The sequence below is a fragment of the Hypanus sabinus genome, chromosome 1 (assembly GCF_030144855.1).
Source record: "Hypanus sabinus isolate sHypSab1 chromosome 1, sHypSab1.hap1, whole genome shotgun sequence".
In the NCBI taxonomy this organism is placed as follows: domain Eukaryota; kingdom Metazoa; phylum Chordata; class Chondrichthyes; order Myliobatiformes; family Dasyatidae; genus Hypanus; species Hypanus sabinus.
The window spans coordinates 110,933,141-111,005,229 of NC_082706.1; the positions used below are offsets into that span (position 1 = coordinate 110,933,141).

Here is a 72,089-nt window from a genome sequence, read left to right on the forward strand (position 1 = left end):
ATTCGCATGCACCACCTTTTTACCACAAGACATTCTATGTAGCCAACGAAAAGGCAGCATATTTGAGGCCATGGCTACTCCTTGAATTTGGAGAAAGTGGCAGGAGCCGATGGTAAAATTGTTGAGGGTGAGGACCATTTCTACCAGACAGAGGAGGGTGGTGGTGGAGGGGGGCTGGTTGGTTCTATAATTGCAAAAGAAAATGAGAGCTTTAAGTTCTTCCTGATGGGGCATAGATATAAGGACTGGACATCCATGGTGAAAATGAGGTGGTCAGGGCCAGGTTATTGAAAGTCAGTTAGGAGATCAAGAGCATGAGAAGTGACGTGGATGTAGGTGGAAAGGGACTGAACTAAGGAGAATAGAGTGGATTCGAGGTATGAGGAAATGAGTTCAGTAGACCAGGAGCAGGCACAGACAATAGGCTTAACTGGACAGTCAGATTAGTGGATCTTGGTAGGAAGTAGAGGTGACCAGTGTGGGGTAGGTAACTATAAGTTTGGTGGCTGTAGATGAGAGTTCTCCAGAGATGATGAGGTCAGTGATGGTGTTGGTGTGGAGTCCTCTTGAAGGGGTTGGTATTAGGAGGTGACTGAGAGTTACAGTCTACAATAGCAAAGTAGAGTTCTGTCCACCATGCTACAACAGCACCCTGTTACTCTGCAGGTTTGATGGTGAGGTTGGGATTGTCTGCAGGTTTGATGGTGAGGTTGGGACTGTCTGCAGGTTTGATGGTGAGGTTGGGATTGTCTGCAGGTTTGATGGTGAGGTTGGGATTGTCTGCAGGTTTGATGGTGAGGTTGGGATTGTCTGCAGGTTTGATGGTGAGGTTGGGACTGTCTGCAGGTTTGATGGTGAGGTTGGGATTGTCTGCAGGTTTGATGGTGAGGTTGGGACTGTCTGCAGGTTTGATGGTGAGGTTGGGATTGTCTGCAGGTTTGATGGTGAGGTTGGGATTGTCTGCAGGTTTGATGGTGAGGTTGGGACTGTCTGCAGGTTTGATGGTGAGGTTGGGACTGTCTGCAGGTTTGATGGTGAGGTTGGGACTGTCTGCAGGTTTGATGGTGAGGTTGGGACTGTCTGCAGGTTTGATGGTGAGGTTGGGACTGTCTGCAGGTTTGATGGTGAGGTTGGGACTGTCTGCAGGTTTGATGGTGAGGTTGGGACTGTCTGCAGGTTTGATGGTGAGGTTGGGATTGTCTGCAGGTTTGATGGTGGGGTTGGGACTGTCTGCAGGTTTGATGGTGAGGTTGGGATTGTCTGCAGGTTTGATGGTGAGGTTGGGACTGTCTGCAGGTTTGATGGTGAGGTTGGGATTGTCTGCAGGTTTGATGGTGAGGTTGGGATTGTCTGCAGGTTTGATGGTGAGGTTGTGATTGTCTGCAGGTTTGATGGTGAGGTTGGGATTGTCTGCAGGTTTGATGGTGAGGTTGGGATTGTCTGCAGGTTTGATGGTGAGGTTGGGACTGTCTGCAGGTTTGATGGTGAGGTTGGGATTGTCTGCAGGTTTGATGGTGAGGTTGGGATTGTCTGCAGGTTTGATGGTGAGGTTGGGATTGTCTGCAGGTTTGATGGTGAGGTTGGGATTGTCTGCAGGTTTGATGGTGAGGTTGTGATTGTCTGCAGGTTTGATGGTGAGGTTGGGATTGTCTGCAGGTTTGATGGTGAGGTTGTGATTGTCTGCAGGTTTGATGGTGAGGTTGGGATTGTCTGCAGGTTTGATGGTGAGGTTGGGATTGTCTGCAGGTTTGATGGTGAGGTTGGGATTGTCTGCAGGTTTGATGGTGAGGTTGGGATTGTCTGCAGATTTGATGGTGAGGTTGGGACTGTCTGCAGGTTTGATGGTGAGGTTGGGATTGTCTGCAGGTTTGATGGTGAGGTTGGGATTGTCTGCAGGTTTGATGGTGAGGTTGTGATTGTCTGCAGGTTTGATGGTGAGGTTGGGATTGTCTGCAGGTTTGATGGTGAGGTTGGGATTGTCTGCAGGTTTGATGGTGAGGTTGGGACTGTCTGCAGGTTTGATGGTGAGGTTGGGATTGTCTGCAGGTTTGATGGTGAGGTTGGGATTGTCTGCAGGTTTGATGGTGAGGTTGGGATTGTCTGCAGGTTTGATGGTGAGGTTGGGATTGTCTGCAGGTTTGATGGTGAGGTTGGGATTGTCTGCAGGTTTGATGGTGAGGTTGGGATTGTCTGCAGGTTTGATGGTGAGGTTGGGATTGTCTGCAGGTTTGATGGTGAGGTTGGGATTGTCTGCAGGTTTGATGGTGAGGTTGGGATTGTCTGCAGGTTTGATGGTGAGGTTGGGACTGTCTGCAGGTTTGATGGTGAGGTTGGGACTGTCTGCAGGTTTGATGGTGAGGTTGGGATTGTCTGCAGGTTTGATGGTGAGGTTGGGATTGTCTGCAGGTTTGATGGTGAGGTTGGGATTGTCTGCAGGTTTGATGGTGAGGTTGGGATTGTCTGCAGGTTTGATGGTGAGGTTGGGATTGTCTGCAGGTTTGATGGTGAGGTTGGGATTGTCTGCAGGTTTGATGGTGAGGTTGGGATTGTCTGCAGGTTTGATGGTGAGGTTGGGATTGTCTGCAGGTTTGATGGTGAGGTTGGGACTGTCTGCAGGTTTGATGGTGAGGTTGGGACTGTCTGCAGGTTTGATGGTGAGGTTGGGATTGTCTGCAGGTTTGATGGTGAGGTTGGGATTGTCTGCAGGTTTGATGGTGAGGTTGGGATTGTCTGCAGGTTTGATGGTGAGGTTGGGATTGTCTGCAGGTTTGATGGTGAGGTTGGGATTGTCTGCAGGTTTGATGGTGAGGTTGTGATTGTCTGCAGGTTTGATGGTGAGGTTGGGATTGTCTGCAGGTTTGATGGTGAGGTTGGGATTGTCTGCAGGTTTGATAGTGAGGTTGGGACTGTCTGCAAGCTTGATGGTGAGTTTGGGATTGTCTGCAGGATTGATGGTAGAGTTGGAACTGTCTGCAGGTTTGATGGTAAGGTTAATGGTATAATTATTGAGTTAGTATTTATTTAATTCACTTGTAAAGATTTTTGAAGAATTAGTTGAACAAAATGTCAATACTGAATGATGTGTTTGACAATCTAGTCCAGGGGTCGGCAACGTTTACCACTGAAAGAGCCAATATGGACCCATTTCCCACAGAAAAGAAAACACTGGGAGCCACAAAACCCGTTTGACATTTAAAATGAGATAACACTGCATACAACGGTTTTTTTTTGCCTTTATGCTATGTATAAACAAACTATAATGTGTTGCATTTATGAAATTGATGAACTCCTGCAGAGAAAACGAAATTACATTTCTGCATGCAACAAAAACATTTTGAACTCCGAGAAAAAGACGTTGGGTTGAAGGTTACTCCATAGTTAGCCTACCTTGGATCGAAGAATTAAAAGAAAGCGCACACTGGCAGGTGTCAGGCATTGGCAGTGGTGATGTATATTAACAGCGATAAAAAAACACGTTGTAGCGGTGTGCTACACGCAGCGCTAAAATAACGACACTGCAGTCAAAGGTAACTTTATTCGAACTAAACAGCCTTGCTTTAAAGCCTCCCTCAACCCGTCCCCGTGGGCGCGGATGCTCCAAAAGACACGTACTCACAAACCCCCGTAGGCTATCTCCCTTAGCTGGAACGGTGGCTAATTGTGAGCCGGTTCAGATGTGCCAGGAAATGATTGTACAAGATCACCATAATCTTCAAATTTCGAATTACATTTCAAAAACTAACAAACCACGGGGAGCCGCATCACAGAGATGAATGAGTCGCTTGCGGCTCCGGAGCCGCGGGTTGCCGACCCCTGATCTAGTCAAACGCAACAGAAGTTGCTTGAGTACAACACCTGTATTTCTGCATATGTACAGTATGTGGTCAGCAAATTCTCCATTTTTCTGTCACACATAATGTTACCCATCCTGCTGAATATGGCCAGCATTTTGTTTTTATTCTTTTAGATTTCTAGGGTTTGCAGTTTTTCACTGCAGCAACAAAAGATAGGCTGCAGGAATTTAGTAGATCAAGCAACATCAATGACAGGAAAGGAATTGTCAACATTTTGTGTTGAATCGCTTTATCAGGCAGCCTTTTGAGTTCCTGAGGCAGATTGCTTGTTGCTTCCAAATCCGGCATCTTCAGTTTCTTTTTTTCTACTTTTCTTGTCCTTTTCATTTACTACAATGTGTAATGTATTAAATGAACAGATTGCACTTGACCAATTTCACCACACTGCAGAAGAAAATTACAACATTCACTGTTATGTATGAAAACACAGATTATCATCAAACCCTTGTCTCAATGATATTCATTGCACTCACAGCCAGAGAAGCAAACACCGAGTTAGTTGTAAAGTGCAGTAACAACTACTGTGTAGACAACTGTGACAGCCTCAAGCACGTACCAGTAAGAGAATAAATGAATCCATTATCGGCTTTGAGCAGTGTTGGTTGTTGGATATACATTGGTGAGGAGAGTATAAGAACTCTTACTCTTCATTAAAGAGTGTCATAGTATCATTTACATTGCTCTGAATGGGTAGATAGAGCAATTGCTTAACAGTGCAAGTAAGTGTCCTCCCTCCAGCAATGCAACGAGAACATTTCAGCCTGGAATAAGTCTGGAAAGGAGTTAGAAATCAAACTTGATTTCAATTCTTCGCATCTTGATTCCTTATGTGAAATGCTGCAGATTTGAGGCTAATTTCTTTGCACCCAATGCTTTGTAAGTGCAAGATGTTATTATTGTACTGTAAGTAATTGTAATCTATTTAATATATGATGAGATTGGGACATGTACCAGATGGAATTAAAAGAAAAGTTTCTTTCCTCAATACCTACGGAAAGTTGGAGACTGAATTGATTGTGATATTTGTTCATCTTGTTTTTGAATATCGTAGTTCTTTCTTTGTAACCATGAAATCAAAAACATTGATTTTTTTATTATTCATTAACAGGATATGAACTTTATTGACTGGGTAAGAATCTGTTGTACCTGAAACATCTACCTTCCAAGTATAGGCCAAAAAAGGACAGCAGGCATTCTTTCCTGAAGGACAATCATAAAACAAATGAGTTTTAGAACAACCTAGTAGCTTCCTAGTTACCCTTACTGAAGCTATCTTGATTAGAAAAAAAATGGCATCCAGCTACTTAAATTTATGTTCCTCAACTGCCACACTGGGATCTGAACTCATACTTCTAGATCAGTGACCCAGATTTCAGGCTGCGAGCCCAGTAATTTAACTATTGCACTACCGTACATCCATGAAGAAATGCACACTGCTACAGTGATATTAAGTGAGGCTTTGCCTCTAGTATCGTAACTTAGTATTTCCATTGGATGGAGATACTGAACTTCACTTTTTGAGGAACTCAGCAATTTTGTTAACCCAAGCCATTTGTATGTCATTGTGCAGAACATTGTGCAGATGTGCAGAACATCTGTAATGGCCATCCAAAGCTCCCATTGCATGCCATTGCAACTTCCCTAAAAAATTTCTCACTGTCTGACCATCCTCAGCTTTTTCCACTGCAAAGTTTAGCCCAAAGCAAACTAAAGGTAAGCTCAGGGAACATTTGCATGGAGTTCTGCACAGGAATGTTCCTTTGAGGCGGGGAAAGGCTTGCAGAATTAAAGAACCATGGTGTACAAAGTATGTAGAAAATCTACTTAAGAAGAAAAGAAAAGCTTATAAAAGGTTTGAGAAACTAGGAGCTGTTAGAGCTCTAGAACATTACAAGGTTGCTAGGAAGGAGCTTAAGAATGGAATTAGGAGAGCCAGAAGGGGCTACGAGAAAGCCTTGGTGAGCAGGATTAAGGAAAACCCCAAGGGATTCTACAAGTATGTGAAGAGCAAGGGGATAAGCTGAATAGGACCAATCAGGTGGAATAGCGGAAACGTGTACGTGGAGTTGGAGAAGGTGGTGGAGGTACTTAATGAATACTTTGCTTCAGTATTCATCAGGGAAAAAGACCTTGGCGATTGTCACGATGACTGTAATGCTTGAGCACGATGACTGTAATGCTTGACATTAAGAAACAGGATGTGCTGGAGCTTTTGAAAAGTATTAAGGATCCAGAATTGGCTTGCCCACAGAAGGCAAAGGGTAGTTGTAGATGGTTCATATTCTGCATGGAGGCCGGTGACCAGTGGTATTCCGCAGGGATCTTTTCAGGGACCCCCCCCCCCCACCTTTGTGATTTTTATAAATGACCTGGATGAAGAAGTAGAAGGGTGGGTTAGTAAATTTGCTGATGTCACAAAGGTTGGGGCTGTTGTGGATAATCTGGAGAGTTGTCAGGGGTTACGACATGACATTGACAGGATGCAGAACTGGGCTGAGAAGTGGCAGATGGACTTCAACCCAGATAAGGGTGAAGTGGTTCATTTTGGTAGGTCCAATTTGAAGACAGAATATAATATAAATGGTAAGACTCTTGGTAGTGTGGAGGATCTGTCTCCCAGGACCAATGCTCTGTGTTCCAGTCTCCCAAGTCTGAGTCTGAGCTTCATGTCCTCCTCCAGCCCAGGAGTCCCGCGTCCTGCCCCCTTGTCCAGTCCTGTTGCCTTGCCACGTCTTGTCCTCGCCTAGATCTGGAGTCTGAGCTCGAGTCAAGACCCAGGTATCGGGTCCTTGTCCAGTCTCTGGCTCAGAGTTCTTGTCCAGGTTCCAAGTTCCCAGTTCCTCAGCCAGGTCCCACTTTCCTAGTCTAGTCCTAGCCAAGGCCCTGAATCCTAGTCTCATCCACCGCCTGTGTCTTGTCCAGCATCATTTCTTCCCTACTTCCCTGGCTTTCTTGACACACCTAGTCCGGTTCCTAGTACTTCAGTGTCTGTGTCTTGCATTTGGGTCCGCTCTCTATGCCCACCCTATGACAGAGCGAACCAGCTATCCATGGACCCAGCAATGCAGACACTGTCCTCTAACTCTCGTCATCCTGGGTTCCCTCCTGATTGAATAGCCCCCACCCCCCCCACCCGTCCAGGTCACCCTTAGTCCTGGAAAGCCTGTTCGATCGCCCGGAGGCTCCCACAGAGTGGGGGGTGGGGGTTCTATCATGGTCTAATCCATGATGTCCGTGTTCCAGTTCATGGTCTGGTCCGTGGATACTGGACTCCGGGTCTTCTGGCTGTCCCTTGTGTAAGTTGGGCTTAATCATTGGCACCTGATGCTCGTCTTGGGGGCTGGGAATATAAGTGGCCCTGGATTTGTGTGTAAGTGCTTGTTTGTCTTGACAGTATCTCCATCCTGGCCTCTGTGGGGTAAGTCAGGCTGGCTTTGCTATTACCCTGTGGTTGGATCTGTCCCTTCCTGTCCTTGCCTCTGTTGGGTAAGATAGGCTTTCTTTGATGTTACCCTGAGGTTGGACTGTTCCCTTTCCTTTCCTTCTGTAGCCCTTGCCTGGAGCCCTGCCTGTGTCCTCACCTATTCTTGCTGTCAAGTTCTACCACTGGAGCAAGATTGGAGCCTTGTTCTGTCCAGATAAGGAACTGTCTTTTGTTGTTTAGAACTGTCTCTTTGTGTCCTCACCTTTGCTAGGTAGGTCTGGCCACTTACTGCTACCTAGTATTGGGTACTGTCTTGTCATGTTCAGCTTCCTGTGTATGAGTCCTGGCCCTATGTCCTGTTCCCTAGGAGGGGTCCCGGCTCTGTGTTCCGCATTCCTGTCTCCCGGGATCAAGGCTTGGTGTTCTAGTCTCCCAAATCCTAGTCTGAGCTTCATGTCCTCATCCAGCCCAGGAGTCCTAAGTCTTGTCCCCATGTCCAGTCCTGTTGTCTTGCCACGTCATGTCCTCGCCTAGATCCGGAGTCCGAGCTTGAGTCAAGACCCAGGTTCCGGGTCCCTGTCCATCTTTGGCTCGGAGTCCTTGTCCAGGTTCCTAGTGCCCTGTCCGGGTCCCGCTTTCCTAGTCTAGTCCTAACCCAGGCCCTGTATCCTAGTCTTGTCCAGGGCCTGTGTCTTGTCCAGTGTCATTTCTTCCCCACTTCCCTTGTTTTCTTGACACACCTAGTCCTGTTCCTGGTACTTCAGTGTCTGTGTCTTGCATTTGGGTCCACTCTCAACATCCACCTTATGACACCCCATCCTCTGAGGTCAGACTAACTGGCCTATAATTTCCTTTCTTCTGCCTCTCTCCCTTCTTGAAGAGTGGAGTGACATCTGCAATTTTCCAGTCTTCCAGAACCATTCCAGAATCTAGTGATTCTTTCAAGAATTACTAATGCCTTCACAATTTCTTCAGCCACCTCCTTCGGAACCCTAGGGTGTGCACCAGCTGGCCCAGGTCACTTTTTACCTTTCAGTTTCTCAAGAGCCTTCTCCCTAGCAATGTTACTTTACACAGTTGATAACCCCTGACATCTGGAACTCCCACCATACTGCTAGTGTCTCCCACAGTGAAGATCAATGTGAAGTTCTTATTCAGTTTGCCTGCCATTGTTCCCTTGTTCCCCATTCCTTGTTCCTTGTTCCCCATTCCTACCTCTCCAGTGTTCCAAAATCCAGTCTCATCTCTCCTTTACACTTTATGTATCTGAAGAAACTTTTGGTATGTTCTTTAATATTATTGGCTAGTTCACTTTCATATTCCAGCTTTACCTTCCTAGTGACTTTTTTAGTTGCCTTCTGCTGATATTTAAGTTTCTCAATCTTCTAACTTCCCACTAATTTGTGCTCTATTATATGCCCTCTCTTTGGCTTTTATGTTGGCTTTGGCATAATCTGTAAGCCACTGTTCTGTCAACTTGCCATTAGAATACGTATTCCTCTTTGGGATGTATATATCTTGTGCCTCCCAAATTGCTTCCAGAAATTCCAGCCATTGCTGCTCTGCCGTCATCTTGGCCAGTGTTCTTTTCCGAACAGTTCTGGCCATCTCTCTCATGCCTGTGTAATTCTCTTTACTCCACTGTAACATCGGATACTGATACAACTGGCTTTAGCTTCTCAAATTTCAGGGTGAATTCAATCAGGTTATGACCACTTGCCCACAAGGGATCCTTTACTTAAGCTCTCATTAGTTATGGTTCATTGCACAACGCTCAATCCAGAATAGCTGATCCCCTAGTGGGCTCAATCACCAGCAAAAATAAAAAGCCATCTCATAGGCATTCTAGAAATTGTCCCTCTTTCAATCCAGCACCAACCATATTTTCCCAATCTATCTACATATTGAATTCCCCCCAAGACTATTGTAACATTGCTCTTTTGGCATGCATTTTCTATTTCCCATTGTAACTTGTATACCACATCCTTTCTGCTGTTTGAGGGTATGTATATAACTCCCATCAGGGTCTTTTTACCCTTGAAATTCCTTAGCTCTATCCACAGCAATCCAACACCTTCTGACCCTATGTCACCTTTTTCTAATGATTAAATTTCATTTTTTTACCAACAGAACCATGCCACCCCCCTTCCTTCCTGCATGTCCTTTTGATACAATGTGTATCCTTGAACATTAAGTTCCCAGCTAAAATCTTCTTTCAGCCATGATTCAATGATGCCTGCAACATCATATGGTAATCTGACACTGTGCTACAAGTTCATCGACCTTATTCCATTTGCTGCATGCATTCAAATATAATACCTCCAGCCCTGTATTCTCTCTTAATTTTGTCTGCCTTTTACATTGCAACCCATCCTGTTGACTGCAATTTTGCCCAATCAGTGCCTCCTTGCTAACAGCCTTACCACACATTACCTCTGATATGAACCAACTACCTCATCTTCAGCACTATCGCTCCAGTTCCCATCTCCCTGCCAAATTTGTTTAAAGCCACCCAAAAAACTCTAGCTAACTTGCTCACAATGATGTTGGACTCCCTTGGGTTCAAGTGTACCCCATTCCTTTTGTCCAGGTCATACCTTCCCCAGAAGAGATCGGAACCACTGTCCCCCACTGCTCCAGTTCCTCAGCCACACATTCAACTGCCAAATCATCTTATTCTTACAACACACAAGATGCTGGAGGAACTCAGCAGGCCAGGCAGCATCTATGGAAAAGAGTACAGTTGACGTTTCCATCCAGTGCCTCCTCTGCTGGCACAATGAGACCACAATCAGGCGGGTGGAGCAACTCCTTATATACCACCCATGAAGGCTAACCAGATGGAATACAAGGTGTTGCTACTCAAGCCCGAGTGTGACATCATTGTGACAGGAGAGGAGGCCATGGATGGACATGTCAGAATGGGAATAGGAAGTGGAATTAAAATGAGTGGAAACCGGGAGATCCTGCTTTCTCTGGTGGACGGAGCACAAGCTGCTCAGCGAAGCAGTCTCCCAACCTATTTTGGGTCTTACCGATATAAAAGAGGCCATACTGGGAGTGCCAGATACAATAGATGAAACCAACAGACACACGGGTGAAGAGAAAGATGTGCTTGGTGGTGGGATCCCATTGGAGATGGTGGAAATCCCGGAGAGTTATGTGCTGGACACAGAGGCTAGTGGGGCGGTAGGTGAGGACATGAGGGACCGTATCCCTGGGGGGGGTGGCAGGAAAATGGACTGAAGGCAGATGTGCACAAAATGGAAGAGTTGCTGTTGAGGGCAACATTGATAGTGGAGGAAGGGAAGCCCCTTTGAAGAAGAAGGACATCTTCACTCTGGAATGAAAAGCCTCATTCTGAGAGCAGATGCAATGGAGATGGACAAACTGAGAGAAGGGGATGGTATTTTTACAAGTAACAAGATTGTAAGAGGTAGCTGTGAGACTCAGGTGGCTTTGCAATAAACATAAGCTGTCTCCAGAGATAGACAGTGAGGTTGAGAAAGGGAAGGGAGCTGTCGGAAATGGACCAGATAAATTTGAGGGCAGGGTGGAAATTGGAGACAAAGTTGATGAACTTGATGAGCTCAGCATGGGTGAAAGAAGCGGCACCAATGCATTCATCAATGTAGTGAGGAAAAGTAGAGGAGTGACACCAGTATAGACTTGGAACAAAGACCGTTCCACATAGCCGATAGGCAGGCAGGCATAGTTGGAACCCATGCAAGTACGCATGGCCTCACCTTTTGTTTGAAGGAAGTGAGAGGAGCCAAAAAAGAAATTGAGAGTCCTAATCAATTATTGAATATCCTATTCTTACCTTTACTGGCACATGGCACAGGCAACAATCCAAAGATTACTACCCTGGAGATCCTTTTTCTCAGATTTCTACCTAGCTTCTTAGTATCACTCTTCAGGACCTCCTCACCTTGTCTACCCACATCATTGATGCAAATATGTACCAAGACTTCAGCTTTGCTCACCCTTGCCCTTGAGAATACCATAGACCCAATCCAAGACATCCCTGATCCTGGCACCAGGGAGGCAACATACCATTCAGACATCTGTACCACACACACAGAATCTCATCTCTGTTCCTCTGATTAAGGAAACTCCAATCAGCAATGCAATCCTCTTCACCTCTCTGCTCTTCTGAGCCACAACACCAGACTTAGCGTCAGAGACTCGGTCACTGTGGCTCCCCCCCAGTAGGTTAACCCTCTCCATAGTATCTAAATTTGTATACCTACTACTGATGGGAATGGCTGCAGGCAAACTCTGCACTGGCTGTGTATTTCCTTTCCTTCTCCTGACAGTCATCCAGTTACCTGTCTCCTGCACCCTAGGGGTGACTAATTCCCTGTAGCTCCTCTCAATCACCTCCTCATTCTCCCAAATGAGTTGAAGGTTATCAAGCTGCAGCTCCAGCTCCTTATTGCATTCTCTCAGGAGTTGCAACTCGGTTCACCTGGTGCAGATGTGTTTATTTGGGAGACTGGTCTTGTCCCAGACATCCCACATCTCACAAAGAGTACAAATCATTCTCACTATACCACTATGCTCTGATAGATAAGGAATGAATAAATAAGAGCAGGGAGAGAAACTTACAAGACTAATAGCCTCACCCAGGCCCGATCAGCCAAAGCCACTCTGAAGGCTGGCATACTCACAAGAATGGCTGCTCTGCTTGCATTTGAATTATTTTTATCGGCCCTTTCTAATGCATCCCTCTAGCTGATTCTCCTCAACTCTGAGAAACTGCCACGAAATACTGCCTTTATGCTTTGAAGTCACAAAACATAATTCCTTCTCTACAAATTAAAACTAACATTGTTTCTCATTCAGTGCTACTCCTAATGAATTGTTTTTGACATGAAACATTGATTTTGATTTTCTTTCCACAGAAGCTTCCGAGCTTGCTGAGTATTTCCACCATTGTTGGAAGACATCGTGTTTGGCTGGGTATCAGGGGATGTCCACCAGAGCCCACAACACCTCCTGAGCAGACAGATGAAGCCTTAATTTAACTCTCCTTTACAAAGGATGGTACTGCACACACATTAACAAGAACAGAAAAAATCAGAGCATGAGTAGGCCGCTTGGTCTCCAAAGCCTTCCCCACCAATCCTGGCTGATCTATGCTGGTCTCAATTCTCTCTGTGTCAGTTCTTCATAACCCTTAGTTCCTTGATATTTCAATTATCTACATATCTCCAATTCTTAGTCAAGATCACCTTTAATCGTACACAAACTAATGATGTTAGAACAGATTTTTAAATGGACTCTTCCTTTTCCAGAACCACAATCAGTCCATGGTCATCTAATATTTTCATTGCTGGTAGGCATATTTGAAATTGTTTTGAAGCTGTGAAATCTTCCCCATGTCTTTCCATCCCCTCCACCCCCACTCCTTCCAATGAAGGATTTTAACTTCTCTCCATGCATTAGGACTTGATGAGAGGAGGCCAGGAATTTTTAACTCTAATGAGATGGACTAACAGAATTACTCAAACTGTGCTGCTGACTAGAATATTAAAACACATGCAGACAGTCAAGAAGCTGGAGCTTTTTTCCCCTGACGCTTAATAGGCTGAGATAATGTGAATAGTCACTGCACCTTTTTTCCAAGGTAAGGGAGAGGGCATGAAGTTAAGATGAGAGGGGAAAGATTTAAAGGGCACCCAAGGGGCAACATTTTCCCACGTGGGGGTGGGTATACGGAATAAGCTGCCAGAGCAAGTGGTGGAGGCAAGTGCAATTACAACATACATCAGGTAAAAAATGGGATAAGAAAAGGCCACTTTGGTGATACAGATAAATTGGGCCAATGGATTTGCTTCCATGCTGTTCGACTCTATCACTCAATGATTTTGTGGAAGTATAAGTCCTCAGGCTAAGTTAATGCTTAGTTGGATTACTGTAAATTTTATACTCTAAGACTTCTGTAGTTTATGAAACCAATCTCCTTCCATGTTCTGAAATTGGCCCCCGTAAATCAACAAGCAGTAACAATAGCACCAATCGATCGGAATAAATGCACCATTTTCAGGTTGGAAGGTTGCAATTTTTGGGTCATTACAGAGATTGGTGCTAGGTGTGTGCAACTGTTCACAATCCATATTACTGAGGAGATCCAAGTTTGTGAAAGATACAAAGCTAAGTGTCATCATGGGGTGTGAGGAGGATGCTTAGAGGAGTGGATATAAACAGGTTAAATAAGTGGGCTAATGGAATATAATTTAGAAAAATGTGAGGTCTTACACTTCAGTAATGAAAAGTTACAGCAAGTTGCTATCTATGAGATCTACTTTACTGATTCCTACAAACAAGCCTGTTTATTCAGCATATTTCCAGGATACCTGATATAGTATGTCTTGCCAGCCTATGAGCTGTGGTTTGTTACAGCAAGATTAAATGGGGTACTTTCTTTAGGGCTTCCCAATGTCTTATTTTCAGAACCAAAAGAAAGGATGGGCAATGACTGGGTTTTGCAAGAAGTGTGAGTGGGTGCAGATGACTATCTGGTGAAAACTGCTGCAGTTGATGATCTAGGTTGCGTGGGAAGAGAGGTAGTAATAGGAAAGAATGGCATGACCATTGTCATGATTGTCTCTGGTTGGCAACTCTGCTTCCATGAGGGAGAGGGTGTGTGCTGTACGAGCAATTTTCGAAGAAAAGTCAATTCTGCTTGAAAATTAGCATTGTCGTGTATGTTGCACAAAGTCAGCAATTTTCATTCTTGGCCTTGTGCACCAGATGACAGAAGGAGAACTCCAGGCAGGCGCAGTGGCTGCAATCCACACTGCTTTTCTGATTTTCACTTGTGCAATTGTTGCCTGAAATGCTTGCAAGCTAATTGTAATCCAAGTTAGTTAAACTCAAAGATGTAACGTTAGAAAGTTCCTGCTGTGGAGGGATGAAAATGTGGTTTACCAAGCTTTTTTTTTAAAAAAATGAGAACTTGGTGGGGGGAAGCTATGCAAGAATGAGGTATGGCTGATGCAGGCATGGGCAAGAGAGAGAAACACAGCAAAGCTATAAGAAAGAAACTAAAGATATAATGAGTATCTCTACCCTGCTTGCAAACCTGGGGGAGAGATGATATTGATAAAAGGTTTATTGAAGCTATGGCTGTAACGAACAGCAGCTATAGTGAGACAATATTGGCAGAGACGAGTGTCCAAGATCTCTATGGTGTTACCGTGAATTGCTTCTGTTAAATAATACCAAGGGATTTGGTCAAGTTTTTTTGTTGTGCAATTTTTGTGAACCGACTTTTTGTGTTTGATGAACTATTTCATCCAATGAACCAAGAAACAAGATGGTGAGCTAGCAAAGATTGAAGAACCAGTGCAGGAACTAAATGGTTCATGATGTAGACGATTTAATACGGTTGCATGCATACATTTATTTTCACTTGAATGACCTGAATTTTATTTTTCTGCAAGAACTGATTATTTATGCAAAGACTAAATGAGATTTACTTCGTTTAAAAATTGTGATGTTGGAGAATTTGTCATGAAAAGAGTTGAGCTGTATACATGTATTTTTGTGAGCTGAATTTGAATTTGTAGGCACACTGAACTGAAACTGAAGTTAACCATAATACTTAAGAACAGGAAAGCAATTAGTTTCCTAACTAACCAGCGATAAATAGAAAGACAATTGTTAGTCTGTAACTAGGGAATGACACTAGATCTAATTAATTAGAGGAATTGGAGTAACAAGGATTATTCTAATGAGTCTCACTGACTCGAACTGAAAAGGAATTTGGTTTTCGTTTGATATCTGAGATTTGGAATCTAAACAGAATGTTGGAATTTTGAACTGTTCTTACTCATGTAAATATTTTCTATACATTGCTATTTTTTTATAAACAAACTTATCTTCAGAGTGTGTGTTTTGTATTCACTGCCTCATTCCAATAGTTGAAGCTTCAAATGGCCTACTAGCACCTCTTGAGGTACTATGTAATGTGATTTTCTCAAAAAGAGTACGGTGACCAGTCACACAAGGTAAGACTAGAACTATACAGGTGTTACATGATCACGAAGAACCAAACATTTATAGTATCCAACAGAGCCTCCTTCTAATTAATACAAGTTGACTTTCCGGACCAGGTCCCAAGACAGAAGTAGGATCCTGACTCAGGTGAGTTTCTTTAATGATAAGTAAGCTTCTCCATTCATTTATCTGACCACCAAAACAAACAAAAACACTTACCATTCCACTAACAAAATATACAAAGGGATGGCATTGGATTTCATGCTCTGCTTATTTTTCCGGTAATAGGTTCTTCAACAAAACATTTGAGTCCTGGAATGACCTGGTCATTTAGCGCACACTTACAGTTATCATTTCTAGGAAATAATTCCAAAATTTGCAGGTAACCTGAAAGTCAACCTTATGGTAAATGATTAGGAGTATAACCGCAGACATCACAGAGACATGGGAGAATGAAATTTAATATACAGTCTTGTGAAATTATGTACATTTATACATCAGTAATCATGCCTTAGCACACTGCTTCTGTAAACTATGCACATAAATTTGACAGAAATGCATTAAAAATTCAACAATTGTTCGCAGTTCTCTGTCAATCATGTATCTGGTGCATTTATGTGTAAAGGCATCTGGACCTGCCAAGTGGCATACAACTTTTGTATAAGTGATATACAAGGCTGTCCAGGATATCACTTATTGATGATCATATATACATGCACAGCTGTGGATAGCATGACATATCTGTAGTACTAAATTTAGAACTGGGTCTCCTTGCTTAAGGAAATGCACTAACATGGAAGAATTCATAGTACGTAGAATATAAAGTATTTTAGCACAGTACAGGCCCTTTGGCCCACAAGGTTCTGCTTTATAAAGCCTCAGCATTACATCCCTGCTTTCATTTGCTAAGTCTCTCGAAATGAATGCTAACATTGTATTTCCCTTCCTTATAGCCAACTCTATCCACATGTTAAAATTAAGGGAATCCTTCCAAGTCCCTTTACACCACTGATTTCTGATTTTTTTCCCCCGCTTAGAAAATTGCCTGCTGTTATTCCTTCCACTAAAGTGCACAGTTAACTTCCTACACTATATTCCATCTGTCACTTCTTTGCCATTTCTCTTTATCTGCATTCTTTCTACTTCCTCAACACTACCAATCCCTTCATCCATCTTTGTGTCATCCCAAACTTGGCTACAAATCCAACAATTCTGTCATCCAAATCATTGATGATATAACATGAAAACAAGTGGTCCAACACCGATCACTGTGGAACACTGCTAGTTACTGGCAGCTAACCAGAAAAGGCCCCCTTTTTTCCTGCGCTCTTTACCTCCTGCCATTCAGCCAATCTTTTAAGCCTGCTAATATTTTTCCTTCAATTCCATGGACTCTTCTGTTGTTTAGCAGCCTCATGTGCACATTTATTTTGTTTAGCAAACTCACCTGGAACTTACTATTGTGCACCCCACAAAGGCTGAACACTTGGAGATTAAATGTGTAAGGCCTATTCATTAGTATAGTTCTTGGGCAGAAGGACTGTTCTTCCCAGGAAAAATGTTCATCTATTTTATTCTTCCATTTTAGTAATGGTGTAATGGAACAAAACTGAATCATAAATTAATCACAGCAATCAATCCCTATCAAACAGTCCCTTACAGACGCAGTCTACACTTCCTTTAGCAAAGATATTATAGCTCCACCTTGTGAACTAAAAAGGAGATGACTGTAGAAGTAGTCCCTCTAACATTTCACTCCTTTTTTGGGTCCCTTAACTCCAGCTGAGCTGCTCAATGAAACAGACAGGAAACTACGTTAACAATTGACCAAAGGAAGAACAGGACATAACAATGATTCTTTCACACTTTAATCATCATTCAGACAGGATGCAGAATCAGAATCAAGATTAATATCTCCAGCATATGTCGTGGAAATTTGTTAACTTAGCAGCAGCAGTGCAATGCAAAACATGATAACAGAAAAATAGAGGAAATCATTTATGGTAAATATATATATATTAAATATTTAAATTTAAAATAGCGCAAAAACAGAAATAATATATATTTAAAAAAGAGAGGCAGTGTTCAATGTCCATTTAGGAATCAGATGGCAGAGAAGAAGAAGCCGTTCCTGAATCGCTGAGTGTGTGCCTTCAGGCTTCTGTACCTCCTTCCTGATGGTAACAAAAAGGGCATGTCCTGGGTGATGGGGGTCCTTAATAATAGATGCTGCAGCAGGGCCTGAATCCAGATGTCACAATGGGAAATTAAACCTCCTTTAGCCCATCAGTTCTGTAGACCTGTTTGAACGGAGCTTTCACATTATTAAACATATTAGGGTTAGATCTAGATTCTTTAATGTTTAAAACCAAGTAATAATATTTTCAGTGAGCTTACCATGATGGCTGATATGGGAAAGGGGAAGTCAAACAAATGTATTTGGGTGAGTCTCTTGACCACAGCCCCATGATTTCAAAATTTAGTTACATCTTTGTAACTCACATTTAGAAATATGCAACCCAGCTTCAGTTCCATTTCCTAGCCTGCCTTCTCTTCAGCCATAACCTAACAGTGCATGTTCTCTTCAATTCATATCAAGCACACATTTAGACTCATCTCACTAATATCTTCACATTCCCCTCAACATGCCCTACCATTCACTACACCGTAGAGCCAATTTATGGTGGCCAAATAACCTACTAAACCCCACAACTCTGGGATGTGGGAAGAAACTAAGATATCTGCAGGAAACCCACACAGTCGCAGGAAAAGTATGTCAACTCCACACAGAGAACACTGAAGGTCAGGATTAAACCCAAGGCAGCAAATTTACCAGGTGTGACACTATATTTCACTTAATATGGATTTTTTTTCACCCCTGGAACTTCACCCATTTCTTTCCCCACTGTTGTTTTTTTGTCAAAGGTTATAAGGAATGCACTGTCTAGAAGGGAGATGGATGCAGAAAAAAGATTGAAAGCCAGATATCTATTTGAATCCAAATGTTTACCCATATAAAAGAAAAGAGGAATGCAATCAAGAACTACGACAAAGTTTGTACCTTGGCCAATAGTTGTAGATGCCTTCTCTATTCCTCCTCCTCCTCCTGTCACAATTCATCATGAAGCATCTTAGTGCTGCACATCTTAATTCAACTCCATCAAAAGAAGTTTTTATAAAGCACTTCTTTATAAAGAAGTCCATCTCCCCAAACAGAACTATTTATTCTACACTCTGTGACCACTTTAATAGTTATAAAGGTGCACCTGCTCATTAATGCATGGTAGTGTAATGGTTAGCACAATGCTTTGCAGTACAGGCAACCCAGGTTCAACTCCCACTGCTGCCTGTAAGGAGTTAGTACATTCTCCGTGTGACTGCGTGTGTTTTCTTTGTGTGCTGCAGTTTCCTCCCATAGTCCAAAGAAGTACCGATTGATAGGTTAATTGGTCATTGTAAATTGTCCCATGATTAGGCTAGGGTTAAATCAGGGGTTGCTGGGTAGCGTGACTCAATGGCCTGGAAGGGCCTATTTAATGCTGTATTACAATAAATAAATAATGCAAATATCTAATCAGCCAATCATGTGGCTGCAACACAATGCATAAAAGCATGCAGAAATGGCAAAACGTTCAGTTGTTGTTCAGACCTAACATCGGAAAGAAATGTGATTGTCTTTGACCATGGAATGATTATTGGTGCCGGACGAGGAAGTTTGAGTGTCTCAGAAACTGCTGATCGCCTGGGATTATCATGTACTACAGTCTCTAGAGTTTACAGGGAATGGTGCAAGAACCAAAAAACATCCAGACAGTGGCAGTTCTGTGGGTAAAAATGGCAAGACTGGTTCAAATTGATAGGAAGGTGACCTGCCTTACAACAGTATGTGCAAAAGAGCTATGCTCACAGAAATTTACACCACTATCAAATGTAAAATCTTCTAAGCTCCCCCATTTTGACCAAATTTCTGTTGTGCCCTCCTGACATCTTTTGTTTGTTTTGTTTTATACTCATCTCTGAAACCATTGAGAGATACTTTATGTCTGTAATAGAGGTGCTGTGTGAACACAAGGAGCTGTTATTATAATAAATGGCTGGTGAAGGTGTGAAAATTGTAGGCTTGTTTTATTGACCGAGGAAATGTTGGCAGGTGCCATGCTGCTCTTCAGTTGGCAGCTTGGAAAAGAATTGTTAGCTAATACTATTACACAGGTGCACACCTTTTCATCTGTTCAATAAAAAAAACATACTGTGCTGAATATCAGATGCTTGAAATTGGACCTCCTACTTGGCCACTGCATTCAGCAGAAATTGAAAAAGCCTTTGACTCTACAAGCTGTGAAAAGGTTTTAGGATAATCATCAGGATCATCTTGATCCAGTTAACTCTTGTGGACCACTTCACCTCCTGGCCTTTCACTTCAGTGGATTTATAGGGCCACATACTGAATTGACAGCGCTTGTGTGAGTACTGAGTGTGTGCCGCAGGCCAAACTGAGCATCATCCAATCTACGACGTTTATTTGATGCCTGTGGCAACTCTGGAAAGCTTTCAGGAAAGTATCATATTAATCACCTGTGTAATGCCGCCAACATTGTTAGGTAGGACAGCCCATTCTTTTATATAGTGTGATCATTCATTTATTGATTAGTTAATTCAGGTGTTTGACATGATCACTTCAGGGAAGGCAACAAGACACTTCTTTCGGCCCAATGTGGAGATTGAACCTCAGTTTCAAAGCTTACAGTGGGATTTGAACCTGACATTGTGACTCAGAAGTGTGATTGGGTCCCAGCTGAGCCAACATGACATGATGGTGACATTGAGATTAGCATCCTAGAGATCTTATATACAAAAAAACTGCTGGAGGTTGATTTATATTACAAGATCATGAATAGAGAGCTTAGGCAATGAATGTCTGTGTAAGAGTTCACTTGTAACTTCAGGTACGAACATTAACCAAAGATAAATGGGAAGAACTCTAGTCAGAGGAACATAGTCATTGCCCTAAAACAGAAAATCAACTGTTGAGTGCTGAATTCTCTAGCCTGGAGATCAAAATAGTATTATACATTTGCATGTACCGCGTGCACCTGGCTGCACTGCCAATCATGTCTGCACATGTACCCTTTTCTTCTGAGATTTGTTTGAAGGAGGAAGAAACCTGGACGTTTCTCATCCAACCTTGTCTTTTATAGTCTAATGTTAAACTCAACCTCATCCAAATCTCTATTTGCTCATGCACTAACTTGCACCAAGTACTATTCATGCGTCAATGCTATTCATGCTGCCGACAATTGGCAAAAGTCCTATTTTACACAGTACTTCCTTTTAAAAGGTAGAAGCAAGAGGAGTGCAGTTGGCCACTTGTACCTGTTCTATCTTACAATTACAATGTGATTAACTGTCTTATTAACCTTAATGCCATTTCTAATGCCAAACCCACATTATGTGGTTTTCTTAATACCATAACTGAGAATCATCTGTCTCACATGGCATTGATCAACAATGCTAGCTTTTGTATTAAAAAAAAATCCCCTGGTGATTGGGTAGGGGATCCTGCTGACAGCTGCAACTGGACAACCAACCAAAAAAGTAATAGATCCTCTCATTTCGCAGTTTGCCTAATGACTAAGGGCAACCCATGTGCCATTTGCAATCTCGAGGAAGAACTAATCTTTGATGCCAAACCCACTCTGAGCAGGAGTTCTCAAGGTCCTTTCAATCATAGGCTCAAGACTCAATGGATTCTAGATCATTCCATCTAATGCCAGGCCTAAATCCACTGGGCCCATGCAATGCCAGGTCTGAGAGACTGGGGACCATCTAAAGGTGGACTGTGTCTTTGACGCCTTGTAGATTCCTTCCCAGACTTCACTCCTATTAATGATAGGCATTGTACATGAACTATTCTAGATGGACCTGATGTTGCAATGCACAAAAGGCATTGAGGGTAGACAAGACATAGACAGTGTCCAGCTTTTCACTTAGTGCAAGATGTTTTTCCACTTGATGGAGTTTTTTTCTTTTAAAAAGTTTATTCACTGGTCGTAAAAACATGAAGTATTGGAAATAGTCTGCAGGCTCAGGCAAGATCTGTGAAGAGAGAAACAAATGGTTTTACACAAACTCCTCTCATAACTTGTTGGTAACTTTGATGTTCTGACCTATATTGGCTCCAAATTAATTAACATCTTAAATTAGAAAAATTATATAGCTCTTTTACCTTCCACTTCCCTACGTTTGTAATTGTAAACAATCCCTGGAAAAATTAGTACTCTTCTAGTACTGGCCTCTCCAATGGCTGGCAGTGTCATCCATTGCCAAGTGTTGGAATTCCTTTCCTAAGTACTCCACTGCTCTACTTTTCTTTCCTATTTTACAGAGAACATAGAAATTGAACAGTACTGCGCAGTACAGATCCTTCGGCTTACTATGTTGTGCCAATCTTTTAAGGTACTTCAATATCAAGCTAATACAAACTATTAAGCTAACTTCTAGCCCACATAGCCTTCATTTTTTCTTTTATCCATGTGCTTCTCTAAGAGTCTTTCAGGTGTCCTTAATGTATGTACCTCTGTCACCATTCCTGGCAGTGTATTCCAGGCATTTACCATTCTCTGTATAAAAAAATACCTCTGATATCCCCCTGAACTTTCCTCCAATCATCTTAAACATCTGTCCGCTCTCATTACCCATTGCATCCTGGGAAAAAGGAGTGAATGTCCACTCTATGTTCCTTACGATTTTATACCTCCCCTATCAAGTCACCTCTCATCCTCCATTGTTCCAAAGAGAAAAGCAACTGTGAGGAAATATCAGTTACATTGGACTTATGGATTATTAGAGTCATACAACAAAGAAACAAGCTTCAATCCATTGAACATATGTCAACCATGAAGCACCCACTTACATTAATTCAAAACTAATTCTATTTTATTCTCTCTTTATTCCATCAAATATCCTTTACTCCCACCTTACTTTCTATCACTTCCCCTAGGGACAACATGCAGAGTTGAATGAACCTACCAATCTGCACGTTTGGGAAATGGGAAGAAAGTGGAGGAGATCCATAGACACATGGAGAGCATGCAAACTCCACAGTGACAGCAGAAGATGCCACGATCAAACCCACCACTCTAGAGCTACAAGGCAGCAACTCTACCTCTGAATTGTCTCAAAACGTTTTTACTAGAACTGAGAGGCTAATGGGCGATCTAATCCAGGTGAATAAAATTATGAAAAACCATTAGAGTGAATAATAAAAGGTCTGCTTTTCTTAGCAGGGAAGGCAATTTCCAGAGATCATAGATTTAAGGTTATAGGTAATTAGATTTAAGAGCAGTTAAGGTTAAAAAAAAGTCCCTCTGCTTGGTGGGCATGTGAAATTCATCATCCAAAATGGTATCCTTCTGTGCTGCAATTTTCTTTTACTCAATAATCCAATGATTTACTTTTGTTCTGTCAGTCTTTGCATTGCCAATATAGAAAGACAATGATAAATTATGCTCTTACCGATAATTTTAAATTGGGTCTTTAAGAGTTAATGAGCATTTAGAAGCCAGGACAATCAAAACTGAAAGCAGCAGTAGCTGCAGTTTTAATACTTTTTAAATCTATCTGGTGTGAATGAATAAGTGACTTGTCTCTTCAAGCTCTAGTGAATTAACAATGAACCTCCTTATATTTTTTTATTGTTTCCAGATGGCTACTATTTCATACATTGATGACAAATACACAAGCCTGGAAGTCACTTTGATTTATTCCTCTCTCTTTTCTTTCCATTTTTGTGCCAGCTACATTGTCTTGCAACAGCTGTCTCTTCCTCTGCCAGCCTCACACAACAGTGCCCATTTTAATTAGCTGTTTCCCTGTGCTCAAGCTCTTTGCTGAATTGTGCTTACCTTTCAGATGCGAGTTTCATCCATTGCATCCTTTCTGGATACATACTCAGGAAGCACGGTACATTTTGCAAGTTACCCTACTGTTTTGAGGTTTCATTTGTGGGAAGGAGCTGTTCACTGCTGGGAATGATTCTTTCATAATCTCACTGGTGCCAGATCAGGTGCTGAGTGTTGCCTTTCTCAATCCCTGTGGAAGCTTAATCCTTTAAAGTGGCAATTAGACTAGATGGCTGCTAAATAAATGGATTTTCTTCCTCTGCTAGTGAAAGTCAAGTGTGAAAAGCTGTTTTCAAAATAAAGCATTTGTGTTTGCAATTTGGGAAGGGACGTGAAGTTTGAAAGATGAAACGGAATAATAGCAGAAATCAAAAGGGCAAATAGGCAGTGTCTTTGTGACTTGCAAAAAGAACAGGGTTGAAGATTTAGCAGCAACATTTCATTTCACATTTATTTTTTAAATCATTTGTTTTGGGAATTATATCACTGGTAATTTAAATAATACCCTTATTTGCCCTAAGGGCACAGAAATAACAACTCAAACATGGGTCTCTAGGGTTAATTTTCCACCTGGTACACATAATGAGAAATTCTGGGAAAATAATTAGAAAAGAGAAATAAGAACTGTCTAACACATTTTTGTTTTTTTTTAAATGGAGAGGTCTATAAAACAAGGTAGGTAATATTTTCTTAGTTTATCATGAATATTCCCAGTTTACATCATGCTCCATTTGACCCTTTAGGTAATCCTTCAATCCACAGGGTGTTCATAAACTCATTTAGCTGAAAACATTCAGCTGTACTGAGAGCAGTTGTCAATGACTTTCTGAATAGCTGCATTTGATCAGGAAGCACATTCTACGAGGTGGAAGAAGTACTTCACTGAGAACACCTGAAAGAATACTCCCAAAAGACTGAGTGAGTACTTGCAATGTTGTTCTTACCACTGCCAATGTTCTGAAGACATAATTCCAGTAGATGAGGATTCTGAGCTTCCAATGAAGATGATGAGCAAACGGCTTTCCCGTCTGTCAAAGTGGCACCAATTCTCATCCACTGAGCATTCCTCTGTTGAGTGGCAGAACAGTTGCTGGGAGTGCTTTCTCAATCTACTTGTCTCTTGTGCTGAACTGGCCTTTATACTGTGTACTTATTAACTGTCCATCTGTATAGTCAGCCAGTATATTGGATTTTGGAATAGGAAAATAAAAATACTTCTGTTAAGTAGGAATTATTTAAATCTATCACAAACTAATTTTTAGAATGGGCATGCTATTTCCTTTGAGCATGTTAATATAAGGAAAGACGTGATTTGTGTTTAGGTAACCTAGAACATAATCACTAATTTGACTCAGCTTTGAGATAATGCATTAGATTTTTAACCACAGATAAAACATGGAACCTACTTGGGGTAGGGGCAGAATAGGAGTATTGATATTAGTTTATTATTAATCTTGAACCATTCAACTGACAAATTAAGCTAATAAACTTAGTATCGTGAATCACAATGCAAGTGAAGAATTTAATAGTCATAGAGCAATACAACACAGATATAGGCCCTTTGGCCCATCAAGCTCATTCCAACCACCTAGCCCTAATTTCCCCTGCAGCCCATATCCCTCCACGCCCCATGAACCTATCCAAGAGCTTCTTAAATGATGCCTTTGTACTGGCCTCAACGACTTTCTGTGGCAGCTCATTCCATGTATTCATCACCCCCTTTGTGAAAAATATGTTCCCCATCCCCTCCCTTCTCCCTAGGGAAAAGACCATGCACCTTATCAATGCTGCTCATAATCTTAAATCCTTCTATAAGGTCACCCCTCATTCTTCTATTTTACCTCATTCTCTCACTTTTTTCCCTTTTGTTTTTTCTACAATGCCTCAGAAACACAGATTCCCAATAAACTGCGATTAAAAAGAGAGAGATGATACCCTATGCCAAAACAATTGTTCCTGATTAAATTGGCAGCTATATAATGTGTTCACAGACTGTATTCATTTGACAGATTTGGTTCTCATAGTATTAGTTGGGCAGAGCAGTGACAGATGGGATCCGGTCCAGACATGTTTGAGGGAATGCACTTTGGGAAGATTAATTCTGGAAGACATATAGAGTAAATAGGACCTTATTGGCATTGATGTACAGAGGGACATTTATGTTGCCAAACCACACTTGGGGTATTATGTACATTCCTTTTACCACTCTGCAGGAAGGATGTGGTAGCAATAGAGAGAGATTGCATAAAAGTACATCAGGATGTGGACTTTAGTTATAAGGGCAGATTGGATAGGCTGCATTTGTGTTTATTTTAGGTTTACCCTCAATGTAGGTAACTTTATAGCTGTTTATGAAACTATGAGAGGCATAAGTACATAGACACAAGAAATTCTGCAGATGCTGGAAATCCAAATCAACACACACAAAATGCTGGAGGAACTCAGCAGGTCAGGCAGCATCTCTGGAAATGAATGAACAGTCAGTGTTTCAGGCCAAGACCCTTCTTCAGAAACGAAGAATTATTTTTCCAAGGTTGGAGTCTAAAATTGGTAGGCAACGGGTTTAAGATGAGAGGGAAGAAATTTAAACACTGTTATTTGGAACAGGCTGCTAGAGGAGGTGATAGAGCAAAAGGTTTTCAAATGATTTGGTTTTTATTTAGGGAATGGAAGGAGGGGTATAGACCGAACACAGGCAACTGGGATTAGCATACTGTGGCATGATGTTAGCCATGGATAAGGTGGGCTTAACGGGCCATCTCTATATGATAATCTCTGCACAGATTATCATTGTAACTCAAATGTCTAAACTACATTGTATTCCAATTCTTGGGCAGATTCTCCTATCTGATCTCGCTTGCATGTGTATTTTTGTTGAATTGTGTTGAAAGTGAACACAGGTTCATTGAATCTACTAGTCCAAACTTTAAGTGGCATCTGAGCATTGTCAGTTCAGTGATGGGCTTGATGATGCAATGAGGGATTGTTTAGTTGTGGAATCTTACAAGAAAGAATTCAAAAATGTTCCCCAACTGAAGTACAATGTACATTTAAAAAGCAGATGAAATTGAGATGCAACTGAGTTGCAATAACGAATGAAAGTGACTGAGAACAAAATTACAAAGTCTGAACATAAATTGGCCTGCCCAAACAAATTGTGTTACCTTTGTGGCAAGGGCTCCTGTACACTAGACCAATGCAGATTTAAAGGTGAAATTTGCAGAAAATGCAACAAAGTAGGATACATAAAAGGAGCATGTTGGGCAGACAAAAATAAATGGACTGCACAAGGAGGAGAAAAAGATAAGATGTCAATTTGCGCTTTCAAACAGAGCAGAGATTGCATCATGTTGATGAAAAATCTGATGATGGTGAGAGTGACACCAGACTGGGTAGCCTTGCAAGTTACAATGTGAAAACCAACAATAGGCAAGCAACATGGCCTGCACCAGAAGTGAAAGGCAAATTAATTGAAATGGAATTGTACACTGGTGTGGCTGTTTCAGTCATCCCGCAAAACTTTTTTTTACAGCATTTCAAAGATACTGAACTGAAGCTTGCAGATATCCAACTAAGAACTTATAGTGGAGAAAAGATAACTCCTATGGGAAGGACATTCGTAACAGTGAAATGCAACAACTGACAAGCCGCATTGGGTTTGTGTATGGTTAAAAACAAGATGCCAGTATTGTGGAGTCATGATTAGCTGAAATGACTACAACTTGATTGGAGATCCATCCACCATTTGCATAGCACATCCACTGCAAAAGAGTCAACTGGAAGCAAATTAAGAAAGTTGTTAGATGATGCCAGAGCCGTGTCCAAGGATGGCATTGCAAAACTCAAACATAGCAAGGGTAAAGTAGTGTTAAATAAAAATGCTGCACCCAAGTTTTACAAAGCCTGTCAGGTTCCTTGTACCATCCATGATAAAGTAGCCAGTGAACTAGATCGATGGAGGCTCTAGGAATTCATTTCAAGGTTGAGTAGCCCATGGGTGATGTCAGTGGTCCCAGTAGACAAGAAGAATGGTTTTTGTAGTGATTTTAAGGTCACCATCAACTCATTACTGAAGGTAGATCAATACCCTATGCCCTGGATAGAGGATACCTTGGCAAACCTTTCTGGAGGGAAACACTTCAGCAAAGTGGACTTGGCTGAGGCCTACCTACAGATGGAGATGGAAGAAGAGTCTGAATTGTTTCTCACCATAAACACTCATAAAGGGCTTTATCACTATAATAGGCTTTTTTTTTAGTAGCATCTGCACTTGTATTCCGGCAGTGTTACCTGGATGACATCATTGTACCAGTGAGGATGACGAGGAAAATCTCCAAAATCACATAATCTTAAAATAGATCAGAAGATAATTGGCCAAGTGTGAATAACTTAAGCCAAACATCACTTACTGTGTATTTATTATTTCAGTGATATTTGATACTAGAAGAGATGAAAAAATCTGTATTTATCACTCTTCCAAAGAAACCTGGAGCAATAGAATGTGAATTATATAGGACCGTAAGTTTAATGAGTCATATCACTAAGATACTTGTAAGAATTTTGATAATGAGCTATAAGATATAAGCTGAAATAGGTAAAGAACAATGCGGTTTTGTGAAAGACAAAGGTTCAAGAAATGCGATATTGATGTTAAGGATACCATCAAAATGAGCTATTCAAGTGCAAAAAGATTTGTTTGTTTTGTTGACTACACAAAAGCATTTGATAAAGTGAAGCACAATTTGAAATATTACAGGAAACTCTAGATCTAGATTCGAAAGACCTCCGCCTAATCAGAAATTTGTACTTTGAACAAACTACCGCTGTAAGAATAGATGGAGAAGTGAGTCAGTTTACAAATATCAAGAGAGGCGTTCAACAAGGGTGTGTTTTCTCCCCTGATTTGTTCAATGTGTACAGTGAAACAATATTACAAAAAATAAGAGACATCTTGGGAATCAAAGCTGGCGGTGAAAACAATAATTTTAGATATGCAGATGACAGTGTTAATTGCAAGTACAGAGGAAGAACTACAAAACTTGGTTGATATAGTTGTTGAAGAAAGTGCAAAAATGGGTCTATCGATCAATTGCAAAAAGACAATGTACAATGATATCCAAAAAGAAGGAGAATCCTATCTGCAGGCTTAGAATAAACAGGGAAGACATAAAACAAGTACAGAACTTTTGCAACTTAAGAAGCTGGGTGACATCAGTCAGCAGGTACAACATGGACATCAAAAGAAGAATAGGGATGGCAAAAGACACCTTTACGAGAATGAAGCGTTTACTGACCAACACTAAACTAGGCATGACAACCCGCCTCAGAGCACTGAAATGTTATGTTTATCCAGTTATGTTATATGGCTCAGATTATTGGACAATATCTAGTAACACGAGGAAACGAATTGAAACAGCAGAGATGTGGTTTTTGAGGAGGATGCAAAGAATATCATGGATGAAATGAATATCTAACGAGGATATCCTGAACAGAGCAAGCACAAAAAGAGAAATAATGTATGAGATCCCAGTGGACTCTCACAATGGCTGAAAGGAATGACTTCTTGCTCTAGAAAAGATAAATGACATCACAAAAAACAAACTTGCTAAATTTCGGGAAATTTGGGACATTTTCTAGAAGTTTCTGGAGAACAATATTTTGGATGATGGAAGTAACAAATTGCTTTTTTAATGGTGGGGTGATTGTTTTCCTTTTGATTTCCTATGTATTTTTTCCCTTTTCTGTAACCTTGCATTTTCAAACCTATGGATGATCTAACGTGTTTTACTTTTCATTCTGTAAAAGCAATAAAGAGATGTTAAAAAAAATAATGTATGAGATCACAAAAAGGCAATGTGTTTTCATTGGACATGTGATTAGGAAAGAGGTAATTATGGGAAAGATTGAAAGGAAGAAAGCAAAAGGAAGGCAAAGACAAATGATGATGGAGACAGCAACCAGAGAACTGGAAATGAATACCAATGAATTGATCCACTTGACCTGAAACAGGAGTGTGTGGACCATGGCAGTCAAAGCTCAAACTGGGCACGGCACCTGATGATGATGATACTTAAGTAATATTGTACAATTTTTGTTTATTAAGCATTCTTTGTTCTTTACATAATTAGTTGTGGGTTATCTGTAAAGAAACATGAATCACAGGCATCATTATGCCCAATGCAATAAGTGCATATCTTGCTTAAACTAAAAACAAGCCTAAGACACATTCCCCTGGGTTCCTGGCTTTTTCTTGCAATTAGTTTTATGTTTTGAAGTGACAGAGCATAACATGGTGATTAACACTTGGTTAACACAGTTTCCATTTTTTCTTTGATAGTGACCGCTAGATTTGGCAGCAGCTCAGCTGCTTGCTTTTTTCACTTAAACCATTTTAATATTTGGAGCAACTTCTTTAAGGACGTCTGACTCTTTCCAGTAAATGGGACTTGTACTGCCTGCACTGTGACCAGTTGAAGTGAAGAAATGTGCATTGCTGATTCGTAGTAGACTAATGACCTGTTTTAAGCTAGGAAAGACATGACAAGTTGAGCAGTGGGATCTGCAGTACAATTTTGTCTCTGCTTTGTCTCTATTGGTAGAAATGTAATTGTTCTTCCTGCTCCAAGACTCACTTTCACCCTTTGCATTCCACTTTATTCATTTCAAGTATGTATTTAGATACAATACTAAATGATCTGCTGAATGGTCCCTGTAAATCTGGCCACACAGCTAACCTGTCAGCGGTCAGACTGATCTGCTGCACCTCAAGTTCCCTGAATTCCTCTGTGCACACTGTAGTCAGCAGCAATGTATTTAACAAGGTGCAGAGCCACACTCTGTGTCAAGCCACCTCCATGCTATTCATCCAGACTTCTAGTGCGCAGGTTCTAACTTTTGATCAAAGACTCAGCTTTTCTTTGCTTGCCTGAAGTCTCCCTGACTGACCATTGCTGAAAGCACAACCAGCAAAACTGAAAAGGGGGTTGCCTCAGCCAGAATAGCTCACTGCAGCTGTACTCACCATACATGTTAGTATTGAAAGTCAGTTTCACGATTTAGTTTTCTGAAGTTTTGTCCTGGTTTCTCAGCGACCTCATATCAGTTTGTACTTTGTTTTGAGTGTGTGGGGTGGCTAAAAGGCAATCCAACAATGATGTAATTTTCAGCAGAGCCCCAGTGCTCTACCAACTGAGCAGATAAGTTCATTCCACTTGAAAGCGTGAGACCTTGGCCACATTACAGATTCCAACTGTTGAAGGGCTTGGCTCTGATCCAGGAGAGAAATCTGACAAGTGAACTTACTCAGAAGGAGCCTGTTTAATTTGAATTTAGAAACACACAGTTCACACGCATCGTTTTCTTTCCCTTTCACTTCCCCTCAGTGGAAATGAAAATCAGACGGTTCCTATTGTGGGCAGCCAATTTCCAAAGCCAAGCTTAGTGCCACCCACCACTACCAATCTCAGTAACACACACAAAACGCTGGAGGATCTCAACAGGTTAGTTGGCATCTATGAAAAGGAATAAAGAGTTGATGTTTCAGGCCAAGACCTTTCATCAGGACCTCATCAGGCCAGCAAGCTCATCCTCTGCATAAATGTAGTAAAGCATAGGGCTGTACAGGACTAGCCGAGACCACTATTTTTAGTTATTCGCAACAGTTAGAAAATACCTTCAAATGCTCGTTCTTTTTTGGTTCTCAACTTTCCATTGAGGAGGAGGAATGCAGTTCCATACTGAACGTAATGTCACCATCAATCCCAAATAATTACATACCAGTTTCATGAGTGTTGTGGAACAGAGAGGTACCTGATAAAGGGTTTAAAGCTCCTCAATAACACCTATAGCACCACTTCCTGATTGATCCAGACTATAATGCATGTAGATGCATAAAATAAGGTGATATCATTAGCTTGCACGTGCAGAATTCTTAATGTCCTGATGTACTTCAACGCATAACATTTCACAAGACAGCACCATGGCATCAGTACTTCCTATTAAACGTAGAAGCTTTAGTTGAGAAGAAAAGGCTGGGTTTTCTGCAGAGATACACGTAGACATGAAATTGCTTAAATGCTCTTCTGAAATACTTAGCCTCCAAGAAGACCACAACCTTGTTGTAGGGTTTGCAGGCTTGTGTGCTGGAGAGCTATGTTGGTTGGAGTCAGGGTCTTGCACTTTGGCTCTTGGTAGGGTCACCCATGCCAAAAAGGTCAAAGTGTAGAGGCCAGACTAAGAGTGGTCCACCAGTCCTTCAGGTTTGGGGGTTCAGTTCAGGGCTAACAACCCTGACTGCTAAATACAATTGTTAGGGAAGCAGCAATGAAGAATCCTTCTATACAGACAGATGGAGGATCTTCATTGCTGCCCTAAACACTAGCAGCACAATGGGCAGTAAGTAAATGAGATACTTTTAAAGTGTAGTTATTACTGCAATTTGATTACTGTAGAACAGTTGAGCACTGAAGAATATGGTAGAACAAAGGAATCTGGGAATGCAGGTACATAATTCATTGAAGTGGCTTCATAGGTAGGTAGGGTCATAATGACAGCTTTTGGCACATTGGCCTTCATAAACAAAGATACTGAGTACAGGAGATGGGATGTTATGTTGAAGTTATATTAAGGTGATGGTGAGGTGTAATTTGTAGTATTGTGTGCAGTTTTGGTCACTTACCTATAGGAAAGGTGTAAATAAGGTTAAAAGAGTACAGAGAAAATTTACAAGGATGTTGCCGAGACTGGAGGACCAGAGTTATAAGGAAAGATTGATTAGGTTATCACTTTATTCCTTAGAGCACAGAAGACTGAGAGGAGATTTAGTAGAGGTATACAAAATTATGAGGGGTATAGACAGGGGAAATGTAAGCAGGCTTTTTCCACAGAGGTTGGGTGGGACTACAAGTAGAGGTCATGAGTTAAGCGTGTTACGAACCCCATAACTGGGTCACTTACCAGCAAAGATAGAGAGGTCCGTTGAGTTTGATGGTACTATTTTTAAGTATTTGTTAGTAAAAATACACAAAAATAATATCAATGCAAACATACAGATAATATACGTCGTCAATACTAAATCTAAAAGTGTGGGTATAATAATAATCAATAAGAAATAGCTCTATCATTGTCTAGGGGATAATGTATTGTCCGACGGAAATATAAAAGTCACTCAGTTCATGCAGGCTGCAGCCTTTTGTTGGAGAGAGAGAGAGATTTTTAGAAATTTGCTGGCTTTGCTTTTTATGATTTCGATCCGCCAGAGTCTCGTTGGTGTGGCTGTTCACTTGTGGCCTCTCCTTTAGCTAAGCCGTTCTTCCGTGATGAGCCCGCTACCCAGGCAAGGGAGGACGTACACGGGTCCTCACCGGCGTTCGCTATAAAACACTGTCACTGGCTTTCCAGCGTTTCTCCTGGTGCGTCTAAAGGGGTTGTTCCCCAGACCCTCTTTTATCCTCACTCACGGGGTCTCGGATGTCAATAAGGTTGGGATGATGCAATCCCTCAACCAGCCCACTCTGGTCGTCCCCTGAGGGGCTTCAATGAATAGTACAGTACTCAATACACAATTCCGTCTCCAAGAGACAATGGCCGTTATCCGTGGCTTTGTCTCACTGAGGCCAGGACACATTCCGAAACCTTGTGGATTCTCTCTCATTTCCTGGGTCCCAGACCCGAATTAATAGCGACCTTGCGATTGTCAAAAAAGGAGGGGGCGACTTTGTACCCTCAGAGTTGTGGCACATTCGTAACAAGCGGAAAAGGTGAAATGTTTAAGGGGACCATGAGGGGAACTTTCTGCACTCAAAGGGTCGTGAGAGTGTGGAATGAGCTGCTAGCACAAGTGGTGCATATGAGCTCGATTTCAACAACTAAGAGAAACATGGGTAGGTACATGGATGACAGGCAAGGAGGGCGATGGTCTGGGTGCTGGCCAATGGGAGTAGGCAGTCAAAATGATTCAGCATAGACTAGATGGTCTGAAGGGCTGTATTTTTCTATGGCACTAACTAACACTCATGTGCATCAACTCTAGAGTGATAATGATCAGGTTTTCTATTTTTGTGACATTGGTTGAGAGATCAATATTGGCTGGGATACTGAGAGAACTTCACTATCCTTTTTCAAATAATTCCAATCAATCTTTTACCTCCAGCTGAATGGACAGCCTGAAGATTCCTTCAAATGATTCCCTCCCCTGCCGCCTCCCAATCTGACAGTAGCGTGGCCTCTGAGCACTACCTGAGACATTGTGTGCAAACTTCCAGAACTTTGTTAGGATTCATGTCACCAAATCAAGAGCTATGGTGCCACAATGGAGTCAAGTTAGTGGATATTACTCCAAGTTTGTACTACCAAAAGAATTTGCATCACAATTCATGGGTGTTATAGATACAATCATTGCCTTTTACTTGCTATGAACTGCATCCATTCACTCCAAAACTGGACTTATCGATCACAGACTTTCCTTAACACAGCTACTATGGCAATTTCCGTATTACTACTACTCTTTGCATAGAAAATATATTCTTTCAGCTTTCGCTTTAATTTTAAGTTAACCTTGAAAATTCCATAAGAAAGATAGAAAGATTGTGCTCTATGAATTCTAAAATATCATAGTTGTTATTATTCAGCCTCCCTACACTGACTAATCCCAAAGCTATGAGAATATGAACTCCCACTGGGTTTACACATGACTGAACTCCCCCAGAGAAGTTGCCAAAGTTTGTGCAGTCAGAGGAAGGAACCTTGTTTATCTATTCTGCACTTTCCCTGTACCTTTTAAATGCTATTGTGCACTGTTATTGATTTACTTTGTTCTATCGCTTTAGTGAAAAGAAGCTTTGGGAGAAACTTAATGAGGGTATTCAAATTTTTCGTGAGGTGGAAAATGCAAAATCATTTCCATTGACAGACTAATAACTATATTGTTCAATCTAATGGAGAAACATTGATAGTTGCTGGAAAATTTTTAATATAGTGAGGTTTTAGAATGTGAGATGCAATGCTTGTGAACGTGGATGAAACAAATTCAATAGTAATATTTAGAAGTAAAATGGGTGTACATCTGATAAAGGAAAATTGCAGGGCAAGAGAGAAGGAATAGAGGCCAGGGTTGAATTAGACAGCTCTGTTGAGAAGTTGCTGAGAATGAGCCATATTACATCAGACGACTGGGGGAAAGCAGAAGAGTTAATCCACTTGCAAGATAAGTGTACCAACGTCACCATTCTCTTCCAGGCCAACATTCCAACACTGAGACCCTACACGTGCTCAGTCAGATCTCTTGGGGGACATCATGCCGTTCACATGCCTGAGAACAGATTCCTGGAGAAGAAGCTCTTTTCTAAATTCTGTCAAGATGAAATATTTCCAACTGGACATACCCCCATTGTCTTATAGATGTCTTTGGCCCAAGACTGCTCAAATGTGTCGGGAACGCACAGAAACCTAGATAGTTGGTGAAAGGAGCACAACAGCTGCCAAATTGCTCAACCCATCAAACACTTCCTCCTCTACCTATGGCAGAATCTTTAGGTCCCACACTGTGCTCTATTGATCTCAGTCTCTATGAAAATGGAGTGACGCAAATAATCCTCAATCCCAAGCAACTGCATATGAGGAAGATGCACCAGTAGGAAGTATTCAAAGACCGAAAGCTAGCATGTATAATACAAGAATACATTCAAAGAATATAAGCTCAAATGCATTTAGCAGTTTGTGGTATACAAGGGAGAATTTTATTCAATTTTACAATTATTCACCCTCAGCTGCTAAGACTGGCTGTCCTCAGGTTAAAGACACCTGATTATAAACATCCCCTACATATGATTGTGTTCCCATAATGTTTAGTTCAATATCACAACTTACATACAGTAGAACTACTTACCTCTCCCTCTCTACTCTTAGTAATTGTTGTTTCTTATCAGTGTTATGCACTTTCAATGCCTTTCATCATAACACTGCAGAGGTATAGTTACTTTATCAAGTGATTTCTGGTGTACTTTCTGATTAATGGACAAAATTGACTTCTGGATATCTGTAGAAACAGAATCTATTTGTTAACTGCCTCAACCTGCTTTTAGCTTCATCACAAGCAACTTGTGTGGGTCTTGCCTCTTTGTTTTTTGATACAGCTTCACAGTTAGCATATTAATAGTTGTAAGTACTATCTAGAGGTACAGAATCATAGGATCATACTGACCTGTGGAACACTCCCATTTAATCTGAAAGTGTGATCTTCCTCTCATTCTCTGTCTCCATCCAGTCTGCCCTTTGCTTCTAATGCCCTGTTGCAATAGAAGATATTGTAACTGTACTGTAGTTTCTGACTTGGAACATTGTACACTCAACAATGAGCTCAGAAATTACAGATAATCAGCAATTCTTGCATTCCTATTTCAGATCTTTTTCACTTATGTGGTCCTTTGGTAATTTCAGATGCTTGGACTACATTTATGTTTCCTGCAGACCTTGGTGGCCTCACACTTCCAACTCTTTTTGCCTCTTTCTGCTTCAGCTTTCTGTTCCAAGTTCAGGAACAGTTATTACCCTACAATCATCAGGCTCCTAAACCAGTATGCAATAACACCATTCACAACTCTGAACTGATTCTACAATATGCAGACTCATTTCCCTGGACTTTTTACAATTCGTGTTGTCAGTATTACTGGTATTTGCACAGATCGTTGTCTTTTGCAAACATAATGTTTGTCACTCTTAGTTTTTTATGTATAATTTTTCATAAAATCGACTTGTATTTCTTTTATTCGCTATAAATACTTGCAGGAAATTGAATCACAAGGAAGTAGGTGATAACATATGTACTTTGATAATAAATTTAATTTGAGCTTTGAACCTATTAGAAATAGAAATCTCTAATTTGGAATTAGAGTTTTTTTCTTTCCACATCCCACCAATTTTCTGCATCTTGTATCTCATTTTGTTTCTAGCTATTCGTCCTAAAGAAAAGCCATTGCTAATTCTGTTTCTCATTCCACACGTGCTACCTGACTTCCTCAGCTTATTTTCCCCTGGCATTTTTCTTTTTATATCAGATTTCCAACATTTGCAGTATTTTACATCAATATGAAAAGAGAAAATGCTGGAAATTTGTTTACATTTTTCTTTTTATCGTTCCCTTAAGAGCAAATGTGATAGCATATTCACATCAAAACACTTTCTCAATATTTCTGGGCTTTGTTATATAATAATAGTGTCTTTCAGGAAATTTCTTCCAATGGAGTTCTTGTTTTCTCTCCAAAGCAGACACCTGATAATTGGGTCTCCTGTGTTTTCATAGTGGCAGCTCTAAGGAACTTATCCAGAGGCAAATGCATGGAGACACTTGAAGTTGTCATGATGTTCTATATTTAGTTAAATGCTATCTTTTGGAAGGAATTGTGTAATCCTCTTAGTGTGTACAACTTGTGACTCTACTGCCCTCTAGTGATGAAAATCATTAAAGCATATCATGTTGACCAAACTATGATACTGCAATTGGAACAGTTTATCTACAAAATCCTCCAAATCCACTGGAAGGACAATTAAACCAATCCCTAGGTAAGTCTTCCAGTATTGACATCCTAGTTACTTACAGTTGATTCCTCTAGGTGGGACACATTGTTCTCATATACTGAAAACAGATACTTTGTTCTGAGTTCTGTCATGAAGATAAATCACCAAGAGGAGAGAGGAAAAGATTGAAGGGCTCAAAACCTCTTCAATGTGATGCAACTTCTTCACTGAGTATTGGAAATACCTGGCCCATGACAGCTGCAAATGCAGCGAGAGTACCCCTCCTATACATACGGGAATCAAACATGTTGAAGACACACAGCAAAGTCACACCAAGTACTTGCTTCCATTTAGTAATTAGATTTTAGATACAAAGTTGTTGTGCTGTGCAAAAGAAGTTATTGACATTTGATCCTTAGTTAATTAAATGAAGCCCAAGTGTTCCTGGTCACTAGACATGTTAGTATTGTGCTTACATTATTGGCGTATAAACCTGGAGACATGGACTAGCCTCTGTAGTATCCAGAACATCTTCAAGGAGCAATGCCTCAAAAAGGCGGTGTCCATCATTAAGGCCCCCCATCATCTAGGTCATGCTGTTCTCATTAGGAAGAAGGTACAGAAGCGTGAAGACGCACTCTCAATGATTCAAGAAAAGCATCTTCCCCTCTGCCATCCCATTTCTGAATGAGCATTGAAGCCATGAACATTAACTCAGTACGTTTTTATTTCTATTTTTGCACTACTTATCTAATTTAACTATATATTTTTAAATATAATTCAATTTTTTTCTCTATTATTATGGATTGCATTGTACTGTTGCCGCAATGTCAACAAGTTTCATGACATATGCCGGTGATGTTAAACCTGAGTCTGGTGCTCTGTTTAACTGAATTGGTATTAAGGTTTCACTGCTGGCAATATTGGCCAGATTCAGAATGCTTATGTTGGTTTACTTATCCTTTCAGTGAGCTAATTGGATTTTGCAGAGATGGCATTAGCGTATACATTCTTTGTCCACTTTATTAGGTATCTCTTGTACCTAATAAAGTGGCCACTGAGTGTACGTTTGTGGTCTTCTACTGTTGTAGCACATCCACTTCAAAGATTAATGTGTTCAGAGATGCTCTTCTGCACACCACTGTTGTAACCATAAGAGCATTAAACAGAATTAGGCCACTCGGCCCATCAAGTTGATTCCACCATTCCATCATGGCTGAATTGTTTTCCCTCTCAACCACATTCTCATGCCTTCTCCCCATATCCTTTGACTTCCTGACTAACCAAGAACTTATCAACCACTGCTTTAGATATATCCAATAACTTGAACTCCACAGATTCACACAAAGAAATTCCTTCTCATCTCTGTTCTAAGTGAATGTCCCTCTATTCTGAGTCTATGCACTCTGATTGTAGACTCACCCACGAAAGGAAGCATCCTTTCCATGGCCACTCTAGATGAGCCTTTCAATATTCAATATATTTCAGTGAGATTCTCTGTCATTCTTCTAAGCTCCAGTGAGAACATGCCCAGAGCCATCAAATGCTCCTCATGCTTTAACACTTTTATTCCCAGAATCATTGTCTTAGAAATCCTCTGGAACCTCCTCTCCAATGCCAGCATTTTTTTTCTTAGATAAGGGCTCAAAACTGCTCACAATACTCCGTGTGGTCTGACCAATGCCTTATAAAGCTTCAGAATCACATCCTTGCTCTTGACTTGCAGTCCTCTTAAACAGAATGCTAATATTGCATTTGCTTTCCTTACCACCGATTCAACCTGCAAGTTAACGTTTAGGGAATCCCACACAAGCACTGCCAAATCCCTTTGCACCTCCTGATTTTTGAATTTTCGCTCTATTTAGAACATAGCCCCTGCCTTAATTCCTTCTACCAAAGTGCATGACCATACACTTCCCAACACAATATTCCCCTTGTAATTTCTTTCCCCATTCTCCCAATCTGTCCTTCTGCCAACTCTGTTTTCTCAACACTAGCTAGCCTCTAACTCTCAAGTCTGTCAATTCCATCATCCAAATCATTGTCATATAACACGAACAGAAGCGGTCTCAGTATCAACACCTGCAGAATGCCAATAGTCCACAGCAGCCAACTAGAATGGGCCTCCTTTATTCTGACTCTTTGCCTCCTACCAACCAGCCAATCTTCTATCCATACTTATATCTTTCCTGTAATACCATGCGTTATTATCACGTTAAACAGCCTCGTGTGCAACACCTTGTCAAAGGCCTTTAATAAGATCCAAATAAACAACATCCACTGACTCTCCTTTGTCTATCCTGCTCATTATCTCCTCAAAGAAATCCAAAAGATTTGTCAGGAAAGATATCCCCTTCAGGAAAGCATGCTGACTTTGACCTATTTTATCATGCACCCCCCAAAGCCCAGTTTTTACTAATGGATCCCAACATCCTCCCAGCCACTGAGATCAGGCTAACTTTCCTTTGTTCTGCCTCCCTCCCTTCTTAAAGAGTGGAGTAACATTTGTAACTTTCCAGTCCCCAGAAAGCATTTCGGAACCCAATGATTCTTGAAATATCATTACTAATGCCTCCACAATCTCTTCAGCATCCTCATTCGGAACTCTGAGATGTAGTGCATCTGATCCAGGTGACATATCTACCTTCAGACCTTTTTAGCTTCCCAGGCAGCTTCTCCTTATTAATAGCAACTACACTAATTTCTGCATTCTGACAGGGTGAATTCTATCATGTTATGATCACTTTCTCCTACAGGTTCACTTACCTCAAGCTCATTAACCAAATCTGGTTCAGTATTCAACTCCTAATCCAGAATTGCCTTTCCCTTAATGGGCTCAATCACAAGCTGCGCTAGAAACCCATTTTGTAGCAATCTACAAATTCCCTTTGATGGGATTACACACCAACCCAATTTTCCCATTTTAGCTATATATTGAAATCCCCCATGACTATCATGACATCGTTCTATTTCCATACCTTTTCTTCTTCCTATTTACATTTATATCTCACATCCTGGCTACTGTTTAGGGGCCTGTATATACAGTAACTCTCATCAGGGTAAAGTTTTGCCCATTGAACTGCTGCTCACTGAATGATTGCATCCTTTTCTGTAATATGTAGAGACTGTTGTGGATGAAACTCCCAGGAGTTCAGCAGTTTTGAGATATTTAACCACACCTTCTGGCACCAATAATCATTCCACAGTCAAAATCACTTGGATCTCATTTGTTCTTCATGCTGATGTTTGGCTATGAATTGCTGTTGGTTTATCCCAGTAATATACCCTATTTGCTTGCTTTATATTTCATTTTACAACACACCCCGCACCGCCCATTTATCCTCTTCATAAATTATTTTCAGAATCAGAATCAGGTTTATTATCACTGGCATGTGTCGTGAAATTTATTAACTTAGCAGCAGCAGTCCCATGCAATACATAATCTAGAAGAAAAACATTGATAATAAGTAAGTGAATTTACAGTATATGTATATTGAATAGATTAAAGATCATGCAAAAAACAGAAGTAATATATATTAAAAACTGAGGTCGTGTTCATGGGTTTAATGTCCATTTAGGAATCAGACGGCAGAGGGGAAGAAGCTGTTCTTAAATCACTGAGTGTGTGTTTTCAGGCTTCTGTATCTCCTACTTGATGGTAACAGTGAGAAAAGGACATGCCCTGGGTGCTGGAGGTCCTTAATAATGGATGCTGCCTTTCTGAGACACCACTCCTTGAAGGTGTCCTGCGTACTTTGTAGCCTAGTACCCAAGATGGAGCTGACTAGATTTACAACCTTCTGCAGCTTCTTCCAGTCCTGTGCAGTAGCCCCTCCATACCAGACAGTGATGCAGCCTGTCACAATGCTCTCCACAATACATCTAGAGAAGTTTTTGAGTGTATTTGTTGACATTGCCAAGTCTCTTCAAATTCCTAATAAAGTATAGCTGCTGTCTTGCCTTTATGACTACATCGATATGTTGGGACCAGGTTAGGTCCTCAGAGATCTTGAAATACAGGAACTTGAAATTGCTCACTGTATCCACTTCTGACCCTTCTATGAGGATAAGTGTGTGTTCCTTCATCTTACCCATCCCGATGTCCACAATCAGTTTTCCTCTTATGAACACTGAGTGCCAGGTTGTTTCTGTGACACCACCCCACTAGTTGGCATATCTCATTCCTGTACGCCCTTTCATCTCCATCAATGATTCTACCAACAATGGTTGTTTCATCAGCAAATTTATAGATGGTATTTGAGCTATGCCTAGCCACACAGTCATGGGTATAGACAGAGTGGAGCAGTGGGCTAAGCACACACCCCTGAACTGCACCAGTGTTGATCGTCACCATGGAGGAGATGTTATCACCAATCTGCAGTGATTGTGATCTTCTGGTTAGGAAGTCCCCAGCATCTATAACGATAATTGTAAAGCTAATGGATTTTCATAAAAACTCCCTGGGTTTCCTTCAAGGAAATAAATCTGTCTTCCTTAATTAGTCTGCTTCTCTCATTTTGTTAAAATAGTACTACCATCTGTATATTTTGTATTTGTATAAGACTATTCTTGATAACACTTTGACTGAATCTAACTGAGAACTTCAGTGATGAATAGAACCTTAGGAAGACGCTAATGTCATTATGTATTGAGCTGAAGTTTCTTGCAAAACATTCTGCCTAACCTGTCGCATTTCTGTGCTGGGTTACAGCACTGCTCTGTGACAGGAGTCATAGTACCTGTCATGAACCTGGCCCTGACACACTGGAAAGCAGAATGCTGCTTCTGGATTTCAGTTTGGCATTCATTACTGCTGTCCCACAGACCCTGGTGAACTAACTCCTACTCCTCAGTCTAAATACACCACTAAGCAACTAGCCATTGGTCTTCCTAATGAACAGACCTCAGATAGTCAGCATGGGCACCCCCCAGGGCTGTGGGATGAGCCCATTGCTGTACACTCTGCTCACACAGATCTACCGACCAAACACATGAGTAATCACGTTGTTAAGTTCACCGATGACACAACCGTGGTGGGGCTCATCATCAACAATGCCCAGACAGTCTACAAGGGAGGAGGCGGAAGAGCTCAAGGCCTGGTGACAGGAAGGTACCCTCCTTAATGACAACAAGACAAAGAAGATGGTTATTGATTTCAGGAGAACTTGCACCACACACTCCTCTTCTATCGGTGACACAGCTGTGGAAACTGCAAGCAGTTGCAGACTCCTAGGAATGCACAACCTCTCATTGTCTCAGAGCACAGCCTACATGGACATTGATGCTCACCAATGCCTCTATGAGGAGGCTGAAAAGAGTTGGACTATGTATATCCATACTGGTGTCATCTTACAGTTGAGAGGATCCTAACAAGCTTGGTGCAGTAACTGCACTGCTACAGACAGGAAAGCTTTACAATGGGTAGTCAAAACTCTCCAACACATTGCTGGCACCAGCCTACCTGCTATCAAGGACATGTATACTAAAAGATGCTGGCAAAGGGCCAGAAACATCATGAAGGATCCCACCCACCATACTCATGGACCCTTTGTCCCACTCCTATCAGGGAGGAGGCTCCATAACATCCACACCAGGGCCTCCAGACTCAAAAACAGTTACTTTCCCCAAGCAGTAAGGCTGATCAATACTTCCACCCACTAACCCACCCCTCCACTCCCTTAACCACCACTACTTTATTATTTCCCGTCAGTTACCTAACATACAGACACTCCTGTGCCTAATCACTTTATGGATGGCCAAACAACAACCTACGTTTATAACCTTCCTTTTGTACTTATTTATTGTGTTTTTAATTATTATTGTGTTCTTTATCTTGTTTTTTTGCTGCTGCATCGGCTCTGGAGTAACAATTAATTTGTTCAACTTTACACTTGTGTACAGGACATGACATTAAACAGTCTTTATCCTTGAATCTTGCTGAGGCTGGAAAATGTAGGGTGTTGATTTTCTTTCATTGTCCATGAATGCATGTGGTAGGCATACAGAGCTTTGGCCTAATCTCTTGTAGGATTGCTTACCTCTTCTATTTTTGTAACACATTTTCATTTATTTCCAACTCTGCACCTGGGATGACCTTCTGCACTTTTTCTTGAATCAGGACTGGTCTGCTGATTTGACGGGGGTAGTTGTGATGTGAAGAATGAGCTACGCTATGGGATTATAGATCATGGTGGAGTACAGTTCTATTCCTGCTGCAGCTGAACCATGTTCATCTTTGGGTTGTTCATTTTGTTTTAAATCCATCCCATGGACAACAAAGTAAAGCAAAGTATGGGGTTGAATAGTCCACCTTTTTCTACTGCATGATGCCAGACTCTGATCTCCTTTCCCAAACAAGAACACATTGGCCCACTTTTATTCAAATTCCTCTATCTTCCCATAAGCATTTGCCTGTCACAAAAGGTATCTTCAGCTTTAAATAGTGGGACTACCCTTGTGCCAGAATTCTTTTGGGATTGCATCTCTTTCTGCTAGTTCACACAGTTTTGGGACCTGTCCAACTCTAAGCTCAGCACTAGGCCTCAGTTGGCATGACCACTCACTTCCCACCATTGCAACATCATCTGTCATCATTATATCTTCGGCAACCATTCATCAGTGCTTTCTTCACCTCACTAAGCTGGCTTTTGTTGGCTTGCTGACATGGAATAGGCAAAAGAACTGATTGCAAAGTAAATTTCAAACTAGCCCAGTCTTAGTCCTTCCCTTCTGTTCAAAGTTCAAAATAAATTTATTCTCAAAGTACGTGCATGTCACCATATATCACCCTGAGAATTATTCTATTTTCTTACAAGCATTTTCAGTAAATACAAGGAAACACAACAGAATCAATGAAAAAAAAACTGCATGCAAACAAAAATGGACAAACAACTAATCTGCAAAAGATACCAAATTGAACAAGTACAAAAAGAAATAATGTTTAAATAAATAAACCATATTGAGGACATGAGTTGCAGAGTCCCTTGAAAGTGAGTCTATGGATTATGGAATCAGGTCAGTGTTGGGGTGAGTGAAGCTATCCACTCTGGCTTAGGAGCCTGAAAGTAGAAGGGTAATTACTGTTCCTGAACGGTATTGGACCTGGTTACGTATGTAATTTAAAAAAATTGATCAGTATCATTTCTTCCTCATGATAGTATGAACTAAAATAGAAAGGAAATCTGTACAAACATATTAATACTCTGATCCAGCATTTTAATAGAAAATTGAATTGAAAAGATTAATGAATTTTAATAAAACAGATTCCAAACTTAAATCCATAGGCAGTTGCATGTTAACCTTTGCTTGGCATTAATCCGAAGACTGCTGTTTTGTGAATTAGCCACTCAACAGGAAGCTTATGAAGAAAAGACCTAACTATGGAAAAGTTAAAACTAAGATGTATTTGCTGATGCATTTATGCCACAGAACAATGGAAGCCTCAGAGCTACGAAAGGTGGGAACTCACACAGGATCATCCATTGCTTTTCTTTTGCAGAGAACAATCATTTCCTGGTTGTAATTGCTCAGCAAGAGAAATCCGAGGAAGTTTCTTGTGTGTAAGTTTCAATTATTTCTAGCCACGTTCAGTACTCTTGAGATTAGATTGTGGTAAGGGAGGAAAACAATCTACGTACCTCTGTCACTGATGTACTGTCTTGGCACCAAACTCAAGTCCAAGTTTAATTGCCATTCATCTATACATAAATAGCCATGATGACAGACAAACAAAACAACATAAAACACAGTCATACAGAGTACAAGGCACATATAAAACATATAAGATAGCAGTAAAATACAGTTACACAAAAAATGTCCTTGTCCCCAAGTCCATGAATGTTGCAGCAGTCTGCAGTTGAACACAATACAGTTTGTTTTCTGCCAGGTGAAACTGGGGGGCAACACTGATTCCAGCCTGGACACCGCACCACACTGCCTCTGGCATTCTGATGGAGCCCATCCCCCCCACCCCCGGCATCTGCAAACAAGTGGCACTGCAGCTCAAGGCCTGGTTCTTGCTATGGCCAAGGCCACGTAGCTCACCGCCACTCATCAATAACCAGTGAATTGGACTTGCAGCATTCCACACCACCAATGTCCAAAAGGGGTCTTTCGATCACAGGAGAAGCGACTAAGCCGATCACTCACTGTTAGACTGCACACCTCCTTTGCACATTGACGCCTCTCTAATGCAGGCAGCAGCACGATTCGTACTGAATCCAGCTCCTCCACCAACGAGTAACTGGCTGATGGGGTAGACCTGCAGTGCTTTCAATTCTTAATGTGCAGCAGGGTCCTGCGATCATAAAAAACAAAATACATTTAACTGAAGTCCATTCAGGTATTGTCCTTAACTCAATGCAGCAATGTCTTTGAGTCAGAAGATTCTGGGCTGAAGTCCCACTCCAGAAATTTATGCAGGTAATTCGAGCTAATATTTGGTGCAGTCCTGAGTGTTAGTTCCACTGTCACAGGTGCTATTTTTCAGATAAAATATTAAGCCATGACTTCCATCAATCTCCACCATATTGCATGGCTCTGGATTGGTCAAATGAATAAAATATGAGAAGGTGCCTGAGATTTCTGTCAAAAAAAACTTGGAGGAATAAGTATCCTAAACAGTAATTACCTGAGGGAGGTTGGTAACGAGGATCTCCGGAAAAAAAAATATTGACGTCATCAGCTGGTTAAATATTGTGACATATGGATTAATGTATTAATCATAAAACATTGTCAGATGAAATCCTCCCCGATTTATGTAAACAGAAATGGAACTACCAGCAGGCTCAAGGATAGCTTCTACTTCACTGTTATAAAGTAAGCCTGTTGAATTGTTCCATAGTATGATAGGATGGACTCTTGGCCTCACAACCTTCCTTGTTATGATCTGTACTTTGTTGTTTACCTGCACTACTCTTTCTTCATTCCGCATTCTGTTATTGTTCTATCTTAGGGCACCGTGTACAAGATTCAATCTGTATGAAAAGTATGGAGGACAAGCTTTTGACTGTACCTCAGTACACATGACAATAATGAACCAATTTCAATTCAGTTTGCAGTTTGAATTCAGCTTGCGTGCATCTTATGTAGACTGTGGAGAAATGAGATATGGGGGGGCAGAGGAGGACCAATGTTTGCAGGAGGTCACAAACAGCAAAGGAAGCAGCAGGAAATAGTTTTAACAACAAAGGTGATTCCAAAAATTAAGCATGCAGGTGGATGAGAAAGCTTGAACGTATTACAGCAATGGACAAGACCACTGAGTGCTGAGTCAGTGACATCACACATACACAGTACAGACTTGATTAGTACACTTCTGTCTCTCTTGCAGAGCACGGTGACATGTACCCAACCTTCTGCAAATACAGAAGTAACTGCATCCCTTCCTCCAGTGGAGGAACCAGTGTTTATCACAATTGGGTTGGTGATTACCAGAACCACAACAGGGGTGAAATTCTATTACTGACATCACACTTAACGTCTTCACACTGCCTGACGCAGGATTTTGACCAAAACCATTGACAGTTCATTTTTCCTACAGATACAGAGTTCATCCAGCAGTTTGTTTTTTGCTAGAATACTAGACTTTAATGTTCTAATGTACGCTGTCTCTTAACTTAGTGTAAACTAGGATAGCTGGGGGGTGGGAACCAAACTGAAGAGACGGAGGAAGAGGTGCTTGGCTCACAAATGGAGAAAGTTTGGAGACAATGTGAGAGGGAGGATAGGCAGGTGATAGAGAAGGGACACGCTCAGACCGATGGTTTGAGATGTGTCTATTTTAATGCAAAGAGTATTATGGACAAAACGGGTGAGCTATAGCATGGATCAGTACTTAGAGGTATGATGTTGTGGCCATTACAGAGACATGGATGGCTCAGGGGCAGGAATGGTTACTTCAAGTGCCAGTCTTTAGATGTTTCAGAAAGGACAGGGAGGGAGGCAAAAGAGGTGGGGGCATGCACTGTTGATCAGAGATAGTGTCACAGCTGCAGAAAAGGAGGATGACATGGAGGGATTGTAAACAGAGTCTCTATGGCTGGAAGTTAGGAACAGGGAGGGGTCAATAACTCTACTGGGTGTTTTTTTTAAACAGGCCACCCAATAGTAACAGGGACATCAAGGAGCAGATAGGGAGACAGATTCTGGAAAGGTGTAATAATAACAGGTTTGTGGTGGTGGGAGATTTAATTTCCCAAATATCGATTGGCATGTCCCTCGAGTGAGGGGTTTGGATGGGGTGGAGTTTGTTAGGTGTGTTCAAGAAGGTTTCTTGACACAATATGTAGATAAGCTTACAAGAGGAGAGGCTGTACTTGATCTGGTATTGTGAAATGAACCTGGTCAGGTGTCAGATCTCTCAGTGAGAGAGCATTTTGGAGATAGTGATCATAATTCTATCTCCTTTATCATAGCGTTGGAGAGGGATAGGAACAGACAAGTTAGGAAAGCATTTAATTGGAACAAGGGGAAATATGAGGCTATCAGGCAGGAATTTGGAAGCAGGAAAATTGGGTTTCATATGCCAGGCTGCTATTTATAGACTTCGGCACGGCACTTAACACCATCATACCGCAGAAACTGGTGGGGAAACTATCCTCGCTGGGTCTCAACGTTTCCCTCTGTAACCGGATCCTGGATTTCTTCATAGAAAGGCCATAGTCAGTCCTTGTGGGCAGCAATGTCTCTCGTCCCTTTATGCTCCCCAGATCTGTGTGCTCAGATTGCTTTGCTGCTGTTTCCAGAGCTGACGCATGACTGTGTCACTGGATTCAGCTCAAACCGTGTCATCAAGGATCCCACCCATCCAACCAGAATCCTCTTTGACATTCTACCATCAGGCAGGAGACTCTGATGCATAAGTTTTTCCCTGTATCTCAGTGCACTCTGTGCTCCTGTAATTTCCTTCTCACTAAATAATCTTTCCACAAAAAGTGCATTGGAAGGCTGCATTCAGGTCCAAAGATCGTGAGCTGACTCATACAAGCAATGTCAGGCATAGCAATATTCATCGATGCCAAGTATACTCCAGTATACCTGATCAAGGCGAGTATACTCATTAAACAACAACACACACAAAATGCTGGTGGAACACAGCAGGCCAGGCAGCATCTACAGGAGAAGCACTGTCGACGTTTTAGGCTGAGACCCTTCGTCAGGACTCATGAGTATACTCATTATGTGTGTTTGGAGTTCAGAGAGCAGGTCAATGAAAACGTAGCAAGAGAAGCTGCACATGGGATCTGAAAGAAATGAGCTTAGTGAGCCGGTTAAGCAAGTTTATTTTTAATCCATGAATCGGGTGGACCAATAGTTTCTTGCACAAATTTTCTATGTGAATGGCTTAAACAGCAAGTCACTAATCAGTGGTTGTCACCACAAGTAAAGTTCATGAAAAAATCCCTTTTCGGTTCTACTAATCAAGACAGCAAATTAACATTACAGTACACCACCACCCTCAAACATATCAACAGCTATTTTTTTTAACCAAAAAAAAGGAATTGCTTTAAAATACAGTAAGTCTAATTGGGCGAGCGCCTGGCAAATGTTTTGCACTACAAAATGTGCAGGATCTTGAGTGGAAGCTAGAGGCCAATATGATACTCAGATCAGCACTGTTTTGGGTACAGCTTGTGCCTCTTGAATGATTAGATTAAGAACAATGTCTTCACTTTTATTGGTAATATTTAAAGGCTCCACAGGAACAATGTGATGCCAGTGGTACATTCATATGTCCCTTTTGCTCATGGGGTATTTTAATATTATTATTCAGGTATTTGGCTTATTCTCACAAATGGCCTTGTCCTGCCTCACCGTTCACTGTTCCCTCATACACCACTTGCCACTTTACCCTCTACAGTTTACAGGCCAGGAGTATTTACTAGTATTTGACGGAAAATGAAGTAAAAGAAGTAAAAAGAAATAAAACAGGCATGACTGATTCAGGCTAGTGACAGCAAAAATGAGCCAGCCATCCACTCCCTGAGACCTACTTCGAGTTGGAACCACACTTCTGATGACTGGGTGGAGATTGGATCAGGCTCCATAGTGATGCCCTCCAGAACTGATTAAGATGATGGATAATCTTTCACAAAAGAACAATGAATTAGTGGAGGAGTGCCAGAAGTCCAGGAGCAGCCGGTCCCCTCAGGGTAGTGGCATGAAACTGGGAGAGATGGAAAACAGAACAAAGGGATCTAGAACTTTTCCATCGTCATGGTGACAACCACAATACTGCAATGGTCCAATTTACACAGAAACTCAGTGTTTTTACTAACATCTTTTAGGCATAATTCTCAGCAGGGGAGAAAAAATGTCATGGCAATCCAGGTGGCCTACATAAGTGACCATATGACTGTTCTGAAGAGCAAAATATAAAACGGCTGTAAAACAGAGCATGGAGCATGGGGTTTAGGTTTACACTAGACTGTGGGTATTTAAATTTATTACACATTTCAATTATTTGCAAACTGCAGTTTTATACACATTTTATTTCAACATAAAGCGGCACTGCCCTGTGTAAACACATTTCTTGAATTCAGTTTTGGAAAAAGAGATTCAGTCATCAGCCTGATAGATTTCATTGTTTATAAGTAAGGTAAACATAACTAATCTCATGAAATGAAAAATATCAAAGAGGAGTACTTAACATGTGAGGGCAGAAACTTATTCTAAAATGGGAAGTAAGCTAGGGGTGGTGGGTGGCTGTGTTTACTTTGAGAAATAATTTAGAATGGATTTCTCTTAGTTATTTGGTTTGAATGGATGACTTGATTATCAGACTTTTGTCTCAGACCATCGCCAGGGAGTGACAAGGAGGAAGATTTAAGATTCCAGATTCAAGATCATTTAATGTCATTTCCAATAGTCAAGTGTAAAGGAGAACAAAATACTTGATGCAGCACAAAAAAACACAATAACTATAATACATAAGATAATTTGTATACATTGATTGTATGCACATAAAGTGCCAGTACTGCAGTGTTTGTACATAAGGTGACTTTGACAGGAAATGGAAAGGAAATGGACTTTGACAGGTGATGGGAGGGGTGTGTAGGTGGGTGGAAGTATTAGTCTTACTTCTTGGGGAAATAAACTGTTCTGAGTCTCGCGGACCTGGTGTGGATACGACCGTAGCGTCCCCATGGAACAGCCTCCAAGAGGAGGCAGGCTGGCATTCTTCGTGATGTCACTAGTCTTTTTCCGGCACCTTTCTGTATAGAGAGCCTTGATGGCAGGTAGGTTTGTGCCAGTGGTGCTTTTGGCAGCTTTGACTATTTGTGGTAGACCCTTCTCGTCCACTGCCTTGTAGTTTCCATTCCATGCAGTGACACAGCACGTTAGGATGCTCTCTACTGCACATCTGGAGAAGGGTGTAAGTATGCATGTGCATAGTCCAGCTCTTTGCAGCCTCTTCAGAAAGAAGAGGCATTGGTGAACTTTCCTGACTGTGTAGGACGGATTTTGGGATCATGAGTGTTTGTATGAGATATACATTCTCAGGAGTTTGAAACTGCACATAATTTCCACTGAGCCACCAATGTTAAGGGGTATGAGTTCTGAAGTCAATAACCATTGCCTTGATCTTATTGACATTGAGGACGAGATTTTTTGATTGTCACCAAGTCTCAAGCTTTTCAACCTCCTCACTGTGGGGCATCTCATCATTGCTGCCGATGTGCCCTATCACTGCTGTGTCATTGGGAAATTTGACAATGTGATTACTCTGGTGTTAGGCTGTGCAGTTGTGTGTGAGCAGAGTGTACAACAATGGGCTCAGCACACAGCCCGGGGAGGGGGGGCACCCATGTTGAGGTTGATGAGGAGGGAAGAGTGGTTGTGCATCTTGACTATCTGAGGTCTGTTGTTTAGGAAGTCCAACACCTAGTTGCACGGTGGGATATTTACTCCAAGGAGTAGGAGCTTCTTCACCAAGGTCTGTGGGCCAAAAGTGTTTGTGGTAACTTCTACTTTACAAAAAGACTACTTGACAACTTGATGGCCAAAACAGCATCTTTATCTGGGACAGCAAATGATATTTACAATACAGAGGCTTCCAGGTACCTCGTGCGGCATGGGTGGAGGAACCATATACAATGCATACTGGGAGTAAAAAAGAGCAGAAGTAAATTCCCGCCAACCCCGGAACCCATCTCTTGTTACCAACAGCCTCCCGATTAGTATTAGCTTACTTTTAATAGTACTCATATTACAACAGTGTTGAATGCCAAACTGCATTCTAACATGAGTCCTTGTTTCCTAGGTGTGTCAGGGGCAAATGTATGGTAGATGCTGTGGCATTTGTCAGTAAGGATATCGGTGAGGTAGAAATGGAGTTTTTGATGTGTGCCTCTTCATGATGCTTGACATCAGTTTCACCAGGCAGTAGTTGTTTAGTTCTGAAGGAAGGCATTGGAAGATTTGGGAATAAATCTGAAGAGGAGAGCAGAAAATCTGGTAAATCCAAACAGTCATGGAAGAAATTGAAAAGGAGTTGTGAGAGTTTGGGAGTTGATATTAGAATAGTCAAATAGAGGAGCTCTGAAGGATTGTTTTGGTTGATCAGGGTGTGTGATCAAGGGGCAAGGATTGTGATAGTACTCCAGCCGAAACAGATAAACTATGACCAACATACAGACATACAGTGTGTGTGGAAGGACGCCAGGTCCAGCAGCCTCAATGAGTCTTGATAAATCTCTCCACGTTTTCCAAAGCTTCCCAATCAGTACCACAAGCCACTCCCCCACCATCACCTCCACCACCAATTTAGCATTTGAACATTACCTTTAACTATTAGTTGTCACTTGTGAAGAAGTTGTTTCTTGTTCCACAGATACTGACTGATTCCACAGGTGCTGAGTATTTATCTTTTGTTTTTATCCAACTTTTTATTTAAAGGGCAAATTGTCTGGATTTCAGTTACTTTTATTGCGAAGTTTACACCCAATATCTAGCCTGCACAAAAAGTATCAAACATATCTTGGTGAATTCAGCAAGTAAATTGTGGTTCCTGACATAATGATCCAACTCTGTGTTTATGTGCTTCAATACAATAATGAAACACCAGGTATGGAGACATGATATACTTTCCTCCTTTTTATGCATTAGTTTTCTTTAGTAATTTTAGACCAGTTCATCTAGTTTGGTGCTCAAAAATGGCTTGTTCCCAAATTTCACAGTTGGCCGATGCCCTTCAAACTTCTTTGCGATGATAGCAAGTCCAACTTTATGAGTGTCTACTCATAAATCCCTGGTTTGGAGTCATTCTTATTTTTTTTTAATCAATATCCTTCCCCACGAGTTTGGCATTCCTGAACTTGCATTCACACTTTCCAAGTCTGACTTTACTGATAAGGCTGGAACAAATCCTTCTGACCCACATTCAAAGCCTGTCTAATGGCCCAAAACACTTGGTTACCAGAAGTCAACAAATATCCTTTCAGCCCATCAAATTCCTTCTAAGTTATAAACAAAACATTCCATTCATTTATTCTTCACTTTCCAGATTAAAAAGGAAGTGGATTTGGGCCAGTACATCACAGGTAAAGCCCTCCCTATCACCGAGCACATCTACATGAAATGTTACTGTAGAAAAGCAGCATCCATCATCAAATATCCTCACCATCTAGGACTCGGTCTTTTCTCACTGCTGCCATCAGGTGCAGGAGCCTCAGGACTCGCACCACCAGGTTGAAAAACAGTCGCTACCCCTCAACCATCAGGCTCTTGCACAGAAGGGGATAACTACACTCATTCTATTTCTGGTGTTCCCATAACTGATAGTCTCATTTTAAGGACTCTATCTTGTTATTTCATTCTCTCATTATTTATTTCTATGTACTTATATTTGCATGTTCACAGTTTGTTTTTCATTGATCCTATTTATAGTTACTGTTCTATAGATTTGCTATAGATTTCCACAGGAAAAATAAGCACAAGGTTGTATGTGGTGACACGTATGTACTCCCATAATAAATTTTACTTTGAACTTTTTTTCAAACTCTTAGTGGGGCAGAGACCATTGACAGATCCTTCCTCTTACAGGGATGGGGGTCTTTGGAAGTTCTGTTGGTTGTTTTGTAGCCCTGGGTTTTTACAGAATTGGCCCCATGCACAAACTTCCCCTCCTGTAGCTGTACTTGGGACCGTCCATGATGGAGTTAATTTATTCTTTACAGAGAAATATTTTCTGAAACATAAGGATATTTTAAAAAGGCTCTAAAGGTAATCCGGGCAATTATAAGCTGGTAAGTTTGATGTCAGTAGTAGGTAAATTATCGGATGGAGTACTAAGAGACAGGATTTATAAGTATTTGGATAGACAGGGACTTATTGGGGAGAGTCAACTTGGCTTTGTGCGTGGTAGGTCATGTTCAACCAATCAATTAGAGTTTTTTGAGGAGGTTACCAGGAAAGTGGATGAAAGGAAGGCAGTGGATGTTGTCTACATGGACTTCAGTAAGGCCTTTGACAAGGTCCCGCATGGGAGGTTAGGAAGATTCAGTCACCAGCTATACATGGTGAGGCAGTAAATTGGATTAGACATTGGCTCAGTGGGAGAAGCCAGAGAGTGGTAGTGAAGGATTGTTTCTCTGAGTGGAGGCATGTGACTAGTGGTGTGCCACAGGGATCAGTGCTGGGTCCATTGTTATTTGTCATCTATATCAATGATCTAGATGATAATGTGGTAAATTGGATCAGCAAATTTGCTGATAATACAAAGATTGGAGGTAGTGGACAGTGAAGAAGTTTTTCAAAGCTTGCAGAGGGATTTAGACCAGTTGGAAAAATGGGCAGAAAAATGGCATATGGAGTTTAATGCAGACAAGTGTGAGGTATTCCACTTTGGAAGGACAAACCAAGGTAGAACAGACAAGGTAAATGGTAGGATGCTAAGGAATGCAGTAGAACAGCGGGATCTGGGAATACAGATACAAAATTCCCTAAAGTGGCGTCACAGGTAGAGAGGATCGTAAAGTGAGCTTTTGGTACATTGGCCTTTATAAATCAAAGTATTAAGTATAAGAGTTTAAATGTTATGGTGAGGTTGTATAAGACATTGGTGAGGCCGAATTTGGAGTATTGTGTGCAGTTTTGGTCACCTAATTACAGGAAGGATATTAATAAGGTTGAAAGAGTGCAGAGAAGGTTTACAAGGATATTGCCGGGACTTGAGAAACTGAGTTATAGAGAAAGGTTGAATAGGTTAGGACTTTATTTCCTGGAGCATAGAAGAATGAAGGGAGATTTGATAGAGGTGTATATAATTATGATGGGTATAGATAGAGTGAATGCAAGAAGGCTTTTTCCACTGAGGCCAGGGGAGAAAAAAACCAAAGGACATGGGTTAAGGGTAAAAAGGGAAAAGTTTAAAGGGAACATTAGGGGGAGCTTCTTCACACAGTAGTGGGAGTGTGGAATGAGCTACCAGTTGAAGTGGTGAATGCAGGCCATTTTTAACATTTAAGAGAAACTTGGACAGGTACATGGATGAGAGGGGTTTGGAGGGATATAGTCTAGGTGCTGGTCAGCGGGACTAGACAGAAAAATGGTTCAGCACAACCAAGAAGGGCCAAAAGGCCTGTTTCTGTGCTGTAATGTTCTATGGTTCTACATCCAGAATATATATCTATTTGGTCTCTCATATTTGTGCTGTACACGGCAATCTCATTTTCAAACCAAATATTCTCTAAACAAACATTTTTCTCAACTTCACAGCAAAGATTCAGTTAATTGCAAGGGCAATATGTCAATCTCAGGAGTAGTTCTGTGACTGCTGTTTGTATACTTCTATGACTAAATGACAGATGTTGCCAATCAAGTTGTGTTGCCCAAAAATCATTTTTTCCTTTCTCATAGCAATCTTATGCCAGAACATTTCTCATCCAGTATATCAATAACTAAAATCTCTAAAGAGTTATTGATAGAATGTGCATTGTTTCTTTGCTCTTTTCACATTTATTCACCCTTTCCCTCTCTCATTATATTTGTTCTCTGATATTTCCTTCATTTACTTTTACTGCACGTAGTTTCTCCTTTTTCTATTCTTCTTCCTTCATTTTTCAGTTCCATATTCCAGATCTCTCTCTTTTATTCCCTATTTCTCTTTCATCTCTCACACATTCATTCTCACTGCCTGCAATCCTCATGTTAAATCTGTTTCATCTTCCACTCTTCACTGATTTTCTTTCATGTACTATGGCCCTCTCCCTCTTTCCTTTTGCCTTACCAAGTCTGCTGTAGATTCTGAAGTATGTAAGCTTCAGGGTGGTTTACAGCATGTTATAGTACTTGGGAGACCCAGCCATTGCTTGGCAGAATGTCTGTGCAGCTGTTGGAAAGCCTTGGCAGGATTCCATATCAGAACTCACATCTACAGGAACTCAAGCAATCTGTTAAAGGAATTGCGCATCAGGGGTTCCCAATGGAGAACATGTCAGTTTTAAAGAGTGTTTATTGCTCCATTCATTGTAAAACAGCAAACAGATTAGGTTATTGGACTAGTAATCTCAAGCCTCTACTAAAGATCCAGAGAGATAAATTCAAGCTCTGTCATAGCAGTGCTGGAAATTAAATTCAGTGAGTATATAAATAAAGAATTATTTTAAATATTACTGGCTTGGGCCAGTAACAGTGTCTACGTACCTGCATGACTGTGACAGAAAGGCCACCTGGTTTGTAATCTTCAACAATTAAGTTCAAGAAGTTTAAAGTAAATGTTATTATCAGAGTGCATATGTCACTACATGCAACTGAGTTTTGTTTTTGTGTGGACATTCTCAGCAGTCTATAGAATATTAACTAAAACAGTGTCAATGAAAGATTAACTAGAGTGCAGAAGACAACAATTTGTGCAAATGCAAGCATAAATAAATGCCAATAAGTAACAAGAACATGAAATAACAAGATAAAGAATCCTTAAAGTAAGATGATTGGTTGTTGGAACAGATGGTTGTTGGATAGTAACTGTTCTTGAACCTTTTGGTGCAAGTCCTGAGGCTCCAGTACCTTCAACCTGATGGCAGCAGTGAGAAAAAAGCATGGCCTTGGCAGTGATGATCTCTGATGATGAATGCTGCTTTACTACATCAGCATTTCATGTAGATGTACTCAATGGTTGTGTTCAATACTTTCATCTCATGAATTACTTAAAGAAAAACTACTTTCTGCTTTACCTCTCTTTACCTTTGTTAAGTTTAATAATGATAATCTCTTTTGCAACTCAGATTGTCTCTCCTTACTTATAACACAAGATAAGGTCATGGCATCACTTCTTGGTGCAGAAGACACAATTGATTTAAAGAGACAAACAGCAAATCAATTATTGATTAGATCATTGTGGAACCCATAGTCATTGACTTGTGTATTAAATTCTTTGGTTTAGAATGTGACAGAATATTGCACATGTACTGTACCAGATGGATTGACCCTCCAAATAGGGTTTGGGGATGAAACTTGCAAATGGAAATAACTGTTTCAACATAAATATGACAATATCACATCCCTAAACTAAGCACTCTCAATCAAATCTAGACTCTCTCCCGTAAGTTGGAGAGCTTCTTTTAACCCTCATGAAAAAAAATGTTCAGTAGTGCACCTTTGACCACGTTTGTACAGAATGGAAAGGGAGAAGCTGGATTCTGTTGGATGGTTACACAAACTGTCAAAACTATTTGGCAGAATGCATCATCTCCAGTACTTCTAAACAAACTCCTTGGCTGGTGGTGAGGAAAACCATTACAGATGGAACCTCGGGGCCAACCATCGCTGTGCTTGACACGATGGCATTATGTCTATGACCTCATTCTGTAATGTCTGCCTACCTAGAATGTCTGTGTTGCAGCAAGTGTCCATCTTACCTAGTCATTGAAAGCCACCGCCACCGCCACCGCCCCTCCATGCGAGCTAGGGATTGGTCCACATAAGGAGCATTGCAGCACTCCCATTGGCTGTCGTTTAGCACCTGCAACAGCTGATGATGTCAAAGCACAGTTAGTATAAATCTAGCTTACTGAAAGCACCTGCTTTCATTTGCTCTTTGGACAAAGTCACAGATGGTACTGAAACAGTGAAATTGCACCAAGAGAAGGCCCAAATACACACTTCAGATAAGTATTTGTAAATGAGTGTAATTGAATGTTTAGTGTCCTGTAAAAAGAAACATGGAACATAGAAATCTACAGCACATTACAGGCCCTTCAGCCCACAATGTTGTGCTGACCATGTAACCTACTCTAGAAACTGCCTAGGATTACTCTACCACATAGCCTTCTATTTTTCTAAGCTCCATGTACCTATCTAAGAGTCTCTTCTTAATAAAAACCCTATTGCATCCACCTCTACCACCATCGCTGGCAGTGCCTTCCACACACCCACCACTCTCTGTGTGGGAAAAGCTTACCTCTGACATTCCTCTTGTACCTACTTCCAAGCACCTTAAAACTATGCCCCCTTGTGTTAACCATTTCAGCTCTGGTAAAAGTCTCTGGTTATCCACATGATCGAGCCATGCAATAAATGGGTAACTTACTTTCCAGTAGTGTCTTCTGCCCCACTCATCAAACATGTGAACCTAACTTCATACAACAACCTGGGAGGTGATCCAATGTCCTTTGTTTAGACTTAAACTCTGTTCTACACTTACAGTGTGTTTTGCAGGCTATTCCCACGCATCTATATGTGTCAATCATGAACTTTTGCTGGAAGATTGTCAAATTAATGAGTTGCTTGGTTCTGCCAATCTTGTAGTGTCAGAAACTTTTCGTAGCTGAATGGTACATCATGACACTTTCTGATATCTAATGCCACATGCTGAGGGGTGCAATGAATCTAATGCCGCGGGGACTCCATGGGGAAATCTCACAGTTCATGTCCTTCCTGCTATTAAATATGGAGGAGCCAGAACTTCATGTGAAGACTGCTCAGATGAATCATGCAGCTAATATACATGAAAGAAAAATTGATGTCATGCTGATATAATTGGTATCAAATGGAATGATGTCATGTACTGTGAATAACATATGAGAAGGCTATATTGTATATTTGCAGATTTCATGATTGAAGTACATTGTTGGGAAAAATGTTTTGTCCACTTGCCATTTTCTGATTCACTTTCTGATCTGACTTCCCAATGTTTGAGATCATTTCATCCCACATATTAACTAGCCACATGACTTTAATGTAAATCTGCATTAACTGAGCTCATTTCTAAGTTACGCAGATAAATCATCAGTGATCTCACCTGCTTCTTCTCTCAGGATGTGGAATTGATTTCAGTTTAAGCTCTATACCAAATTTTTCAGAATCACTTTCACACTTTTTACACATCTCCAAATGACCGGGGGGGGGGGGGGGGTGTAGAAATCTGATCTTACATCTCCTGTCCACAAAAGGATGCTGCTTTTTTTTTGTTACTCTTGACTTTCAGAAAACAGCTGAATGTTATTTTGCATTTTAGTTAAATATTCTGAAAGCTTCTTCAATGTTTTAATTTCTTTATTCATTTTGGGCTGAGATTCTGGAGGGAATATAAATATTTTCACGGACACGAACATTAAAGAGAAGCAAGTATTTTATTTCATATTCAGCATGACATCTTTGTACATAAATGTGCCAGCCCATTAACTCATTGTTTTCCAGAGCACAGTTTGTAACAATTTGTAAATCGTCCAGAAATGGGCTAGAAACCAATAATGTTAGAAATACTCACAGGTTAGTCAACATCTATAGCAAGAGCAACAGTTCTAATATTTCAGATTGATGATGATCATGTTACCAGCCTGTTCTTCTTTTCACGTTGATATAACTGAAATTTTTGGTTCATTGTAAAAATACTTTTTGTACCATCTTTCTGAGTATACTTCTAATCCAGTGCTTCAGGGTTATGTTTCAGGTCATTAACTTTAAGTAACAAACAATCTGCTGATGGAACTCAAGTAGCTGGTGACCATGTTTCACTGATAGTGGAATTTCAGTCTGTATCCTTTGGGACTGGATGGACATAACTAAAATAGTAAAGTCACCACTGAATGCTATAATCCAGTAAGCATATTAAAGGTGACTTGACAAATCTTAGATTCTAATGGGCCCTAATGTATATCAAGCAAGTACTTATAAAATTCTATTCACACGTCTTTTTGTGTGAACCCGCAGATTAAAATGCAATTATCCTTCTTAGAGGACCACCAAAGCATTGTTGTGTATTTAATATTTCAATAACATTTGAGTAATATTTTAAATATATTTGATTAAGTATGTTTCTTTTAAATTTATTATGGGTTATGTGTAAAAAAAAGTGCATTACATAAGTCATGACACTATCACATCATACGCATATGTCTCACTAGAAGTAAAACGAAGAACGTACACAAGCTTTCCCTGATTCATGATTTTCTTGAAATTAGTTACATGTTTTATGTTTCAGAGTTACAAAACATAACAGTGGTGACAGAATATTTTAAAAATGAACCAAAGATGACTGGCTACCTGCTAAAGCAGGCCAGGCAGCATCTATGGAAAAGGGGACAGTCAACGTTTCAGGCTGAAACCCAGTCCTACCAAAGGGTTTCAGACCTAACTGAGTTGAAAGTGAGTATGAATTGCAACATCTAAACAGAAAGCAGCCTGGCCAAACAAATTGTGTTACCATTGTGGCAGGAGCTCATATGCAACAAAGTAGGACACATGCCAAGAGCATGTTAGGCAGACAAAAATAAATAGATGCACAGGGAAGATAAAAAGATAAAAAGGCATGTTGCAGTTTCAGAAAGAGCATTAATCTGCATGCTGTTGATGAAAAATCTGATAATGATGAGAGTGACACAGGACTGAGTAGCCTTGAGGTTTACAACATGAAACTAACAACAGACAAGCAAATATGGCTTGTATCAGGAGTGAGTGACAAATTATTCAAAACTTAATTGAAAACTGGCTCGGCTGTTTAATTTTATTCCATAAGATGAGTTTCAATAACATTTCAAGATACTGAACTGAAGCCTGCAGATATCCATCTAAGAACTTGTACTGGAGAAAAGTTATCTCCTGTGGGAATGTCACTTGTAACAGTGAAATACAACAATCACCAAGCCACGTTGGGCTTAAGTGGTAAAAATGGAAGGACCGTCATTATGGGGACTTGACTGACTGAGACAACTACAACTTGATTGGAGATCCATCCACCACTTGCACACCACATCCCCTGCAATACAGTCAACTGAAAGTGAATGCCACAACTGTCTCCATGCTGTACACCATGAACATTTGCCTAGCAGAGGGCAAACGGGTGTTGGTGCCGACTTCTGTGCCTATGGTTGGAAAGCATATTGGACCAAGGAAGGACCATGTTGCTCAGAGGATCGTGAAAGTGACAAAAAGCAGTGGTCTGGCTACAACAGTTTTTTAAAGACAATATAGCTGCGAAAGCTCCTGATATTTCAATCAGGCAGTTAATGCGAAATGTGGCTTGGTTTTAAGCTAGAAGAGTCTTTCAGGAGCTTCTGGAAAGTTGCAAGTATTCTGCTTTTGTGAGTGTAGTGAACCAAAATCTACTCTGTGTACTAAAGGTTATTGCATGAACTTCAAGTGGGTGACAAAAAGCTGTTTGTAACAATAGATGCAAAGACCGAAGTCCAGCTGGATGAATGGAAGGTCAAAAAGATACAAAAATTGTGGACTTAAACCAAGAGAAGAGTTCAGATCGTAAAAGGAGCAATAGAAGTATTAATAAAGAGAATATTCCAGTGAACTAAATGCACCTTTAAAAGATCAAGATGCACAAACTAGAGAGACAAAAAAAGGAAAAGAAAGAAGAGGATGACGTGTTATGGAAATGGAAGAAGATAAACAACACCTAATTTCTCTAAAATTAGCAAGTTCAGAGATGCTCTCAAGTAACTAGAGGAAGAAAATGGAAAGCGAGGAAAAAGTTGAAAAGGAGTGAAGAGATAGAATGTCAGTGAATGGTGTGAAAGAGAGAAGGAATGCAAGAAATAAAAACACCTGGAATGAGATCGTGAGCTGAATCAGAACAGAGAGCAAGACTGTGATAGGGATTGTGAGAGAACTAAGGATAAGGAAAGGTGATGCTACTGAAAAAGGGATTGAGAGCGGGATAAAGAGAAAGAAAGCTGCCAGGACTGGGAGAGAAGCAGGGATCAAAGTAGATCCAGAGAAAAAATGAGAAGAAAGGTGTGCGGAGCTGTCGGGAACCACTTCCTGCAGTCTCTGAGTCAACTCCAACAACCACCATGGAGGAAGCCCCAGAATCAGAGATTGTTTTCACACCCACAAGTCTCACCTGCCAAGCTGAGTGTTTCCCCCTTGTAAAGATGTTATCCCACAAGAGTAAGAAAGTCTCCATAGCAATTAACCCTTAAAGCCTGAATGGGACAATTTAAAGTTGACTATGACATGAATGTCTATGTATTAGTAGTAGTAGTATTATATAGTGTATTGTATACATTACATGTCATGACATTACTCTGGTGTCTTGCTAAAAGTAAAACTAAGAACATACATGAGCTATTCTGGCTCTGGGTGTTTTTCTTGCAATTAGTTTTGTGTTTTGGAGTTACAAAACATAACAGGTAGGCGAAAAGGGTTTGTCAGAGGTTCAGGCTGAAACCCTGCACGAGGTCTGCATTTTATGCTGCTCCAGATTCAGGCATCTGCAAACTTTTGTGCCTTTGACCTGAAATATTGACTGTTTCTTTCTCCGCTGGTATTGCATGGCTGCTGAATATTCCTAGCATTATTTCAGATATCCAGCAACTTGAGATTTTTGCTTGTCTCCAATAAATAGTATTAGTAATCAGCAGTATAATTTGTATTATTTCTTACAAATTATAACAGCCTTAAGCTGCTTTCTGTTTGCTTATTTAATTAAGTTGAGAAGCAATCTAAGATGCTTCAAAATGGCATACAGTATATACACACAGTGGTAGTTTCTGTATCTAAAAAAAAATGGCCACTGAGTTTATGCTCGTGGTCTTCTGCTGCTGTAGCAGATCCACTTCAAGTTTTAGTCCATTCTACAGTCAGTGATGCTCTTCTACTCACCTCTGCTGTAACACATGGCTACCTCCCAGTAAGACGACAGCACACTCGGGTGCAGTGGCTTCAATGGGGTGAACCAAAGGTGGTACTGTGTTTTATAAATGTACTTCTTATGATCTTGGGTCCCTGCTGGACATTAAGAACTTAAAGTGATTCAGGTCTACCTCATCAATGAGTTGCTTGTAGGCAGAGAAAAAGAAGGAGCTAGACTTGGTGTGGACCATGATGCTGCCTGAAACAGAGAGGAGTGGGTGTGCAAGACTAACAACGAGTGATCATCTTAATCACTTTTGTTGTGATCGTAACACCCTGTTTGACATTGGTGGTGTGGAATTTTGCAAGTTCAATTCATTGGTTATTGGTGACTGTCGGGGAAGGATATCAGGTGAGATGGGTGTCCTTGGTGGTGGGGAGAACTAGGCCACAAACTGTGGTGTCGTCGATTTGCAGCTGCCTGGGGGAGGCATTGGAGTCAGGTCCTCCACCAGAGTGCTGTAGGTGGTGGGGCATGGCGTACAATACTGGAGTCGGTGCTGACCCCTAGTGTTCACGTAGCCAAAGACAAGCTGGATTGTGTTCAACTGCAGACTGCTGCAACATTCATGGACTCAAGGACTTGTACAATATATTCCTTTGTGTGACTGTATTTTACTGTTGTCTTGTACAGTATGTGTTTACTATATCAGATATTTTATCTGCTATATGTGCCTTGAGCTGTGTATGACTGTTGGTTCTGTGTTTTGCACCTTGGCTCCTGAGTAACACTGTTTCACTTGGTTTTATTAAGGCTATAAGACTTTAAGATCTAGGAGCAGAAGTAGGTCACTCACACTATCAAGCCTGCTGTGCCATTTCCCTCTCAATCTCATTCTCCTGCCTTCTCCCCATAACCTCTCATATCCTGACTAATCAAGAGCCTGTCAACTTCTGCCTTAAATACCCCCAGTGAACTGGCCTTCATAGCCACCCATGGGAATGAATTCCATTGATAGAACACCCTCTGGATAGAGAAATTACTTCTCATCTCTGTCCTAAAGCACTGCCCTTCTAATCTGAGGCCATGCCCTCTGGTCCTGGAGTCCCCCACCAAAGAAACATCCCTTCCACATCCACTCTATCCAGGCCTTCAATATTCGATAGGTTTCAATGGGTTCCCCCCGACCCACGTTCTTCCAACTTCCAGTGAGTGAAGGCCCAGAGCTATCAATTGCTTCTCCGATGAAAAGTCTTTCATTCCTGGGATCATTCAAGTGAACCCCCGCCGATGTCAGCACATCCTTCCTTAAATAAGGGGCCCAAAGGTGCTCACAATACTCTAACTGAGACCTCACCAGCGCCTTATAAAGCTTGAGCTTTACATCCTTGTCTTTATATCCTAGTCTAATTGAAATTAATACTAACATTGTGTTCGCCTTGCTCACCACTGACTCAACCTGCAAATTAACCTTTCCGGAATTCTGTACAAGGACTCCAAAGTCCCTTTGCACCTCAGACTTTTGAATTTTCTCCCCATTTAGAAAATATTCTATCCTTTTCTTTCTTCTACCAAACTGCATGACCATAATCTTCCCCACACTGTATTCCATTTGCCATCAATTATCCAAATCATTGACACACAACCTAAAAAGAATCAGTCCCAGCATCATCCCCAATGGAACACCACCAGTTGTTAGTGACCAAACAGAAAAGTCTCCCTTTATTGCCACTCTTTGTCTTCTGACAATTAGCCAAAGCTCTATCCGTGCCAGACTATGTAATACCATGGTCTCTTATCTGTTAAGTCACCTCATTGCTGGAATCTTGTCAAAATCCAAGTACACAACCTCCATCAATTCTCCTTTGTCTATCCAACTTGTTATTTCTTCGAAGAGTTTTTGTTATTTTTGTTATTTTCCCTTAAGGAAACCATGCTGACTTTAGCCAATTTTATCATGTGGCTCCACGTACCCCAAAACCACATCCTAAACAATCAACTGCAACACCTTCCCAATCTCTGAGGTCAGACTAACTGGCCTATAATTCCCCCCCCCCCCACCCCCTTCTTGAAAAATGGAGCGTTATTTGCAATTTCTGGTCCTCTGAAACAATTACGGAATCTATTGATTTTTGAAAGATCATTCCTAATGCTTCCACAATCTTTTCAGCCACCTCTTTCACATCCCTGGTGTGTAGTCCATGTGCTTCAGATGACTCGTCTTCCTTCAGACCTTTCAGATTCTCAAGCACCTTCTTCCTAGTAATAGCAATTGGATTCATCTCTGCCTCTTGATACTTACAAACTTCCAGCATATTGCTAGTGTCTTCCACAGTGAAGACTGATGCAAAATATTTATTGTTTGTCTATTATTTCCTTATCCCGCATTACTACCTCTCTGGAGTCATTTTCCAGAGGTCCAATATGAATTGTTGTCTCTCTTTTACCCTTTAGATATCTAGAAAAAAATTTGGTATCCTCTTTGATATTGTTGACTGGCTTAACTTCCTATTTCATATTTTCCCACCTTGTGGCTTTTTTAGTTGTCTTCTGTTGGTTTTTCAACATTTCATAATCCTCTAACTTCCCACTAACTTTTGCTCTATTATATGCTCTCTCTTTCGCTTTATGCAATAAACACAAAATGGTGGAGAGACTCAACAGACCAGGCAGCATCTATGGAGAAGTGTAAACAGTAGATGTTCTAGGCCAAGGCCCTTCATGATTCCTAATGAAGGGTCTTGGCCCAAAACATTGACTGTTTACTCTTTTCCATAAATGATGACTGGCCTGCTGAGTTCCTCCACCATTTTGTGTGTGTTGTTCTAGATTTCCAGCATCTGCAGATTTTCTCTTGTTTGTATCTCTCCTTTTGCTTTTATATTGGCTTTGACTTCCCTTTGTCAGCCACAATTGCATCATCTTGCCCTGAGAATACTACTACTTCTTTGGGATGTATCTATCCTGCGCTTTCTGAATGAACCCCCAGAAACTCCAGCCCTTGCTGCTCTGATTTTCTCCCTCTCAAATTGCAGGGTGAATTCTATCATGTTGTAATCACTACCTCCTGAAGATTCCATTACCTTAAACTCCCTAATCAAATCCAGTTCATTACACAACATCTAATCGAGATTACCTAATCCCCTAGTGGGTTCTAAAAAGCCATCTTGTAGGCATTCTACAAATCCTCCCTCGAGATCCAGCACCAATCTGATTTTTCCCAATCTACCTGTATCTTGAAATCCCCCATGACTATCATAGCATTGTCCTTTTGACATGCCTTTTCTATCTCCTTCAGCTATGACTCAGTGATGTTACAATGCCATACCTGACAATCACTAACTGCGCTACAAGATTATTTGCTTTATTCTGCATATTGTGTGCATTCAAATGTAACACCTCCTGTCCTGTATCTGCCCCCCTTTTTGATTTTGTCCTCCTTTTACACTCCAGTTCATCCCACTGACTGCAACTTTGCCTTATCATCTGTTTGTCCTTCCTGACAGTCTAACTACAGGTTGCCTCTGCTTATACATCAACTGCCCTGTCACTCCCATTCCCACCTCCCTGCCAGATTAGTTTAAACTCTCTACAACAGTTCTAGCAAACCTGCCCACAAGGATATTGGACATTCTTGGGTTCCTGTGTAACACATCCCTTTTGTACTGGTCATACCTCTCCCCGAAGAGATCCCAATGACCCAGGAGTCTGAAATCCTGTCCTCTGCACCAGTTTTTCAGCCACTCATTCATCTGCCAAATCATCCCAGTCTTGCCCTCGCTAGCGCATGGCACAAGCAGCAATCTAGAAACTGTAACCCTGGTGGTCCTGCTTTTCAGCTTTCTACCTAGCTCTCTAAATTCTCTCTTCAGGACCTCCTCACCTTTCCTACTTATGTCATTGGTGTCAATGTATACCAAGACTTTTGGCTGTTCATCCCCCCTTTAGAATGTTGTGGACCCAATTTGAGACATCCCTGACCCTGGTACCTGGGAGGCAACATATCATCCGGGTGTGTCTATTGTATCAACAGAATCTTGTGTCTACTCCTCGAACTATGGAATCCCCTGTCACTACTGCAGTCCTCTTTTCCCTGCTTCCCTTCTGAGCCACAGTGCCACACTCGGTGCCAGAGACACAGATGCTGTGGCTCCCGACCTGGTAGGTTTGTATTCACGGGTATTCATGTAGGGTTGAATGACAATTAAACTTGAACTTGATTTGAGTTAGTGTTGCCTTCCTGTCTGCTTCAGCCAGTCCAGCCATTCTCCTCTAACCTCTCTAACAAAGTGTATTCACCCACAGAACTTCTGCACACTGTATGAACCACCCCGTCTGGTACCAACAATCATTCCACTGTCCAAGTGACTTAGATCACATTTCTTCCAGATTCTGACATTTTGGTCTGAACGACGACTGAACCACTGCATGCTTTTAAGTATTGAGTTGCTGCCACATGATTAGCTAATTAGATATTTGCATTAACAAGCAGGTGTACAGATGAGCAGCCACTAAGTGTACATTGCCAGCAAAGAAATATGGATTCTAGTTAACTGGGCCATCAACTAATCAGGGCAGCTGCTTAAAGTACAAAACTAATTAAGAATATAGCTGGGATACCTTTCATTTATTTGGGACACTATGCTTAATTGGGACAGGAATCTGTTTCAGAACAGTTTCAATTTAGCTTCAGTTACACATGCTTGTGTGGCTGTTAGACACGACATTGTGCTTAGAGCAGTCAGTTTTTAAATACTGTCCATTGTGTGTGATTGTGCTCAAAACAATGATTTTTGTCACTGATAGTTGGCAAGAAATAAGCATTAAGACAATTAAGAACGGTTTTGCTCACTGTGGTTTCAAGCATTCAGGCTTGGAGATGCCAGGAATTGCAGGGAGTGAAACTGAAATGATTTTTGTTACTTCAGAAAGTTAGGATCTATGAAGAATTTGAAAGCATTGACAATCATCTTGAATGTTATTATGAAAGCGAAGCTTTGGAGGATGCAATCATCGAAAGCATTGTATGAAGGCAGTCCATTATCTGCTCTAGGCGTCTGCACTGATTTTTTTCATTTACACCTAATCAAAAGAACACAGCAGCGTACACTGGATAAATTCCTCCATCGGTAGCCATTAGGAACCAGCACATAGTTCAGAATCAGGTTTATTATCACCAGCATGTGTCATGAAATTTGTTAACGTAGCAGCAGCAGATCAATGTAATACATAATATAGAAGAAGAAAAAAATAAATAAGAAAATTAATTACAGTAGATGTATATTGAATTTAATAATTGTGCAGAACATAATATACAGTATTAGTACTGTAGCGTTGGCAGAGTTCTAATTTGTTACTCAGCTAAATGGCAATTTGTTTTTTTTGAATACCTTTTAAATTATTTTCCATGTAACTTTGGCTAATTGGAGTAGCTGCTTAATTGGCCCAAAACGCACTAGTCTCAATATGCCCCAATTAACCAGAATCCACTGTATTAATTGTCATCCCTAATTAATGAGTTGAATCACTGAGTCAATCTCCAAAATGTTATTAAAATGCCATGAAATAAAATATGGGAATTAATTTTGAAAAACCGCAGGTATGGCACAGATATAAAATGGTTAGTATATGGAACTGTTTTCCAAAGGAAACAAGTAACATTACAGGGGAAATTTGGTAGGCACATTGGAGAGAAAGAATATGAGGAAGTGTTGATGGGCAAACACAAAAAGTATATAAATTCTTAATCAGATCTATTTACTGAATAAACTGTTCCTATGCTTTTCAATACATTGCAATACTTCATCAGGCCAATGGGAAAAGAAAAGAAATTGTGGAATGTAGTTCCCAAATTACATTCAGAGGACAGTTGACAGTCAGTAGAGTTAAATTCCTTCTCAGTAACTCTTCAGCTTTATATTTCAAACATAAAAAAAATGTTATCAAGGAATATCAACATTTTACAGTTTGCCTCTGTTGTTTGCTCAATGGTTACTTAGCAACACAAATTTGTTTGAGCACAACAGATATTGCAGTTGTAAAATTTGGGATATTTGTGGTCTGTGGGAGAAGCTTTCATTATGTCTGGATACTTCCATTTTTTAAATTAAAAAGAAGTATTTGTTACTGTAAAGGCTCTTTCTAATTCTGTAATTACTTCATTCTTTCTATAAAGCTTCACCCTAATGAAGCTATAGGTTTGTAGAAACTCTATGGTTGACAGATTTCAGCATTGGGAGAGAAACCTGTAATTTTATTCAGCATCCCAGTTTAAGATTGTATATCATCACTTTATTCAGCTAAATGTTTCAAGGTGATACACCCATCATTATTATTTCATTACTACATTGGAACATTAACATGAATTTTATGTTTATGTTCCTAGAGTAGGAGTAGAACACACAACCTTCCACTATAGAGAAATAGGTGGGTTGAAATATAGACAAAGAAATCCTTTTTTTTTCTCATCCAAATGAGGGATCTCAGCTCAAAATGTCGACTGTTTACTCTTTTCCGGAGATGCTGCTTGGCCTGGAGTTCCTCCAGCATTTTGTGTGTGTTGCTTGGACTTCCAGCATTTGCAGATTTTCTTGTTTTAATGAGCTATTTGGTTTCTTTCCGATGCTCAGTGGCAGAAATGTTTTCATTTTGGAATTATGCAGTGGTAAACTATGTTAGATAAGGCAAATTAATACATGCTAGTGGCCTTGGCAGATACATTTTCAATTTTTCATAACAGCCAGGAACATTTTCCCCTCATCCATTCCTCCCTCCCCTCCCCTTTCCATAAAGATTGCTCTCTTTGTCCACTCATTCCTGCTCACTGAACCCCTCCAGGTACTTATTCCTACAACCATGATGTCCCTACATCTCCTACATCACCACTATTCAGGACCCTAAGCAGTCCTTCCAGGTGAGGCACTCTTTCAATGCAGAATGAGGGATCACTGCATCAAGAATTTTTGCTCCATCCACCATAAAAGTCAAGATCTCTTGGTGACCAGTCATTTTAATTGAGCTTTCCAACCTCACACCAATATGTCTCTCTATGGCTTCTTCTCCTAGCAAATGAAGGATAAACACAGATTAGAGGAACAGCACCTCATATTCCACCTTGGCATTTACCAACCTGACAGACTGAACATCAACTTATCTAACTTCCAGTAACCACTCCTCTCCAACTCCTTTTTCCCCTTATCGCACTGGCCCTATCACAGCTTCTCTCACCCCATCTGTCACTGGTTCCCCTCCCCACCTCTTTCCCTGTATTCCATGATTCACTGTCCTATCCTATCAGGTTCTATCTTCTTCAGTCCTTTGCTACCTCTACCTATCACCTCCCAGCTTGTTACATCCTCCCAGTCTCCCCTCCCTCATACTCCTCACACCCCTTCCCTCCATCTCTTTATACTTGCTATCTCCCCTCTTTCTTTCCAGTCCTGATAAGGGTCTTGGCCTGAAACGACAACTGTACAATTCTATCTGTAGATGCTGCCTATCCTGTTGAACTCATTCAACTTTTTGCTGCTCCAGATTTCCAACTTCTGCAGTCTCTCGCGTGTCTGCCTTGCAGATTCTCAACAGTTTGATCAATGTGCCTGTCACTTTGATCTCCACATGGATAGGCTGATGTAGACTGACACAAAACAGGACTTTGATCAATCAGGAGCTAACGTTTTCTGTAGATCCAGCCCAAAGAGGAGCATGCCTTCTTTCTCAAATTTTCAAACCAAATTCAATGTATAAGTCTACACAAAGTTGCTTCAGAGTAAGTGACATACTACTTGTCATGTAAATGTGATTTACTGTAACTGAGATAGTGTTTTGAATGCTTTCTCTCTGACTTTGCCTCAATCTTCAGAGGGCTTTTTACCCGTCTTGTTGCATGCAGCCTTTAAAATCACCTCTGAACCTAATTATTCTTCTGCATTTCCACTTGTTTTAGTAAATTAAGGCAGCTATTTGGATGAGGCAACTGCCTCAGTAGTTCTTAAAAGTCGGTGTCCTCTGAAATCATATTATCTTCAGATTAAGATGGACACCTCTAATAGATAGAATTCCATAAAGTTCTCTTTCCAGGGCCAGAAGAAGCGAACAGCTAACATACCACTATAGCCGGCCGAGGTAAGTAAAGTCCCGAAGTTAGAATTAGTGCAGATTCAGAGGGTTTAAGCTTTGTCCAGTCACACCTGACCAGATAAAATTCTTGCTTCCAATCCCCCAACTCGCCCCACTGCACAACCAAATCTGCACCTTTCACATCATAATCAGATGAGTAATGGGCAATCACAAGGGCCAAGGTTTGATTTTCAAAGCTCCAAGAGATTAATGGACAGTGTCTATGCTGTGATATTCCATCACTAGATGTCCATGGGGGTGTATGGGGTGCGTGGGGGGGGGGGGGGTGGGGTAGCACCTCTGGTGGGGGGGTCTGCCATGCCCTTTTCAGGGCAGCTCATCCACTTTTGGTCCCCACCTGGTGCTCAGCTCTCACCTGTGGCTCCAAGTATCTGTAACAATCACAGTGGCCACACCACGGTAAACCGTCTCGGCAGATGGGCCAAACCAGGTGAGGGTAGCCGACGGGTCTTCGACCCTTGGTGAGGTAGGGGATCTGTCTGTCTCAGTGCATGAAGTCTGGCCCCGCTAGATTGAGCGGAGGAGACCGACTGTTGGTCCAGCGGCCAAGAAGGCTGGCCAGCAGGCGTTGTGGAGCGCTAAGAGCACGACAAGACTTGTAGACATCCTGGTCATCTGCCACAAGAGGTGGTGATCTCTTCAAACTCGCCCGGCAGACGGCAAAGGCAAACCACCGCTGTGTAACCTGCCACATACATGATTTCCCAATACATCAGAGCGGTGTGGAGGGAAATTGTCCACCAACTGGAAATTCCAGGTGCGACCTAACGAGAAAGGAATGTCCATAAATCATCTCGGTGTCAGGATTTAAAGTGGAAGTGCCTGATCTGAAGTCACAGCCATTTGACTCAACCATTACAGTAGCGTCAGTAGTTATAATGGTAACTTGCAAATAATCTAGTGCCCTTAACAACAGAAAATAAGGAAAAATAGTGCCTGTTTTGTAGGGACAAATAATACTGAACAGCGATTTAAACCAGGCTACAGCATATCATTGATTATTTTAGGTGAAAATGTGCCTTCTAGAAATTTCCTTGTGCAACTCACTTTAACATATCTGCTCTTTATCTAACATCAGATGTACATGCAAAGTTTTCTTTCCTCCATCAACGTTCTAATATGAAGCTTTTGGGTACAAGCTACAATCCTCAACACCTTCCATTGTTTGAAAAATGTGTTTAAAATAACAGGAGAACTATTTTAACTGCAGAGACTTCAGCAGACTCTGCGGACACCACTCCGTAACCAACTACTCGGGGTGAAACACGTGCTGCACTACTGTCACTTACATCTGCATAGTGAAGTACAGACCATCCCTGAGAATCAAACGGGTTCTGCCTTTGCAGACATCCATAAGTCAATTTTGTCCATTACGTCCAAAATTATGCAAAAATCACTATGTTAATCTTGTCTCCAAAGTACAGTATGAAAGGCATCAAAAGCATAGAATACTGGTAAGAACAGCGAATAAAGTGGAGAGGGAGGAAACTAAAGATTAAAGATAAGCTTTGTTTGTCAGGTGTACATAGAAACATTAAAGCATACAGCGAAATGCATCAATGACCAGTCCAGTCCGGGGATTCTGAGGGTGGTCACCAAGTGTCAACTTGCTTCCAGCACAAACCAGGTTGGGTCGGTGGTGAAGAAGGCAAATGCAATATTGGCATTCATTTCTAGAGGAGTAGAATATAAGAGCAGGGATGTGATGTTGAGCCTGTATAAGGCACTGGTAAGACCTCACTTGGAGTACTGTGTGCAGTTTTGGGCTCCTTATTGTAGAAAGGATGTGCTGACGTTGGACAGGGTTCAGAGAAGATTCACTAGAATGATTCCGGGAATGAGAGGGTTGACATATGAGGAACGTTTGACTGCTCTTGGACTGTACTCCTTGGAGTTTAGAAGAATGAGGGGGGGGACCTCATAGAAACATTTCGAATGTTGAAAGGCATGGACAGAGTGGATGTGGCAAAGTTGTTCCCCATGGCTGGGGAGTTGAGTACAAGAGGGCATGACTTAAGGATTGAAGGGCGCCCATTCAGAACAGAGATGCGAAGAAATTTTTTTAGCCAGAGGGTGGTATTTCTGTTCAATTTGTTGCCACGGGCGGCAGTGGAGGTCAAGCCATTGGGTGTATTTAAGGCAGAGATTGATAGGTATCTGAGTAGCCAGGGCATCAAAGGTTATGGTGAGAAGGCGGGGAAGTGGGACTAAATGGAAGATTGGAT

At 41.1% G+C, this 72,089-nt stretch overlaps 1 long non-coding RNA gene across 3 annotated transcripts; it reads right to left on the reverse strand.

Moving 5' to 3' along the window:
• Positions 1 to 15,737: 15,737 nt before the first annotated feature.
• Positions 15,738 to 55,467, reverse strand: LOC132396694 (uncharacterized). Of its 3 annotated transcripts, none has more exons than XR_009513080.1 (6): positions 55,344 to 55,467; positions 44,847 to 44,994; positions 35,386 to 35,470; positions 24,131 to 24,351; positions 21,512 to 21,659; positions 15,738 to 21,381 (listed from the first exon to the last, which is right to left on the reverse strand). It is a non-coding gene; the product is annotated as an uncharacterized LOC132396694 (long non-coding RNA). The 3 variants fall into 3 exon arrangements; XR_009513082.1 differs by lacking the exon at positions 21,512 to 21,659 and adding an exon at positions 44,336 to 44,395; XR_009513078.1 differs by lacking the exon at positions 21,512 to 21,659.
• Between the last annotated feature and the right edge of the window lie 16,622 nt (positions 55,468 to 72,089).